Source organism: Euleptes europaea, chromosome 19 (assembly GCF_029931775.1).
Source record: "Euleptes europaea isolate rEulEur1 chromosome 19, rEulEur1.hap1, whole genome shotgun sequence".
Taxonomy (NCBI): domain Eukaryota; kingdom Metazoa; phylum Chordata; class Lepidosauria; order Squamata; family Sphaerodactylidae; genus Euleptes; species Euleptes europaea.
In genome coordinates this window covers 34,288,548-34,360,195 of record NC_079330.1, presented here as the reverse complement: position 1 = coordinate 34,360,195, position 71,648 = coordinate 34,288,548, and the positions used below count along the sequence as shown (strand labels likewise).

At 47.3% G+C, this 71,648-nt stretch overlaps 1 protein-coding gene across 3 annotated transcripts; it reads right to left on the bottom strand.

Moving 5' to 3' along the window:
• Nucleotides 1–20,781: 20,781 nt before the first annotated feature.
• CUEDC1 (CUE domain containing 1) lies at nt 20,782–63,366 on the bottom strand. Of its 3 annotated transcripts, none has more exons than XM_056865221.1 (10): nt 62,928–63,366; nt 46,032–46,159; nt 43,649–43,769; nt 42,944–43,127; nt 41,536–41,619; nt 29,378–29,467; nt 25,493–25,586; nt 24,513–24,571; nt 22,533–22,601; nt 20,782–20,830 (listed from the first exon to the last, which is right to left on the bottom strand). In XM_056865221.1, the coding sequence occupies exons 1-9, from the start codon at nt 63,216–63,218 to the stop codon at nt 22,534–22,536; spliced, it is 1,119 nt and encodes a 372-aa protein (XP_056721199.1). In that variant the 5' UTR covers nt 63,219–63,366; the 3' UTR covers nt 20,782–20,830; nt 22,533. The 3 variants fall into 3 exon arrangements, with proteins under 3 accessions (XP_056721199.1, XP_056721198.1, XP_056721200.1); XM_056865220.1 differs by having other exon boundaries at nt 43,643–43,769; nt 62,928–63,361; XM_056865222.1 differs by lacking the exon at nt 41,536–41,619 and having other exon boundaries at nt 43,643–43,769; nt 62,928–63,354.
• Between the last annotated feature and the right edge of the window lie 8,282 nt (nt 63,367–71,648).

Below are 71,648 nucleotides of genomic sequence, written 5' to 3'. Positions count from 1 at the left end.
AGACAGATGGATTCACATTCTAGCTGTATCTGAAGAAGAGAGCTGTGGCTCACGAAAGCTCATACCCTGCCAGAAAATATTTTTGTTAGCCTTTAAGGTGCTACTGGACTCTTGCCCTTTTTGACTACTGCAAACAGACTAACACGGCTACCCACTGTGTAATAGATAAGTTTACATCAGCCAGCAAGAATCTTACTTGTGCTTCTTCTGAGACCAGCACTTGTGGTGTGGACTGGGTCAATCTAGGTTGTATCGTGGTGTACGGGGCGCAGTGGAAAAGAACAGCATGTTGATATATTTCAGATATATTTGATATTTCAGAGGGCAGCTGTGTTGGTCTGTGGCAGAACATTCGAGTCCAGTAGCACCTTAGAGGCTAACAAGATTTTGGGGGGTGTAAGTTTTTGAGAGCCTAAACTCCCTTTGGTATCTGAGGAAGGGAGCTTTGACCCTCAAAAGCTCATAACCCAAAAATCTTGTTGGTCTCTTAAGGTTCTACTGGACTCGAATCTAACTGTTCTACCCCAGACCAACACGGCTATCCTCTGAAATTATTTAAAAACATGTTATTATTGATTGACTTAAAATATTTGTTTGCTTCATTTATATCCTGCCTTTCTCTCCAATGGGGACCCAAAGCAGCTTGCATCACTGTCTTCTCCTCCATTTTATGCTCACAACAACCCTGTGAGGTAGGTCAGGCTGAGAGAGCGTTAAAGGCTGAAGGTCACCCTCAAGCTTCTGTGGCAGAGGGGGGATTTGAACCTGGGTCTGGATCTCCCAGATGTTAGTCCAATAGTCTCACCACTACACCACACTGGCTCCAGCTCTCACCCAAAATAACATCTCCCCACTAAGCTTCCAGGCCACCCAAAGCGGCATTCATCCCCCCCCCCTTGTAAAAATGCTTTATTACAACTAGAATCTCAGCACACAAAGATGCTTAAACTATTGCATTTCTGCTTGTTGTTTAGGTTTCAAAGGTGCAACCGTGTAATGTATCATTTCTCCTTTGCTGCAGTGGGAAGACTCTATCTCAACTCCCCTCAAACAAGGTGGAGGAGGGAGGTGACTCATCATGCCTCGAAAGCAATCTGTCAGGTATGGTCCTGGAAATCATGTTGCAAAAAGATTGCACCTGTAGAGTGTCTGCCTGATAGCCCAGAAACATTGTGTTGTTGGACTGGCCTCAATAAAAGATACAATAATGATCTTGTTCATTTTCCTGGATTTTACATGGTCCAATACAGCTGTTTTCAACTTTTCCTTGATAGGCTCAAGGCATTTCCTCTGCAACTCTCCATGTTGCCATAGCTTGGTTGCCCAGCACTTCTGCTATCTGAGCCCTCTTCTTTGGAGGCGACAGGAGCCTACCAGAGAGAGGGTTGCCAACCTCCACATGGGGCCTGGAGTCCTCTTGGAATTACAAATGATCTGCAGACTACAGGGATTGGTTTCCTTGGGAAAAAACGTGGCTTTGGAGAGTGGACTCTACAGCATCACATCCCAGCTGAACTCCCACCCTTTTCTAAATGCTGCCTTCCCCAAGTGCCATGGCTCAGTGGTAGAACCTCTGCTTGGCATGCAGAAGGTCCCAGGTTAGGGTTGCCAGGTATGGGTTGGGAAATACCTGGAGATTTTGGGGCGGAGCCTGAGGAGGGTGGGGTTTAGAGAGGGGAGGGACTTCAATGCCATAGAGTCCAATGGCGAAAGTGGCCATTTTCTCCAGGAGAACTGATCTCTATCGGCTGGAGATCAGTTGTAACAGCAGGCGATCTCCAGCCACCACCTGCAGCAACCCTATCCCAGGTTCAATCCCCGGTGTCTCAAACGGACCAGGCAGTAGGTGATGTGAAGGAACTCTGCCTGAGACCCTAGAGAGCTGCTGCCAGTCTAAGTGGGCAATACTGGCCTTGGTAGACCAAGGTTGTGCTTCAGTACAAGACAGCGTCTTGAGCCCCCAGGTCTCTAGGAACTTTCTCCAGCTGGAGGGTGGTGGTGCCTTGACGCCTTGCCTCTCTCCCTACCTCTGTTCACTTGCACAGACTGTTGAGTTTTAGGCACCAGGCAAAGGCCTTCTTATTCTCCCGGGTGTGTGCACCGTGCCTCTGAACTTCTGTAGTCTTGGGGGGGGGGGGGGAGATCAGGGCTGGCAAGAAAAAAGTACATAGAGGCAGCGTCCAGCACCCTTATGCCCTTCAAGAGTTCACAGATGAAAACAGGAACACTCTCATGCACTGCTGAAAAGGGTTTGTATTTAAGGCACTGGTTCCCAACCAGGGGTCCATGGACCCCCAAGGGGTCCGCGAGAACTAAATTAAGGTCCGCGAAACAAAGTTATAAACCCATAATAAATTAATATTTTCAATTAAAAATTCTCTATTATAAATATATATATATATATATATATATATATATATATATATATATATATATATATATATATATATATATATATATATATATATATATACACAAATATTATTCTAAGCTTAATGTTTAACTAACAGTTATGATTAAAGTTTATTTTCAAATACTCTGAATTTTTATTTTGACCCTTGGGGTCCCTGCACCGAACAAAAAAGTCCTAGTGGTCCCTGGTCAAAAAAAGGTTGGGAACCACTGATTTAAGGAGTCGCAAGAATTTTGTATTTTTAATACCCCCCCCCCATTCCCCACTCTCGAGGCAAAGACTCGCTCCTTGGGCGCCCCCTGCTGCCTGTACCGCGCGTTGTTCGCAAGTCTGCTTAATTCTACCCAGCTGCAGCTCAAACACAAAATACAACATCGCCAATGTAAGTCAACGGTGCCTGCTGTCTTTTTCATTCCTGCACCCATCAACCCTTCAAATATTTCATTTTTTAATTCCTAAAAGGGGTTAGCAGGATCCTTCAGAGAACAGCAGATTTATTTTGGCCTGATGTCATCAACGCATCGCAATTAAAGAGTGTCTTTTTACTTTATTTGCATGATTTCAAACACGCTTGCCCCGCATATGGAGTAAACCGAATGTAGCCGGAAGTGGTGCTTGTGTGGACCCCTTCTCTTAATCTCTTTGGGGTTTGTTCCCAATGAGCAATAGCCGGATGCGCGCGCAATCCGTGGAAAAAATGGAGAAAGAAAATAAAGTGGGAAGATTGAAGTGGGAAGCCAGGCAGATGCTGTTGCAAATCTAGGCGGGAGAAGAATGGGTTAGTGGATCAGGCAGAAGCAAGCAGTAGCAGAGTGAAGTGGATCCACGAGGTTTCATTAAGCAACGCATCCCAAAATTTTCTTTAATTAAACCAAACTAGAAAATAGGTACAAGAATGAAAACTGTACAGAACGTACAAGTAGAAAAACCTGTAGATTTTAGACTGACTCTTAGCATTTATGTACTTAGTGGTGTACAGTATCATTCTCCCTCCATTTTATCCACACAACAACCCTGTGGGGTAGGTCAGGCTGAGAAAGAATGACTGGCACAAGGTCACCCAATGAACTTTAATGGCACAGTGCGATTTGGATCAGGATCTCCCAACTTTTATTGACACTGTGATCACCGCCACGTTTCCCAGGTGGAAACAATATCAATAATGCATTTAAAATTAAAAAAAAAAACATCTTAAAGTCGCCAGTGTAGTTACAACAATACTAACAGCACTTTGCTATTAAATAACTGTGTGTGTGTGTGTGTGTAAAGTGCCTTCAAGTCGCAGCTGACTTATGGCGACCCCTTTTGGGGGTTTTCATGGCTAGAGACTAACAGAGGTGGTTTGCCAGTGCCTTCCTCTGCACAGCAACCCTCGACTTCCTTGGTGGTCTCCCATCCAAATACTAACCAGGGCTGACCCTGCTTAGCTTCTGAGATCTGACGAGATCAGGCTAGCCTAACCCAAACTGCCTACAGCAGCCTAAAAATGTAATTAACACACACACACACTTCCCAACAATTAATCAAGAGAACCTAAAACTATGAGCATTTAAAAAAAAATTAAGGAAAGCCTAACAAAAATCCTGAATGAATTGAAGAGCCGTTGGCTGGCATTGAGCTTTGGTAGGGGTGGCTATAGGGCTGCTAACCTCCAGGTACTAGCTGGAGATCTCCTGCTATTACAACTGATCTCCACCTGAAGAAAATGGCTGCTTTGGCATTGAAGTCCCTCCCCTCCCCAAACCCCGCCCTTCTCAGGCTCCATCTCAAAAACCTCCCAGCAGTGGTGAAGAAGGACCTGGCAACCCTAGGTGGCTACCTCCAGAATTACAACTGATCTCCAGGCTATAGAAATGAGTTCCCTTGGAGAAAATGGCTGCTTTGGAGGATGGACTCTGTGGCATTACACCCCACTGAGGTCCTTCCCCTCCCCAGGTTCCACCCTCCCAAAATCTCCATGAATTTCCCAACCTGGAGTTCGCAACCCTAAATTGGAGGGAGTTCCAAAGGTGCCACCATTGAAATGGCCCTGCCTCTCCTGGCTACCCCCTCGCCTCTAGAGTTGCCCGCCAGTGGCAACCAGCAAGAGTCTAAGTGGAGGCATGAGGGTGCTGTCAGAATAAAGATCTTGCATCACTTCTGGGTGAGTGACATCATACTTCTCCAGGAATTTCCAGAAACAAAAACACAGAGTTTCTGATGATTCCTAGAGAGGTACGATGCGATGTCACTTCTGGGTTCTCCCTGGAAGTGATGTAACACTATTGGGCTGGTGATGATTTTTTTGTTCAGCTGTGGGTGTTGCGGGTGAAAGGTTTCCCAACATAGTGGGAGACCTGGCAACCCTATCAGCCACCTCAGAATGTGGGCATTTCAATTCATGGACAGGGCAACAGGGATCAAGTGGGACCTTCAAATAGATTGGTCCCAAGTCGTGTTGAGCGTGGTATAGAGGCCAGAGTGCCAGTCCAGGTTCAAAGCCCCACTCTGCCATGGACAGTTACTGGGCGATCTTGAGCCGGTCACTTACTCTCAGCCTGACCTACCTCACAGGGTTATTGTTGTAAGGATAAAATGAAAGAAGGAACAAAGTGACTTTGGGTCACCACTGGAAGAAGAGCAGGGTACATGTGGGAAGCAGAGTGGTGTAGTGGTGAAGAGCGGTGGTTTGGAGCAGTGGACTCTAATCTGGAGAACCGGGTTTGATTCCCCACTCCTCCACATGAGCGGCAGACGCTAATCTGGTGAACTGGGTTGGTTTCTCCCACTCCTACACATGAAGCCAGCTGGGTGACTTTGGGCTAGTCACACTCTCTCAGCCTCACCTACCTCACAGGGTGTCTCTTGTGGGGAGAAGAAGGGAAGGTGATTGTAAGCCGGTTTGATTCACCCTTAAGTGGCAGAGAAAGTCAGCATATAAAAACCAACTCTTCTTCCTTTGCTGGTTTTGCTCCATCTACCTCACCAGGTTATTTGTGCTGGGGAGAGGAAGGGAATGGGATTGTAAACTGGTTTGGTTCTTCCTGAAGTGGTAGAGAAAGTCGGCATATTAAAACCAACTCTTCTTCTTCCACAAATAAGCAATAGAATATTGGGGGGGGGATTTCAGGGGAGGAGACACTCTTAGCTTGAACTTGTAATACCCTTCCAATGAAGCAGTGAGATCCTCACCACTGACATCTCCTGCCAAAGTCTAAAGGCCATTTATCTGCCTAACATAATCCACAATGGACCCTAGAAAATGCCAACCAATTTATGGTATTAATTAAGTATTAAAGCATGTTAATTCACTTGGAGTTTGCTGTACTCATTCTTGCGTTCATTAGTCCTTCTCAAACTGTATCTTATTTGGAAACAAACTGATTTTTGCAACAGTTTTATCACATCTCCATCGCTTTATTTCGTAAAAGAAACAAAATCATAAAAGAGATTGCTAGGGAGTTAAAGAAACCCTGCTCAGAACACCTGGCTCCAGGTTTTAAATAGAACATTGACAATTGGGCTTCACTCTTTGGACACACATCCAAATGGGAATCCTCTCTTGATCTGGCATGTGATTCATGTTGACAGCCTGGTTTATTTCAGTCTGGTTGAGACACATCCTCTTCCTACCCCCTTTCCACATTCCTGGTGCTGAAGAAAGACACCTGAGTGGGTGCAACCGGGTGGGGGATGACCCTCTTCTTCACTTTATTTATTATTTCTGAAGCGTGAAAGCAAGGAAGAACAAGCCCTTCACTCCCCTCCCCCCCCAGAAGAAAGCACATCCAAGAAGGGAGGGGGCAGAAGTTCTGCATGTCTTGCAACTTAAGATCAATTCAAGTCCAGAAACGCCAACCAGATGGCCAAGAACACAGCACAGATGGCTGCAAGATGGTGGAAGTCTTCTGGTAAGGATTCTGTCAGCTTTGCTTCCCTGGTGAAAATAGAAATAGATGTGCACTTTGTGCTGTTTCCACGGGACCCACAAATCCAATGATCTGGTAATACAAGACATCAAATAATTGTGGATAATTTCTATGCTGTCTCTCTCTTGCGGGGGAGGGGGACTCATGCCCAGTGACAGTCAATCAAACCAAAACCGTATGGAGGCTGACTGGCCTTTTATCTCACTGTTCAGCATATAGCCAGAAAGGGATCCTCAGTGGGCACAGATGAATAAATGTTGGTTGCTTCAGGGGTAGCTTTTGATGGCTAGTGGCTACTAGCGCCCGGAGACACCCAGACTGTTCGGATGGGGGTGGGAGCTAAACACTTTGCAGCCTAAGGAGGAAGAAGATGGGTTTTGCATTCTGGAGGAGATACACGGTAGAGGAAGGGGCTCTAAGGAGAAGGTGTAGGCATTCTTTTTAGGAACAGATGGGCTGTACACCAGCCCCATGCTGTGTATTGGTAGAAGAGATAGATATTATACAGGCATTGTTAAGTCTCTTGTACTCTCCTACCATAATGAAAAGAACACTGTTCCCGGGGCCCTTTAGCTGGAACAGCCAAGAACTGATCATTCTCCACGAACCCTACAGCCCATGGCTCAGTGGGAGAGCATCTGCTTGGCATGCAGAAGGTTCCCAGTTTAATTCCCAGCATCCCAAATTCAAAGGATTAGTTGGTAGGTGATGTGAAAGACATCTGCCAGAGACCGTGGAGAGCCGCTTCCAGTATGAGTAGACAATACTGAACCTGATGGACCACTGGACTGAATCAGCACAAGGTAACTTAGTGTGCGTTCATGTGACCGTTAACCTTACGATGGATCAAACCAATGCTCCATCGTGCCCAGGGGTGGTCAGTAAAACAGAGACCTCATAAGTCTCAAGTGTGCACTCTCATCCAGAGGAAACACAACTGTGTTCCTGGGGGGGTGTAACAATATCTTCAGGGCTGGAAGAGAAGAGTTGGTTTTTATATGCCAACTTTCTCTACCAGTTAAGGGAGACTCAAACCGGCTTACAATCTCCTTCCCTTCCCCTCCCCACAAGACACACCCTGTGAGGTAGGTGGGGATGAGAGATTGTGACTAGCCCAAGGTCACCCAGCTGGCTTCATGTGTAGGAGTGGGGGAAACCAATCCAGTTCACCAGATTAGCCTCCGCCGCTCATGTGGAGGAGAGGGGAATCAAACCTGGTTCTCCAGATCAGACTCCACCGCTCATTTAATTTCATTTATTACGGTCATTTGACCAGCATTATAAAAATACAGCGCTCTAAACCACCACACTGGCTCTAGAAACACGTACCTATTCCTCAACAAGGTTTAACTCACAGGTGTTGGGAAAGACCTTTCTCAGCCAGAGAGCTGCTCTCAGTCAGAGTAGATCATACTAAGTGATCTCAGTGATCATACTGAGTGAGGTGGATCCGCGGCGTAAGGGAGCTTCATGAGATCAGCCTGAGCTCTATTCCTTGGAGGTTGCCAGCACTTCCTAGATGTATCCACCAGATGACATCATGTGCAACACTTCACAGGCCGCCTTAATATGGGTGCTTTCATTTTCTCCTCCCCCTCTTTGATTTATGGGCCGGAACACCTGCACCAAGGTTATTGCTCCAAGTAAACAGACTTCTCATACCTAGATGTTTCCAGGAATCATCGTCTAAAAGAGACGCCCCAAGAATACCAATTGGTGGGCCTTAGAGATTCCTGCCATTTTCTCCCATTACGGGAATAGCTTAGTCTGAACCTAAGGAGAACATTTGACTGCCTCCTCAAGTCAATGTTAGGAATGCAGGATTCATCTCTTACTTGGGTACCTCACCTTAGCCTGAGTATTTGGAGAACGTCCAAGAGAGATTAACCATAGGATTATTTACACCCAGAGGCCTACAGTCACCTCTGGACTTCTGATCCAGAAGACTTTGTTTTCAAGATCATATAAAAGACGAACCGAGATTCCACTGTCAGACCAGTATGAGTACTTTCCCAATGGCTCTCCAAAGTCTCAGGCAAAGATAATTCCCAGTCTAGCTACTGGAGAATCTGTAAGTGGAGATGCCTGATAAGTGAACCAGAGATGTTTGAGCATGCTCAACAGTTAGGGTTGCCAATCTCCAGGTACTAGCTGGAGATCTCCTGCTATTACAACTGATCTCCAGCCGATAGAGAACAGTTCCCCTGGAGAAAATGAACGCGTTGGCAATTGAACTCTATGGCATTGAAGTCCCTTCCTCCCCCGACCCCACCCTCCTCAGGCTCCGCCCCCAAAACCTCCCACCGGTAGCGAAGAGGGACCTGGCAACCCTATCAACAATAGAGCTATTTTAATCTGCCTATTTCTTCTCTGGTTTGGGATTATCATATCATATTCTAATAGTGAAGTCCCCCAAATCTTTGGATACTTAAATCTGATGACTGGAGCTGTGAACGGGCAAAACAGATCTTTCTACAAACCCGAAAAGGGCCCTGGGGGTTTAAAAAGTTGGGAAAGGGAGAGGCCTCAGAGGGTATAATGACACACAGTCCACCCTCCAAAGTAGTTATTTTCTCCAGAGGGACAGATGTTGTCTGGAGTTCAGTTGTAATTCCTGGGGGGATCTCCAGGTCCCACATAGAGGTTGGCAACCTTAGGCCTGGAAGCAACCTCTGAGTGACTTGATACCACCTGACTTTCATTACTACTTAGCCTTTGCTCCTCGCTGCTGTTCAACAGCACCCACCCAATGAAAGCAAGTGTGCTGTAGCAGGGTTCAGAGCAGGGTTTTGGAGACCCAGGTTTGAATCCCAATCTTGCTGTGGAAGCGCACTGGGTGTTTATGGACCAGTCATATACTTTCAGCTTAACCTACCTCACATCGTTGTTGTGTGGACAAAAAGGAGGAGAGACTAATGTAAGCTGCTTTGATCCCCACAGTGGAGAAAGACTGTCGTTTTCCAAAGTAGAGGCTGCAGGGGGAAGGAGATGGAAAGCTTAAGATGCAGGGCAGATAAAGGTAGGTTGGCTGTTGAGAAGGAAAGAGATAGGGTTGCCAACTCCAAGTTAGGAAATTCCTTGAGATTTGGGGGGTGAAGCCTTAGGAGGGTGGGGTTTGAGGAGGGGAGGGACCTCAGAAGAGTCTAATGCAGTAGACTCTACGCTCCAAAGCAGCCATTTCCTCCAGGGGAACTAGAGTTGCGATCCTCCAGATGATTGGCGATCACATGGAATTACAACTGATCTCCAGATGACAGAGATCACTTCCCCTGGAGAAAATGGCTGCTTTGGAGGGTTGACTCTTTGGCATTATATCCCACTGAGGTTGCTTCCTTCCCCAAACCTCACCCTCCCAAGACTCCACCCCCAAATTCCAGAAATTTCCCAGACTGCAGCTGGCAACCCTAAGGGGAACTGATCTCTGTAGTTGGGGGATTTGTTGTGATTCTGGGACAGCTGCTGCCGCTGCTGTGCTGGTGTGTGTGGGTGGGGGAAAGGAAGCAGGTGGGAGGCCAGGAGGGTGATGGTGGGCTCAAAGAGAGAGAAAGAGTGATGAGGTGAAGGGGCAGAAAGAGAAACTGACAGGCATGGATGAAAGAGAGTAAGAAAAGGGGTGATAGGAGGGAGAAAGTGTGAGGACTGAGAGAAGTAGGGGGAGAGTGGAGGAAGCAAAGGTGGAGGGAATGGGATAGCTGCTACCGCAAGTTTCTTGTGGGTCCTCATTTGTGTACTATAATTCTCAACCTGGCCAAATCTGAGTATACCTAAATCTGAAAACTGGAGCCTTGAACAGACAAGACAGATCTTTCTACAAACTTGAAAAACAACCCAGTTTTGTAGAAAAATATGAAATCTAATCTAATCTATCAATCAGCTATCTATAGGTGTATATATAAGATTTCAGATGTAGAGTTTAAAAACCTCTAAAATAATAAAAGAACACCTGTAGCTTTAAGGAACAGATGCCCTGAGTAGCTGTGGCTAAGCAGCCACAGCATTCCAGGCTTGGTTTCTGTCAGTAAAAGGCAGGGGGAAGGACAGGGCCCTTTCCAGGGCTTTTTTGTCTTTTGAGGGAGGAGTGGACTCTTCAGAGCTAGGCCTAGCTGCAATCACCAAGCACCTAGCTACACCTGACTTGCGTGACTCACCTTGGCCTAGATCAGGGGTCTGCAAACTGCGGCTCCCGAGCCGCATGCGGCTCTTTGGCCCATTGAGTGCGGCTCTCCGAACTTGGTTCGGAGCCCCTGCTCTCGCACCCGCTCGCGCTGGCAGCCGGGCTGCGGAGCCGGCGCACCTGAGAGAGAGCGCGAGAGAGCAGGCGAGCGGACGCGCTGTCTCTCCCCCCCCCCACCATGGAGAATGGCCGGGTCCCCCTTTCCCTTGCCCTCAATGGTTGGGAGGCTAAAGCCTTCCCTCCCCTCTAGCCGCGCGATTGCTGGGCTGGCGGCTCGGCGGTTCCTGCCCCCCGCCTATCAGCTGTTGGGCGGGGCGAGCTTCCTTTGGTAGACCTGGCCTCCGGCTGAGTCCCATTGGGAGGCCATGTCTACCCACTGGCTTTCTTGGCGGTAGACCTGGACTCCGAGGAGGGGAAAAAGTCCCCCTTCAGAGGCCAGGTCTACCAATTGGCTTCTGTGGGCCTCCAGAGGCCAGGTCTACTGCCAAGAAAGCCAATGGGTAGACCTGGCCTCCAATAGGCTTTTATGGCGGTAGACGAGGCCTCCAGACGAGGACTCCGGACGGGGAGGGGGAAATGGCAGGGACAATTTATTTTTTATCAATAAAAATATCATTATTAAGTATGATATCAAGTTTTATTCAGTGTACCTATAGTTTAATTAAGACTTAAAACTTTAATTAAAGTTTATTAAGTTAATAAACAGTGTACCTACCTATATGGTTTAAGACATTTGGCTCTCAAAAGAAATCTCAATCGTACTGTTGATATTTGGCTTTTTTGACTAATGGGTTTGCCGACCCCTGGCCTAGATGCTTGCTCCTGTTCAACAGCAGCCACCATAAGAAAACCAAAAGATAAAGGTAGGTTGGTTGTTGTGTGGGAAGGAGAGAAGGAAGCTGGAAAAGGGAAGAGGCTGTAGGTGCTTTCAGGGAAGAGAAAGAGCAAATTGTGCAGGAAAGGAAAATTATATACCCTCCACAAATCCTTGTAGTCCTCTTTCTCAGCCATCCACCAACCTACCTTTTATCTGCATTTGGCCAAAACATCTGGGACAGTGTCCGGCCAACCATCCATCAACAGAAGGAGCTGGGTGGCATCAGCATACCAGTGACACCTAGCCCCAAACTCCGAACAGCTGGGCGAGGGACACCTATACATGTTGAAAAGCAATGGGGAGGGTATGACTCTCTGAGGCCCCCCACATAATAGGGGGTGCTGGATAGAGGTCCTCTCCCCTAGTGCCACCCTCTGTCCCCAACCTTGGTGAAGTGAGATGAGCCAAGTAAGGGCTGTCCCATGAAGTCATGTCAGTGAAGGGGTGGTTCAGAAGATTGATAGATCATGTCACACAATGCTGATAGAACAAGCAAAATCAGCAGCGCTGACCTGCCTTGATCCAGCTGTCATTGGAAGTAAAATGTGAGGGTGACCAGCACAGTCTCTGTCCCATTGCTGAGCAGGAAGCTGGACTAGAACGGATGAAGGGCCAATGCATCCTCCAGGAAAGCTTGCAACTACTCAGCCACCGCTCTGCTGTGGCTCAGTTTGTAGGTCCCAGGTTCAATCCCTGGCATCTCCAGTTAAAGGGACTAGGCAAGTAGGTGATGTGAAAGACCTCAGCCTGAGACCCTGGAGAGCCACTGCCGTTCTGAGTAGATAATACTGACTTTGATGGAACAATGGTCTGATTCAGTATAAGGCAACTTCATGTATTCATATGAACCTTACCCAGAAAAAGTAAATTTGATACTAGATGGTAGGTGCCCAGATCCATTGGATCTAGAAATGGTTTTCTGAGTAGAAGTGTTACTACTGTCTCTTTCAGCAACCCCAAGAAGACCCCTGAACTAAGGGATAAGTTAATAGTAGCTTCCAGGGGAGCTCGCATTTCCTCCGGACTGGTTTTCACCAACCAGGAGGGGTACGGATCTAGGAGGCAGGTAGTTGGCTTCACTGTAGCCAGGATCCTGTTGATGTTGGCCCCTCAGAGCCGAATGAAGTGGTCCAATGTAGGGCCAGAGGGCCAGAGGGCCTCCAATTTACTTATTGTATCAATATTGTTGGGGAGGTCGCGGCAGAGTGACAAGACTTTGTCTGCAAAATAGCTCACAAAAGCCTCACAGCTAAAAGCTGAATTCCTAAATTTTTTACTTTCCCCAGGAAGGGAATTAAAAGACTGAACCACCCTAGACAATTGAGCTGAGTGAGAGCTAGCAGACGCAATGGAGGCCAAATAAAAAGCCTTTTTTGTGGTCTTCACTGCTGATAGCATATGGGCCTGCCTAAAACTCCTGGACTGCACCTGACAACCCGCTATACAGGTACTCGACTACTGTTCTGGCCGCACGCCCGCCCCAAACGATACGGGACGGTCGCAGCGCGCTCCGTTGAAACGGACACTGCCGCTCCTGCGAGCGCCGTGCAGTCGGCAGCTAGGAAACCGATGCAAGGGCAACCTCCAGCGAACCTGAAGGACTCCATGTTCCTGTGCAATCCTTGTTCCAGCCGCAGCCATGTCATGGAAAGCAGACAGTCACGTAGTCAGTGCAAACAACACCCCCTTACAACATCCGCAGCTTAATGGGCCGTCAGCAGCGATCTTGATAAGAGCGATGAGTCGTTCTTCCAGCTATGCAGCAGCGATCCCAGGACGTTTGCAGAGATCGCACCCATTGTTCCAGAATGCTAATCACTTCAGCAGAGATCTCCTGGTTACTCCCGGGTTGCAAAAGCCATTGGAATTAGAATAGATTTCCAAATTTTCACCTCCCCACCCCGGTAGCCACAGATTAATCCTTTTGTCACCTGGGAACCTAGGAGGGGTGAACCCCCTCTCCCCGCCCCCAGGAAAACAGTACATCTGGGGTGCCCCTAGCCCATTATGTCACCTTAGGTCTTTTCTGGCTCCTTCGCCGTTACTCTGTTGGTTTGGTTTTGCACAGCCTTACCACGCTCCCTCCCGGCTTGCTGGTCAAGTCTACGGGAACCCCTGCCCTCATCTCGGCTTTAATTTTCACTCTGCCAGAACTTGGACAACACCTCGTCTGGAAAGGTAGATATCACCCCTCATCGATACCTGCCACGTTGGCATCTGTGCTTGTACTCTTCTTTGAATTTCCTAGTTTTCTCTGTATGTGTGTATGCAACATTGATTTGAATGAAAAAGACAAACACTATTTAATTTGGAATCCATTGTCTGTCTTTATTCAAGGTCTCATTAAGTGGATTCTGGTATAGCTGCGTGCATCTCGCTTTATAAATACATAGTTACCGATTGCTTAAGCTAATTTCCCCATACCATAGAGCAATTCGGCTAACACTGCCATCTCATAGGTCTTCATAAACACTCTATAAGATGTGCTTGATGCCCCCCTTCACGAGTACGACACCAAGCTCAGTCTTGTCATCTAAGCTTCCGTGGTGTACAAAGGAACTAATTTTGAATGGGGCAAAAAGGATGTCGGGGAGCAATTCTGTCAGTGGTCTCGGAGAAATCTGATGCCACTCATCCGTAAGCACATCTAAAGAGACTGGAGGGAATCGGATCCCATAGAGCATTCTGGAAACCCAGTGGATCCTTGAGTCTCCATGGTTGAGCATAAATCTGCTCGTCGCCTACACATGGGGGGATGGCGATGCCCAGGCGGGCCTTCAGGGCAAAATGGTCTGACCATGGCATGGCATTCAATTCAATCAGACCCAGATCTACACCTGCCACGAAGATCAAATCCTGTGTGCGGCCTGTTTGGTGTGTGGGACCTGATACAAACTAGGAGAGTCCTAGTGTTGCCATGGAAGAGACTAGGTCCAAGCCCAAGGTTGAAAAATGGGATTTAAAAGTTTTTGGGGGTGGTGATTTCCCTGCAAGGCTGATTCATCTGATGTTTGAATAGCATTATGAGAGCACCCAGCTGTAGGCTGTCTGTGATTCACCTTTAGCCTTTCCAAAATACCTGAATGAAATTCATGATCTCCCCCACTGCAAGGCAAGAGAATCAAGGTTGTAGCACAAAAGAATAAATCCTGTTGTTTGTGCAAGTGTGAATAAGAAAACAAAGCCTTAAGAGAGTACAACATGACTTTATTATATGAATTACTATTAAACATCTTTAAGAAAAAAATCATGTATGGAAATAAATTCTAAAATAGCAACACACACCAACATCACAGAAGTCTTTTTTTATGGTCTCCTTTTTAAAAAAACCCTTTTTTTGTTTGTTTTTTTAAAGAAAGTGATACAAACGTTACTGAGGATTGTACATTGTTCGATAGGAGAAACACGACTCAGTTTTTCTCGAGCCCATCTTGGCTGCTCTTAAACCCGTTTTTCATCTGGTTCAAAAAAGTAAGATCAGTAAGAAATCCCCCAGCTGCCTCTGGGACTCCATGTGTTAGATTGGTCAAAATGTCTAATGGGTTCAAACCCATTTGCCAGACTGCAAGCTGTCCCATTTCTGCCCATCCCCAGTTGCTCTCCAAACTTTCATTCTAGCTGCCCATGTGGCAAAATCATAACACGGGGCTGCAGTGAATTGTATTTCCTGCAAAGGTTGGGTTCCCAGCATGGACACGGTGGCGCTGAGCTTCTCTTCCTAACTTCAGCAAGGCAGAAAAGAAGAAAACCCTGTTGGGAGCCACTGTACTGCTTGCCAATTAGCCTGCTAGCTTTGGAAGTTGGTTACCAACCTTGAGGTGGGGCCTCCGAGAATTACGGCTCTCCCGAATGCAGAGACCAGTCTCCCTGGAGGAAAGGGCAGCTTTGGAGGGTGGATTCTACAGCACCACATCCCAGCTGAGTTCCCTCCTCTCCCCAAACTCTGCCTTCCCCAAGCACCACCCCCAAGTCTCCAGGAATTTTCCAAGATGGAGTTGGCAATCCTAGTTGGAAGTGGGAGGCCCGTGTTCACTAAGCATCACAAAAAAATGTCCCTTACTGTGCTGGGAGCTTGTTATAGAAAAAAATCCCCCTACCCTACTGTCCAAAAAAAGCATGCAAAAAGCAGCACTGTGATCTTCGAACCAACACAAACAATGGCCATTTATAATCTGGCTACCTAATGGGCAATTTAGAGACAACTCTGGCCCCTTGTCAGTGGTGACCCCAGATCTCTGGCCTGTTACAATCCACCTCATCGACAAAATAGCCACCCTGTGCGAAAGGTTGCTGACCAGAGGTGTTAAAGGCACCGGGAGGGGGGTGGCTAGTCTATACCACAGGCAGTTGATGCAGTCTTTTTACTACCAAATGAATCCCATATCCCTTGAATTTAACTGAAAACAGGCGGCCCTATTCTCTTGGGTCAAAGGAGGCCGTCTATCTGCATCTCTTGACAGCTCTTGTGTACTGTGCAGGGAACGAGACACCTATTTATTCTGCCAAAGGACAGGAGTCCTCGATACGTGCTCCCCCTCCCCAGCTTTCCACAAAGCCCCTCTCCCTCATCCCAGCCGGGCGCCTTCTAGTCAACATGCCATTTCTCTGCAGAGGCCCAGACGGTGGAATTTCTTCCTGGCTTCTCTAAGCATCTTTCTGCATTCATGGAAAGTTTAAACAAGTTAAGGCCGCAAGCAGCCACCAAGCACTGGAACATTCAAACAAGCGGATCCAATTGCAGGCTTGAGCTCCTTCCAAGCATTCAGAGAGAGGCTCTGGACAAGGATAGAGGAACAGCCGGGAGCTCATTCAGACTAGAAACTAAGGGGCCCTTCTTGTTCTACGGCTGGGTTTGTTTTCCAGTGGCGAGCCTCCAGCTCTGCCCTTAGCAACGAGCAGATGCTTGCTCCCAAACTGCGGGGGTTGGATCCGGAGGATCTGTGTGCCTCTGCAATGCTGACTTGGGGGATTAACGCATGGGCAGAATGTTCTTGGTTCGCTCATCTCACAATATTTTATTCCAAGACAGGATAGCCAAACGCATGACGCTAGTCCATCCCACTATAAGTCCGAAGCAAGTAGCTGCTGGAGGCTCCCCGTGCGTTTGAGCCACCCATATAATGTGGGATAGTAGTGGAGTGACCGCCGTGTCATTGCCCAAGGATTGGCTGAGGGGTTATCCAATCAAAGGCCGATTCTCCCTTTTTTTTCTTGGGACACCAGCGTTCGGGTATACCATCGTGACAGTGTGAAGCACCCCCCCACAGGGCTGGTCGGGGGGGGGGTCTGTCTGGCCTGGAGAGGGTCGGGGCTTGAGATGCCTCTTCAGCCTCAGACCAGTCCGAGGGAGAGTCTGAGCTTTCCTCTCCCTCGGAGGCCATCCGGGTGGCTCTATGCTCAGCCAGCCTGGGTCACAGCCTGCTTCCTCCCTGGCTACAGCTCTCCTCTGGCCTTTTATACTCTTCAGGCCAGAGAAGCTCCGCCTCTTCCACCCTCTGCCCTCCCCCCGGAAGTCCATAAAAGGAGCTCTCCTTCCCCGTCGCGTCACTTCCCTTCCTAGCCAGCAGCGCGGCTTGCACCTGCCCCGCCCTTGCTCACCCGCAGCTCAGCTGTTTGTCGGGGCTGGGAGCTTGAACAAAAGGAGGTTAGTAGCGGGCTAGTTGTGTCATTACACGCATGGTGGTGTTCCGGTAATGTTGCGAAATAAAAAAAAGTAGCAGTTTAGCACAGAAAAGATCGCTAGAAACCAGGGATTGCTTAACCCGGTTGTTTTTTTGCTTAAATCGCGCCTAAGGTGGTTCCGATACGCTGCCCTCGGACGGTCATGTTTTTAGACCACAGGAATTCGCTACTTTTAAGGCACAAAGGCGAGACAAATTGGCCATGCATTAAACCCCTTGGTTTTTCAGAAGCAAACTGTAGGTGCCTGGCTTTCTCTCTTGTTTGGGATTCCCTAAACAATATTGTTTAACCCCCTTTTGCAAACAGCCTGGTAACTTGGATCTAATGCAGATACAGGGCAGTTGAGTCTGAGAGGCTAAACTCTTGTTGGGTGACATCACTGCCTTGAAGAGAACACACACACATTTATTTCAAGGTTCTTGTTTTTTCCAGCCCCACCCCACCCCCACCTCCATGTCCTTCCTGAGGCCACTTTTGGTGGATATCTTAAAACCTGCACTCACTAGCCCTGTCAAATGGTGAGAGGGCGTGCCTGTTTCCAATTAAACACTCCTTGGCAAGCACAATCGTGAACCTGCAGTTCAAAGGGGGCCTTCACCAGCCAGCCCTTAAGATCTGTATTAGGAAGCCAAGGTCTGAAGATCCATTTTAATAAAGAATGCTTGAAAACAACCTCCGTTTTGAAGAGTCAATTGGTTGTTTTGGAGATTCAGATTCCATCATCTTCAATTGGCATTGATAAGACTGAAAAATATATTTTTCAGGGTCTCGCACCTATCTGGGAAGAAGCACCCCAGACTCCCAAAATGAACTTCAAGCTTCCTCTGTGGGCCAAGGTAGAGAAGATGCCAACTGAAATGTCCCCAGACCACCCAAGCAGTTCATAATGGATCAATAGCAAAGGCATCCCCCCCTTCAAATCCAGGGAAGGGGGAATTAACTCTTTCACCCCCTGTACCACTCTCCCACCTTCAAACCTGTGCCCACTTCTGGTCACTCACATCAGAAAAAAAGATCTTGTAGAGCAGAGAAAAGATGCAGACAAGGGGAAACAAAAAATAATCAGGGGGCTGCAGCACCTTCCCTTTAAATAAAGGGAACATGATAGAAGTTCATCAAATTAGGCATGGCAAGGAGAAAGAGAGAACTCTTCCTCCCTCTCCCATGAATACCTGAACTCAGGGCCACCTAATGAAGCTGATGGGAAGTAGATTCAGAACACTATGCATAATTAACTTGTGGAACTCACTGCTACAAGATAGGTCCACCAGTGGCTCTTAGCCATGATAGCTAAGTGAAACATCCAAGTTCAGGGGTAGTATATCTTTGATATTTGGCAGGGAACAATTGTGGGGGGAGGCTTTGTCCTCTATACTCCTGCTCTGGGGCGTTCAAGGGCATGTGGTTGCCCACTGTGGGAAACAGGATACTGGACTAGATGGACCACTGGCCTCTTCATAGATTCTAAAACAGCCTCCTGGAACACTTGGGGAGACTTATAAAAAGTCTGTACATTTCATGAATCCGAAAAGGATAAAATAGCAGCTCTAGATGTGCCCTTTGAGGTCAGTAAAATGGTAGGAAGGAATTTAAAATGGTGTTGTGGGGAAGAATAAAAAAAAACACACACCTGGGAATATAATTTATAGATTTTAATCTGGTTGGGCCCTAAAGAAAGCATCCTCTCCTTGCAACCGAAGTTACAACTCAAATTAAAAATGGAAAACCCAAGATGTTCTCATTTGTTTTTCTCTGTTGTTTTTCAAAACAAGCTAGCAGATGATGCCATACTTACGCTACAGATTTTGTCCCAATCTCTCCCCACAGAACCCTGAGAACTGTAGTTTTTGGAGGGACGCTAAAAGAGAAACCTATCAAGGGGTATCATAAAGGCAAACAAAGTTTATTCCAGCATCAGTTCTAGTGAGTCAGACCTCACTTCAGATGTATTGGAATGAATCAGCCTGATGGAGGGAACTCTGACTCACCAAAGCAAATGCTGGAATAAACTTTGTCTTCATGGTGTCACTTGATATCCTTCTCACTGAGCTTTGGCAGTGAAGACACAAACCCACCTGAACTGGTATGGTGTAGATTTGCATCCAAGCTTCCAAATCCACTGATGAAATTAAGTAGAGATTACTCATCATTGCCTCTTCACTATGATAGGAAGCTCCCTGGTACAAATGTATAATGCCTCTGAACATGGATGTTCCATTTAACTATCATGGTTAATATGAGTGTGAGAAGCAGAGGTGGTTTGCCATTGCCTTCCTCTGCAGAGTCTTCCTTGATGGTCTTCCTTCTAAGTACCGACCCTGCTTAGTTTCCGAGATCTGATGAGATCGGGCTACACCATGCTGCCTTCCCTCCCATATATTGGCTAATACTTACTGATAAACCTGTTCTTCCTGGATGTGTTGGCAGGGGGGAATAATGCTGTCGCCATGATGGGCTTCAAACCCTGCAGCCGTGGTGTCATTAGAGTCCACACCTGGCCAAAAGACTTATTTTTAAACATGTCTTATATTGAACCATTGGTCCACATAGTCCAGAGCTGTCTCCTCAGACTTGAAGCGGCTCTCAAGGGTTTCAAGCAGAGAAAGACCAGCTACATGAGACTGAAGTGGAGATGCCAAGGGCTGAAGTGGAAACTTCCTCATACGCTCAGGTATTGCCCCTCCCATAATTCAGGGTTTCTTGGTTTTGTTTTCTAATGTGGATTACCACAACAAATACAATGGCAGCCACCAAGAAGTGAAAACAGCCAAGAGGTGTCCTGCCTCCCAATACAAACCAGCTGCTAAAGAACCAACCCCAGGCCCTCCTGCATGCCCTTCAGTCTAAAGGCCCCTTTATATGTGGTTTCATCCCCTGTTTCTGAGGTAACACTTGAAACAATGGCAACTGCCATGGGCCAGGCCAACTGTGCAGACCCTTCCCACCCAACTGACACCTAATGCCATTATCTCAGCATCCTGTGGCAAACCATAAGGAATGGGATCGCATGACACTGAAGTAGCTTACGAAGAGAGGGGGCAAAATAGAATATATATGCTTTTAGCTATGTAGGGATACAAAATTAGAACAATGGGGAGTATGCATTTTTAGTGGTGTAGATATTTCTTTAAGGTTCACTTTTTAAAACTCAAGGACCAAAGCCAAAGATTGAGCTGCTGGGGCATGTTTTCTAGTTGCAGTGGGGGACGAGCAGAAACACATTTTCGCAGAGAAATGCATTTTCATTATTCTGATTAAGACAACCAGATCTTGATTTGGGCTTACTTCTAATAGCAGCAATAATTATAACAAAACAATTCGGCAAAAGTTTGAGGCCACGCTATACCTGGTTGAAAGTCACCAGGCGTCCAAAAAAGAGATATGTTTTTAAAAACGCTAGCCCCCAAACCACCTGCCGACGGTATATCATTTTTTCATCCAAACATTTGAACAGAATCGTGCAACACAGAAATATGGAGGTCTGACCCATCCAGCTTCACATACTCCAAATCCATTCTCCAGCAGCAAAGATTTCCATAGAAAAAATTCGGATCAGCTGTTAATTTAATCACTCTTTTTTCGCTGGACTCCTTAGCTAAGGAGGGATGGCTAACCCGTGCATAAGAAAACATTGTGCCAGACACTGCTGTTACACTTGTACTTTGGAAGGAGTTGGATAACTCCGGGTCAGCCAGATCACCATCTTCCTTGACCAACTTCCAACTCTCACCTTGTTGTTTCTTTTCCAATTTGCTGATCAAAGACCAGTTCAGGACCTAGAAAACAAGGAGAAGGGATCAAAAGTTTAAAAACCGAGTGCTCTCATGTTATGGACAATGTTGGCCATTCAACCTGCAAGGGAACCCTGGCACTAAAGTGAAAAGGAAGGAACAAAATAGTTCATTGATTAAAATTCTGCATAAGAAAATGATTCTGCAACTCATGAGTGTATTAAGTATAATGACATGTTTGTAATATCAGTTTGCAAGATCTAAGCCAGTTTGGGTAGTCTTTTTGGGCACTTACTGGCCATTTATGCACGGGAGGTTTTGCCTTAGATTTGCCGCTCTGTAGGTGCACATTTTCCCCATCCTAGTTCTCAAAACTCAAAAGTAAGCCCCCATGAAGAGTTTTGAGAATTCAGATGGGAAAAATGCGCATTTATAGAGCGGCAAATCCAAGGCAACCCCCCCCCTGCATAAATGGCCACTGTGATCAGAAAGGAGCAAGATATCAAATGAGAGGACTATGGGTTTGATCCTATAACTTCCCTTCACTAAGCTGCATCCTCTCATTCTTTTTCAATAAGTCCTCTTTCAACAAAGAAAGACCTCTAATGGAAAATGACTTCTTCTAATGGAGAAAGGCCTCCTCTGATGAAGAAAAGTCTTTTTATTGTTGTTGTTGGAGGAAAACTTAGTGCAAGTAAGTGAGGCTTTCGTTTCTGGTTATCTGGTCAGCTGTGGTGTTTTGCTGTGCTCTCTGAAGAGTTGTGCCTTTTTATTATTATTATTTTTCACTTATTTTATTTTGGACCAGCGGATTTAGGTCTTTTTTGTTTTTTCTCAAGATAGCTGCCTAGACAGCCTTGAGGTTTTTTTGTGAAGATGTTTTCTTAGTGTTTCTCGGCGTTTACTTGATAAGATGCTGCGAGTGCCTTAATTAACTTTGGTTTTGGGGAGGGAACAGCTGGGGCTTTCTTCTCTGCTTTGTAGTTGCAGGCTGCATATTGTGTTTGACTATCTATTTATCCATTCATTTTATTTAATTGATATTACTTTTGAGTGGAGCTTAGCTGCCCTGCCTGACTCAGAAGGGCATTACTCAGAGCTCTGCTCCATTTTTGCTTGGTTTTCTTTTTGATTACAGCTCTGGTTTTCTGGTTATCTGGGCGTTGTTTTTTTGTTGCACTCCCCAAACAGCTGTGTCTTCTGTTATTATTATTTTCTTTTATTTATGCTCTTTGACCTGATTTGGTTCTGTTTTGTCCTGTCCTAGGATAGCTGCCTCGGCAGGCTTGAGCTCCTTTCTGTGAAGATGTCTGATAAAATGCCAAACATGTCTTAGTGAGCTTTGGTTTTTGGGGAAGGAACAGCTGGGCTATAGGCAGAGACAGAGCCTTCCTCTCTGTTCTATAGCTGAGGGCTGTATATAGTGTTTTATTTATTTATTTATTCACTTATTTTATTTACGGTAACTCTGCAGGAGGAACTGGGAGTTGGTGGAAATGCCCCTTAGTGGAGATTTTATTATGGATCTAACCCAATGTGTGGAGAGTTGCAGAAAAGTGGTACCTCCACACCCAATCCCAAATCAGATGTATTCAACAAGAACAACAAAAGTGAAGTTAAATGTGGCAGGAATGTGCCACACCTATGGCTAACTTTGCTCGAAATGGGAAACCATGGGGCGGAGGCAGCCCAGGAGCAAGGACAAAAGCAGAGGTCACAGAGGTCATCTGCACAATCGGCAGCTCACCTTACTGTGCTTCTCGGGATGTTTCTGCTTCCACATCTAACTGTCTTCTTCTTCCCTGGACATCTTCATCTGAAACACAAAAACAGATCAGTGAGGACCCTGAAAAGGGCAAAGACAGAACTACCCAGCCTGCCCACTAGGTGCTGCCCATACCAAGATTCCTTCACACAGACACTGGGGGGAGGGGAATATAAGCATGGCATTATATATGCACATCAGCCTGGCCTGTGAGAGTGGAATTGCCCGGTAGGCTTCTGACTTATACAGAACTCTACATTCATTCTCTTCACCCCATAAAAGTTGACCTGTTTCATCATACAGTAACCTTAAGACAAGCTACTGCCTCTCTCATAGCATTGCTTAACCTGATCATAGTGCACAGACAGGGAGCACTGTTGACATGTGTTTTGTATAAAGAGGCCACAAGTGAGCATGCACGGACCATCTGACAAAGACAAGAAACACAGGTTTGAGTTCCTTGACAACACTCCTTCAATCATCTTGCTCTCCTATATTTATTTATTTGCCTTCCGCCTACATTTTTGCAATCTTTTCTCGACTTCAAACTCCCTTTTCTGGCTTTGCATTTCTTGATATCATTGGCTGATCTGCTTTGACATCACAATGGGCTTGAACATGCAGCCAGTTTCTCTAGCTGTCATTGGATTTCCTGCACTGATGTCACAAAGGGGAGAAGACAGTCTTGGGCTAATGGGGAACCGGAAAGTTAAGAGTCTGAATTTTGCCTCCATCGCAGCCTCAGTATGAGTGGAGCAGAACTCATCCTGGCTCCCTGAACTTTGAGTGCGACAATGAAAACAACATTTCTTCTAAACACATACAAAAGACAATTAATTCCTTCCCCACTAGCAACTAAAATCACATAGCTTTCAACTATCTAAAGTTGGAAGGAGAGCTTCAGTGCCTCTTTTCCTAGGAATTTATCACTGATCACATCCCTCAAGTGAACTTTAATCTATTTTAGGGCAAGGGAGAGAGTTTTCAAGATTTCAGATCAAGATTCCTGTCACCTAATGAATGAAATCGTGGTCTCAATGAGAGCTTTAATCAATTACATCTGCTTACATGGATAATACAATAGTTTGAAGAACAAAACATCTTTTCTTTGGTTTTAGATGGTGCATGTATGTGGAAACCACAAATTTAAGATATTTCATGCTATGATGGTACTTGCCTCCTGCAACTTTTGGGGGGGGGGGCGCAGCAAGTGCTTGAATGGAAAATAATTAAATTTTAAGTAATTGGGGGTACCTTTTTGTTGCCCTGACCTGGATGGCCCAGGCTAGCTCCATCTCATCAGATCTTGGAAGCTAAGCAAGGTTGGCCTTGGTTACTCCTTGGATGGGAAACCACCAAGGAAGCCCAGAGTCTCTACGCAGAGGCAAGCAATGTTGAAATACCTCTGTTCATCTCTTGCTTTGAAAACCCTGCGGGGTCGTCATAAGTCAGCTGCAACTTGATGGCACTTTCCACCACCACCTGTCAGGCCTTGCTTCTGCAAACAGTTTCCCAGCACGGCCTGACACTGTTTTGTCTTCTTCCCAGGTGCCTAGTCAAGGCCGTTTCCCTAGTTATGCTTTCCTGCTAGCTTTTGAAGTTCCATGAATATGCCTCCCTACTCCAGTGAGGGGGTTTCATGCTCCCCTTTGATGTGTTCCTTCCACATGCCTTAATATACCCTGCTTTGCACCTTAGTTCTTTGTAAGTGCCAATTTATCTGCAGCAACTGTATTCCTATGACTGTTCCAATAAAACAACTCTCTTTTGGACTTTTGGTCTGTGGATGTTGTTTTGGGATCGTTTGGGGTTTAGTGCTCACACCACCACCTTTTTTGTTAATCCAATGGTTTACCCTACTGACTGAAGAGTTGCAGCCCTAGCAGCATGCATCAGGAGCAGATGGAACCAGCCCAAAGGAAGAGCCCCCCCCCCAAAAAAAAATCCAAGCTACCATCTTACCACACAAATGTCCTTCCACATCATCAAGAAGATTGGCTGTCGAGGCTGCTGTCCCCATCCTGCACTTGCAGTTAAAGAGAAAAAAAATCACCTAGTGGGCCCTACTGGGGCTGAACTCCATTGCTTGTTTTCAGTGGCCACAACTCAGCTCTGGAACAGGTGAAAGGTCCTCTGGAGCACGTGCAGAGTGCCCTTTCCTCCACAGCCTTCCCCTGGTGATTCCTCACCTAGGCCAGTTCTCTGCAATAGGTCTGTTCCTCTGGAACAGGCTACTGGTGTGCTGCAGCCGTCTCCATCTCTTGCTGTATTCAGGAAGATGCGCAAGACTGTTTTGCTCCACAGGACAGCTTCTGGAGGGTCAATTGTTTGGGGCTGTTTCTTTTAATTTGCATATTGGCTTTAACTTACTGTACGCTTATGATGTTTGTATCCTTACAATTTATGCTGTTGCATTAACCACCTTGAGTTTTCAGAGATAAGGTGCGGTATTGATATTTTAAATAAATAACAGTGTGCAACCACACCTGGGGTTCAGTGCTCACTGGGACAGGCCCATCTCCCTTTTACCTTTTAAGCACTTCCCGCGACAAATGAGACTCAAATTCCACAGCTGCCCAGCGGATCAAGGAGCAGCCCGGGGGTTTGTATTATACACTTTTGTGTTCTCTTCTTTATTTGTTTAAATTTTAAACATTCTGGGGGTTTGGGGAAGCCACTTTTTGGCCGCAGCAGGGAAAATGCCTAAATGAATAACTAACAAGTGCTGGAAATCAGCTGTGTGGACCGTATAACATGGCGGGTCTCGTGGCTAGCCAAACACATACCAGTGTGGGCGTAGGGACCTCGAACAACTGGATTGTTGGGACTGGAAGTGCTGGGAATTGTGCTCTTGTGTGGATGAGCTCTCCAAGCTGCAGGCCAAGAGGGGGACGATTCTGCACAATCCTAACAGGGTAAGTGAGCCACACATGGAAGGATACACCTGATGTTTCAGCAATTGTTTTCTTTTTGACTTCCTCATCTTGGTCTTCTCTGAGAAAGCCCTGGCAAGTTCAAAGAGCTTCTTGCGTGTAGCTGGAAGGAAACCAAATATTTTTATGGGGAAAGGGTCACAATGACATGTGAAAAAGGAACATTCCAAGAATGCCAGACAAGTATCCCAGTTTCCATCAGGGAAATGCTTTAGGGTGCGCACTTCTTCCAACAGCTTTTTCCAAAGCAACAAAACCATCTTGAGGCAATTTCAACCATGCCATTTTCATACATTGAACATTTTGTCTGAATGCACCTTGGCGAGGAAACCTTTGGCATTAAACCTGTCAGGGAAACCCATTCATTTACTTGTGTGTGTCAAGTAAGCAGACCAGGGCCACGAACAGCCATACGCAAATCCAGACCTGCGGCACATCTTCTCCATCCCAGGGCACATAAGATCAGTCGCTAGAGCTGGGGCTAAAAATGAAGCTTGAGATCGGGAGGTACCAACTACTGACTGGGAAACGAATCTGCCTCCCAGTTTTCCTACCAGGCTTGGCCACTCCAGAGGCTTCATACTGCCTGCCAATCACAGTGATATGCTGCAGACACACCTGAATGGAGTCCTGAAGGACGTGGCCCCCAGCTCAGGGTCGCCAGTGGCTCAAACTGGAGAAGATGGAGAAGCTATAGTGGGCAGAAGGAACAGCTCTGCTGACAAGGATAAGGGCAAAAGGGCCATTGTTTATTGAAGATCCCCATTCCTGTTGACTGCATTGACTCGCTCTGTGTAATCCGCCTTGAGTCCAAGTGAGAAGGGCGGACTAGAAATAAAGTAAATAAATAATATTTACACCTGAATAATCCAGAGTCACCATCCTAGGTTGGATCCAGCACAAGATTTCCTGTTGTGCTAGAGCTCTTGCACAAGAGGAAATGCAAGAAAAAGAGCATGGCAGCCACTTGGCACCAAGCCAGACTCACTGTATCTCCACTTGCGTTCCCACTTGTACAAGATCCTGCACAACTAATTTCTGGGCACTATAATATGTAGGGAGACAAGTGCATGTTAGGTCTTGCACAAGACCCTGCGCAAGCAGAACTATACCCAAGTCCCTTTACATTTCCGTGTGGATACTGCTAGATCTGAGCCACGGCTCTGCCCATGATAGAGTGCAAAGTTGCACCTCCCTGTTTCCTCGGTGTGGTTCAGAGGCCTTAGACCAGAGATCCCCAATTTTTTTGAGCCCGCAGGCACCATTGTAATTTTGACACAGCATGGTGGGCACAACCACAAAATGGCTGCCACAGGAGGCGGTGCCAGCTGCAAAATGGCTGCTGTAGTTTACCTCCAGTCGCACAGTGAAGATCCTGGTGCTGTTGGTGGCAGCTGCTGCAAAAGCAATGCTTCCAAAAATCTGCACAGCCAATCAAATCTCCAGTGGCCAACCATAAGCTCTGCTGGGCAAAAGCCCCAGCTGACCATACCCACTTTCTAAAAACACTTGGTGGGTTCCAGGAATGGTGTTAGCGGGTGGCATGGGGCCTACAGGCACCACCTGGGGGACCCCTGCCCCTCACACCATGCAGCCCCAGACTACCTTAGTTTGTGGAAATCTGCAATCCTCAACAAAGCAGATAATTTTTGTTTTTACTGGCAGATTTCTAGTTAAGGATTTCCCCATGCATCCTTAGGTTAAACATCCAGATAATTTAAAAAGCAAAGACTGTACAATAGTATGCTCTCACCTCCTACTTTCTAGTTAAATGCAGCTCATTTAAAGAGAAACCCCCAAGCCATGCCATCCAGTGCAACGGCTGGCAACCACGGAGAACAACCACATTAAAATGGAAAACCCAATATTAATGCCTTTCATCCCAGGCAGGCAGAGGATTTCTTTCCTACAGCACGCAGAAAGAAACCAGAGGGGGGGCTTCCTATGATTCCAGGACTCGATTGTAATATGCATTCCACACCTTCATTTTTGTGAAATGTAGAGAGAGGTATACAGGGCTGTGTGCCCAAAACATCACCAACTAAAAATAAAACAAAAATCTACCGTATTTTTGGCTCCATAGGACGCACCGCTCCATAAGACGTACCTAGTTTTTAGAGGAGGAAAACAAGAAAAAATCTTGTTTTCCTCCTCTAAAAACTTGTCTTATGGAGCGAATGCCGGCTGGGCGCGTGCGTGTCGGGACGGCGCAAGCCGGCGTTCCTCGCCCCAACGGCCAGCTGGGAGGCGGGCGTGGGCTGCACAGAGCCGGCTGGGCGCGTGTGAGTCGGGACGGCGCAAGCCGGCATTCCTCGCCCCGACGGACAGCTGGGAGGCGGGCGAGGCTGCACAGAGCCGGCTGGGTGCGTGCGGGTCACGCTGGAACGACGCGAGCCGGCTTTCCCCGCCCCGACGGCCAGCTGGGAGGCGGGAGGGGCACACAGAGCCAGCTGGGCACGCTGGAACGGGGCGCACAGAGCTGGCTCGCGTCATTCCAGCGCGCCCAGCCGGCTCTGTGAGCACATTCGCTCCATAAGACGCACAGACATTTCCCCTCACTTCTGAGGAGGAAAAAAGCGTGTCTTATGGAGCGAAAAATACGGTAACTCTGTACTGCCAAATGCTGCCATCAGTCAAACACACAGAGCATTTAGCTTTATTTATTTCAAGACTGCAAATCCTTTGGAGTGAGGGATATGGAGACTGTGGATGGACAATAAAAAATAAATGCAACATGTTAGCCATGGGGGAGAGAGGAGGAGCTGGGCAGAGAAATTACTGCCTTTCCCCCCTTTCGGCCCAACATGACTTAGACCACCTTGAGTGAAATGGGTGGAATTAAAGCCGGGCGTGCCTGGGCAGCTGAATAAAGCAGTGGAGTCCTGAGATGGGACAGGGAACCATTCCATTTCATAGTGCAGGTGGGGAGAGGGACACCTTTCCTGAATGTCTCAAAAAAAAATTCCTTGCAAGTAGAAAACTAATCTAACCAGGAGCGAGCTGTGCCAGAACCCTTCTCCCCAAAGTGCTAATTTTCTTTTACTTGCAGGCATTCTTTTTGATGCAGAAGTGTTAAGCCTACAATCTTAAGTGATCCTGCCCATTCTAGATTCCACTGCCACATTCTGCTCAGAGCCAACATCAAGGGTCAGAATAAGCGGGCATCTGCCAAGGCTTGGCAGAGAAATCCTGACCAGCCAGAGAGACTTGATTCATCTGATCCCATTGTCTCACAAGGAACAGGAGATCAACACAGAAGCATGACATATGGATTCGGTGGTCTCCCATTTGGTGCTGAGAGTGATGCCTGGAGGAGGGATAGGACTCCTTTTACGCGCCTTTTGAGCCCTAATGGCATTGGTGCCGTTGAAAAGATTGTGAAAACGTTGCGCTCTGCTTCTTCCTCTGGGAAGGAGTGGGCCTGTGCAAGTGTGCACATACACGGGAGTCCATTGAACCCACCCTGCCCAGCACCACACCAAAACCTGGAGCCAGCCTGGATTCTGTGCCATGTACCGATTGAACCTTACGGCAAATCGAGACCATTCCATTTTTCACAGGTTGGGCCTGGCTTCCCTGACCCAGTTTTCAGACCATCAGTCACATATCATGCTGCTGGGAATGTGTTTTCCTAGCGCCTTTTCTGGTGCCTCTGGACTCCTGCTTTGTTTTTCTGTCCACATAGTAAACGGCCACCGCCACCCCCCCAAAAAAGACAGAAACAAGCGGGCATTCTCAAAGATTCCAGTGCTGCTCATACCAACACCAAAGGAATTCACTGGTCCAGTGCTTGGTGTCTGTACCAGCACATACAGCCATACTAAACAACCACCACACTTGGCACAAAAGAAATCACAAAAATTCAATTCTGCCATTTGCTGCAATGCAACTCACATTTTCCCATGTGTTTCAATTTGTCCCTGAATAAGGCATCTTCGGAGATGGCACCGCTGGCCACGCCACTTAAGGAACGGGTGACGTCATCTGAAATGTAAACCATCTGGGATCAGCTGGCAGTGGAGGAAAGGGAGGTGAATGTTTTGCAAGGTATACAGCACTGAAGCCTGTTTGCTCGCCTAAAATACGACTCGGCCCCAACACTTTGGTTTTCTAGACTTGCACCAGAGGTTGTCCCTGCACAACTGGATTTCACAGAGACCACTGATTTGAAAAACAAAAAAGAATACAGAAGAGTCAGAAGGTGCAAAAGAGACCAAGGCTGTGAAACTGTTACTGTTTATATCATTTATGGGTAGACTGTCCACTTTTTAAAAAGGTTTCCAACTCAGTATACGAATGTATTTATTTAATTCATTCATACCCTGCCTTTCTCCCTGAGGAGGACCCAAAGTGGCTTCCATCATTCTCCTCTCCTCTATTTTATCCTCACAACAGCCCTGTGAGGAAAGTTAGGCTGAGAGAGTGTAACTGGCCCAAGGTCACCCAGTGAGCTTCCATGGTAGGAGTGAGGATTCGGACCAGATACTAGTCCGACACTCTTAACCACTATATCACACTGGTTCTCCCTAAGAAATAAAGCAGAAGACTCCAAAATCGATTTATAATAATATAAACTACAATAAAAGGTAAAGGTAAAGGTCCCCTGTGCAAGCACCGGGTCATTCTTGACCCATGGGGTGATGTCACATCCCGACATTTCCTAGGCAGACTTTGTTTACGGGGTGGTTTGCCAGTGCCTTCCCCAGTCATCTTCCCTTTACCCCCAGCAAGATGGATACTCATTTTACCGACCTCGGAAAGATGGAAGGCTGAGTCAACCTTGAGCCGGCTACCAAAGCAAAGCTTTGGACTGCTGTACTGCAGCTTACCACTCTGGCCACGGGGCTCCTACTTAAATTACAATAGAACAACTAAAAAGCATAATTCACACATACACTGTAGAAAAAAGTTTTTAAACAAAATAAAGCGCCAATCCCTTGTTAAAAACTGTGGAGGGAAAAAAGGTCTTCACTTGGTACAGAAAGGACAGCAATGTAGTTGTCTCCTGGACCTCTTTGTGAGTATTCCATAAATGGAGAGACCCCCACCAAAAAGGCACCTCTCCATTTGCCACCCTCCTAATCAGTAGGGTTACCAGGTCCCTCCTTGCCACTGGTGGGAGGTTTTTGGGGCAGAGCCTGAGGAGGGTGGGGTTTGGAGAGGGGAGGGGCTTCAATGCCATAGAGTCCAATTGCCAAGCAGCCATTTTCTCCAGGGGAACTGATCTCTAATGGCTGGAGATCAGTTGTAATAGCAGGAGATCTCCAGCTAGTACCTGGAGGTTCAACAAAAGAAGACAGCACCAAGGCTTGTATATGCAACAACAATAATAAGCAATGTGCTTCTGAATATATAAAAATCCAAATAACATATAATCACAAATAGCCAAATATAAGCACAAAGGCAAAAATGAGACACCAAACATACAAACAAAGAAAACGCAACCCTGAATCCTGCAAAGTCCAAAGTCCACAACAAATACAGACTGTAAAGCAGTCTCTTGTCTGTGGATGTTGTTTATGGGATTGTCATGGAACAAGTGCTCACATTATGGCACTAATCTCCCTACCTCTTTCACTTGGATTTTAATCCCTGGCTAGAGCCCTGGAGGGATCGCCGGGTTCTTGGGTTGGAGCTGAGGGAGTGCTCCCCGAGTGAATTGTTCCTGGCTGGAGCCCTGGAGGGTTCGCCCAAATGCTCGTTTTCGTCGTTGGGAACACCGGTCAAGCTTCCCGACGACCCTGGCTTATTGCAGGACGTTTTGGAGGAAACACTGCAAACGGACACTGAAGCCTCCCGGCTAATTGGGTTTGTAGCTGACCAGTGGCATCACTTGGCTGCAACGTCCCCCTGGAAGACACCGGATGCTGATCAACGTGCCCAGGACGACCTCCGACAACTGGACGTGCTCCTGGAAGAGGTCTGACTGGCGCAAGAGGACTTGGTAACACTGACTCGATTGTTGGCAAGACTTATGCTCCGTGAGACTTCATCGGCGCCAGCGGTCCCGATCTAGGGACCAGTCAATTATTTGCCCATGGCAGGAGCTATAGGGGAAGCAGTTCCGCAATCCGTTCCGGATCCTGCCCTGTGCCAACGGGAGGCACGGAACGTGGCAGCCCGGACGGTCATGGTTCTGCTGGACTTGCCACCGGCTAAGGCAACGGCGGCAAACGTCGAGAAACTGCTGACCCCTGAGTTCGGCTCAGCGTCAGCAGATCTGGCTTCCCACTGTTGGGCCAACCTAAAGAGATTGAGCTGCTCTTACAGCGGTAGGCCTTACTGATCGTGACAGCGGCTGCTGCCGTCCAACTTGAACAGGATCGGACTCTCGCTGACCAGAAGCGAGCGGAGGAGCAACAGTTGGCCAATGCGGCTGCCGCTCAGGTGCGAGCGGCGGCAGGAGGCGATGTACGGCTGAAGGGAAGTGGGGGACTGGGACGGTCTTTCCCCTCGTTTTCTCCAGATGGTGGCTTGCCTCGTGATATGGTGCGCAGACGACGACTCGCTTTTAGTTCCGACGTCATGGAGTACTCGGATGACGAGGACTTATACGGGGACTTATACGTAGGGGAGGAATGGAATACACATCTCCGAGTCAGCCAACCCCGACGCACGGGAGGATCCAAGGAAGAGATCCATGTCCTGCGGTTCCAAAACCGGGACCTGGCGGACCGTTTAGCCCGTTTGCAGGATCAAATGGATGAACTGATGCGGGACTACGACAGTCTGGAACGAACTCAAGCAACTCTGGCGCAACCACTGCAAGCGCCCCCGGCTCAATCGCCGCAACTGCTCCCGGATCAACCGCCGCAACTGCCCCCGGATCAACCGCCGCAACTGCCCCCGGATCAACCGCAAGCGCCTCCACTGCTGCCGGCTCAGCCAGTGCCAGCCCTGCCACTCCCTGGGCAACCTTCGGTACCACCACTGCTGGCGGCCCCAATCGTGCAATGGAATCAACCTCGTCTGTGACTTATGACGGCTCCATGGAAACATTGCCCTGTTTCCTACACCTAGTGGACAGTTATATGAGGGAACAGGGGCACAACGTTCTCATGGAAAATAGCAGAGTATGGTTCGTTTCCTCACTTTTGGTAGAGAAAGCGCCGGATTGGATGGTCCTTCAGTTCGACACACGGGCCCGATCCATCCGCTCTCTCAACGAATTTATGCGAGCGTTAAGACGGCAGTTCGAAGACCCATTCCAAGGGGAGAAGGCCAAGGCTGCCCTCCTACAACTCTGTCAAGGATCCTCTTCAGTCAGAGACTTTGCTGATGAGTTTCAGAGACTTGCGAGTAAGAAAGTGGATTGGACTGAAGCTACTCGGGTGCATTATTTCCGTGAAGCCTTACACCCCGAGATATTGAACTGGGCTTACATGCAACGGGATCCAACAACCCTGGAGGAATGGATCCTACTGGTGGAAGAAGTAGAGAGCTGCCGCCAGTTCATAACCCTGGCCCGACGTCGAGCCAAAGAGGGAAGCCAGAAAGCCCCTCCAAGAGCTGCGGTTCCTGTCCCGCAGAGACCGGCTCAACCCACGCAAGACCGAGTGTCGCGCTTTCAAAGGGGAGCTTGCCTCGTTTGAGGTGCCATGGGACATTTTGCAGTGGCCTGCCCATCTCGTCCGGAGCAGCCAACTCCCGCTCCCCGCCTGGAGGGGACACCACGCAGAAGAGGACGTGCTCGGAGGAGAAGCACTGCGACGGAACGCAGTGCCGCACCGGGATGGAGAGCGCCCCCAGCCCTCCACGTTGAGGAGCCGGAACACGAGACCTTGCCAGCGGACCCGTCGGGGTCCCGGATTACAATTAACCCATCGGGGTCCCGGATTACAATTGCCCCAACAGGGGAGGGTTCTGCATCGTCGGATGAGGACCGCCACTGGGATGCTGCCTTAAACCTAGAGTCTCCCCTGGATCTATCAAAAAACAGACTGGGTCTGCAGTGAGTGGAGCGGCCCCGCAGACCTCTGCAGACGTTTCTGCCAAACCCAAGGCTCCTGTAATGGTGAGTGAAGTGGGGAAAACTGTATATGTGGACGTGGTCTTGCAACATTATAGAAAGGGACCCCAGTTACAAGTCAAAGCCCTCATAGACTTGCGATGTGCCTGCTCTTTGATCAATGAGGCCACTTTCAAGGCACTCAAGGTGAAAGCGGTACCTCTACCGAACCCTATTCAATTCGCCCAGATGGATGGCAGTGACTTTAAAGGTGGGCCGGTTGATCGTCGCACATGGGGTGTAGCGATGGGCATAGGCCATCTTTGGGAGCAAATCGACTTCACTACAGCCCCTAATATTCGATACGTAGTGGTGTTGGGAATAAATTGGCTGAGGGGACACAGCCCCTCCATTGACTGGGGGGCCGAGACTTTATCATTTTCCAGCCCTGGTTACGAACAACATCGGTACAAAGTAGCTGTTAAAACCGTACTCCCGTTGACCCCTGCCTTGGTTTCAGACGCCCCCGGGCCATCCCAACTACCTGCCGAATATAAGGATTTTGCGGATGTCTTTAACGTACAAGAGTGTGATGTGCTATCCCCCCACCGCAGATCTGACTGTGCTATTGAGGTGGTGTGGGAGGGAAAACTGCCGCAAAGCAAGATTTATCCCATGAGCGCTTCTGAAAGAACAGTGCTCCGTGATTTCTTGGAGAAGAATCTGGCTCGAGTTTTTATCCGACCCTCTACTGCTCCGTATTCAGCCCCCACTTTCTTCGTACGCAAAAAGACCGGTGACTTGCGCTTGTGCATTGACTTTCGGAAACTCAATGCGGTCACCCAAACCCCATTCCTCTGATCTCCGATCTTTTGGGCAGTTAAAAGAAGGACGCATTTTTACTAAATTGGACCTGGTCGAAGCCTACTATAGAATCAGAGTCAGAAAAGGGGACGAGCCCCTCACAGCCTTTTCCAGTTGTTTCGGGATGTTTGAATTTTTGGTGATGCCTTTCGGGTTAAAGGGCCCCCCGGGGGTCTTCATGCAACTCATTAACGAGATTCTACATGACTTGTTGTATAAAGGAGTGGTGGTTTACTTAGATGGCATCCTTATTTACTCTGCGACCGTGATAGAGCACGTTGCCCTGGTTAGGGAAGTGTTGCAACGTCTTAGAGACAATCAACTCTATGCTAAGGTGTCCAAATGTGAATTCCACCAAAAACAGTTGACTTTTCTGGGTTATATAATTTCGCATCAAGGACTTACGATGGACCCAGAAAAGTTACAAGCCATAACCAGTTGGGAACCACCCTCAACCCATAAACAAGTTCAAAGATTTCTCGGGTTCGCGAATTTCTATAGGGGGGTTCCATTGCTACAGTGAGGGGGGGATGGCCACCTTCATCCGTGTGCTTACTTCTTGAAGAAGTTCACGCAGTCTCAGCTCAACTGGCCGATCTGGGAGAAAGAGGCAGCCACGGTCAAGCATGCCCTCACGGTGTGGAGACAATTCTTAGAAGGTTCTAAGGTCCCTTTTGAAGTGTGGAGCGATCACAGGAATCTGGAAGCATTAACGGGGGCTTGCAAACTGTCCGCTAAACAGGTACTATGGGAGGACTTCTTTGCTCAATTCCACTTTGTATTAAAATATGTGCCAGGAAAGCAAAACTTGCTGGCCGATGCTTTATCCCGACTGCCCCAATACCCTACCCTACCAAAATTGAACGCCCCACAGAGTCCCTCTTCACTCCAGCTCAGAGGAGTTCACTGCCCACCTTGGCGGTGCAAACCCGGTCGCAGACCCGACTCCCATTACAGTCTCTGCGGGGGGGGGGGGGGGAGAAGCCCTAAGCCCGACCCCATCGGTCGGACCGTCTACACCTCCTTTGCCAGCTCTGGTTCCACCCTCCACACAGTCCCAAGATGCCAGTCCCGGAGTGCAGCCGTCCACCCAACCCCCACCCCCGGCATCGACTTCTAGTCCTGCGACGAAACCTGCTTATGCAGTACCCTCTGTGCCGGACATGGAGGGACTGACCGATTCCTTTAAGGACTCCCTCTGTTGCAGTTGCCAAGCCGAACTTTCTGCAAACACCCTGCCAACGTCTCTGATTGAACATGGGGGTTATTGGTTTAAAGACTCTAAGTTGTATGTACCTAAGGGACTGTGGAGGGAGGTTCTGCATTTGGTTCATGGAGCCAAAAATGCGGGACACTTTGGGTTTCTTAAAACCTTACATCTGTTGAGGAGGCAATTTTGGTGGGCAGGCATGTGGACTGATGTGGATTCATTCATCCGTAGTTGCCCAGTGTGTGCTGCTGCCAAAAGACGCCAAAAGGCAAGCAGCCCGGACTGTTACAGCCTTTGGAAACCCCCACTAGACCCTGGGAGGTAATTGCGATGGACTTTATGACTGATCTACCCCTCAGCGAGGGAAAAACTGTACTCTGGGTAATCACGGACCTGTTCTCAAAACAGGTGCATCTGGTACCTTGCGCAGGTATCCCTTCTGCCCCAAAACTAGCCCGCCTTTTTGTGACGCACGTCTTCCACCTACATGGATTTCTGCGCAAGGTGATCAGCGACCGCAGAAGTAGTTTTGTGGCTAAGTACTGGAAAGCTTTCTTAAAATTGGTTGGGGTAGAACAAGGACTGTCAACCGCCTTCCATCCCCAAACTGACGGCCAAACATTCCGGGTGAATGCTGTGTTAGAATGCTACTTACGTTGTTATGTCAATTACCACCAAGATGATTGGGTAGAACTGTTGCCTTTTGCTGAGTATGCTTACAATAATGCTGTGCACCAGTCCACTGGGTTTAGCCCTTTTCAAGCTGTGTATGGACAAGACTTTGGCCCCATTGGCCCTGTTGACTTATCTGGGAAGGAGGGAGGTGGAGATGTGGCTACCTGGGTGCATACGATTCAAACAACCTGGCCGTGGTTAATGAAAAATCTGGAACGTGCCAAACACAAGTATAAGGCTCAGGCTGACAAACACCGGTCGCCAGGTAAAGCATACGGGGTGGGAGATACAGTTTATCTGTCCACCATGAACCTACGGTCAACCTGCCCGTGTGGCAAACTCAGTGCCAAGTTTGTGGGTCCGTTCCCCATTTCCCGCATTATCAATTATCACTGTGGGTCCGTTCCCCATTTCCCGCATTATCAATTATCACTGTGGAACTATCACTGTAGAACTCTCATGCCCAAAGTCATTAAAAAGAATCCATCCAGTGTTTCATGTCAGGGCAGATTCCTTCTCCCGAACAGAGATTTTGGAGAGGGGAAAATGAGGAACTGAGACAAATAGTGGTAACAAGGCAGGAAGTCCTAGCACGTCTAGACAAACTGCAAACTAACAAGTCACAGGGACCAGACGCTATTCATCCTAGAGTTCTTCAAGAACTCAAATGGGAAATTGCTGAACTTCTAACAAAGATATGTAATATGCCCCTTCGATCAGCCTCTGTACCAGAGGACTGGAGAATGGCCAATGTAACACCCATTTATAAAAACGGTTCCAGGGGGGACCCAGGAAATTACAGGCCAGTTAGCTTAACATCTGTTCCGGGTAAATCAGTGGAAAGCATTATTAAAGATAAAATTGTCAATCATATAGAAGGGCAAGGTCTGCTGGGCAAAACCCAACATGGCTTCTGTAAGGGTAGGTCCTGTCTCACTAACCTATTAGAGTTTTTTGAAAGCGTCAATAAGCATGTGGACAGGAATGAGCCTGTGGATATTGTGTATTTGGATTTCCAAAAAGCTTTTGACAAAGTCCCCCACCAAAGACTGCTAAGCAAACTTCATAGTCATGGGATAAGAGGACAAGTCCTCTTATGGATTGAGAGCTGGCTGAAAAATAGGAAGCAGAGAGTAGGAATCAATGGTCAGTTCTCACAATGGTGGGATGTGAGCAGTGGGATGCCTCAGGGATCTGTGTTGGGACCGGTGCTTTTCAACCTGTTCATCAATGACCTGGAGTTGGGGTTAAACAGTGAAGTAGCCAAGTTTGCAGATGACACCAAATTATTTAGGGTGATTAAAACAAAATCGGACTGTGAAGAGCTCCAGAAGGATCTCTGCATACTGGAAGAATGGGCATTAAAATGGCAAATGAGATTCAATGTGAGTAAGTGTAAAGTGATGCATATTGGGGCAAAAAATCCCAACTTCACATATACACTGATGGGATCTGTGCTGGCAGCGACAGACCAAGAAAGGGATCTTGGGGAGGTAGTGGATAGCTCAATGAAGATGTCAACCCAGTGTGCAGCTGCTGTAAAAAAGGCAAATTCTATGCTGGCTATAATTAGACAAGGAATAGAAAATAAAACTGCTGATATCATACTGCCCTTGTACAAATCTATGGTGAGACCACACTTGGAATACTGTGTACAGTTCTGGTCACCACACCTAAAAAAGGATATTACAGAGCTTGAGAAGGTGCAGAAAAGGGAAACCAAAATGATTAGGGGACTAGAGCAACTGTCCTATGGGGAGCGGTTAGGACGCTTAGGGCTGTTTAGCTTGGAAAGAAGGCAGCTAAGGGGAGACATGATAGAGGTCTATAAAATTATGCATGGTTTGGAGAGTGGACAGGGAGATGTTTTTCTCCCTCTCCCATAATACTAGAACACGGGGTCATCTGCTAAAGCTGGAGGGCGAGAGACTCAAAACAGATAAAAGGAAGTATTTTTTCACACAACGCATAGTTAAATTGTGGAACTCCCTGCCCCGGGATGGGGTTATGGCTGCCAGCTTGGAGGGCTTTAAGAGGGGAGTGGACATATTCATGGAGGAGAGGGGTATTCATGGCTATTAGTTAGAATGGATACTAGTCATGCTGCATACCTATTCTCTCTAGTATCAGAGGAGCATGCCTATTATTTTGGGTGCGGTGGAACACAGGCAGGATGGTGCTGCTGCAGTCATCTTGTTTGTGGCTTCCTAGAGGCACCTGGTTGGCCACTGTGTGAACAGACTGCTGGACTTGATGGGCCTTGGTCTGATCCAGCAGGGCCTTTCTTATGTTCTTATTGTTTGACATAAAGACCCCTGTCTCCTGCTCCTCCATACTTCTGGTGTTTGGTCCCTGCCGCACGGCATCCATTTCTTGTTAGCAGCCTCAGCTAAAATGGCCTCATTTAATGCTCAGTTTGCCTCGACAGGCAACAGCTCTAATTCTGTCCTTGGAAACTGCTGCTCAGCTCAGTGGTTAAAGTTAAGTAGGATTATTCCCTCATCCTGCCAGCAAGGCAGTATCCCCCTCGTTCAGAGGATAAAGGCATTTGCATTTACTACAGTTGGGGACTGGTCACTCTCTCTGCTCCACCAATCTGCTTCCTAAGTCCCGATCCAACATTCAAAGCAAAGTATTTCTTTTTTTTTTTTAAGTACTTCTCTTCAAAAGGCAACGAAGCCATAGAGGCTCAAAGCATATGTTTAAATGCTGGGATCCTGCGTGAACGGCTGCAGCAGCTGTTTTTCCCAGGTCAGATGGGGAACTTTTGGCGAGGATTTGTTTGGTTTAAACTGATTTAACAATTTGGTCAGCTGCCTGGGGGATGGGGTTTGATAGTGATAGAAAGGCAAAGTCACGGTTAGCTTTGAGTCCAGTAGCACCGATTTTCAGAGTATAAGCTTTCAAGAGTCAAAGCTTCCTTCATCAGATACAAAGGCAAATTCAGCTTCCAAACCAGTGAAATCAGTTTAAAACAAAGAATGTACATTAAAAGAAAAAGAAAAAACAAAACAAAACAATGGCAATTGCCCAAACTGCTCTTCTTCCTCTTCGTGGCACTACTAAAGGACAGAGCAGGAAGGACTTGGATGCCAGAGCCGCCCTCTCTTTTGGATTAAACTGGACAGGTGAACCCACACTCCTCAAGTTGTTCACAAGCAACCTCAGGTGTCAATATTTGTATCCTGCTTTTGAGCCAAAAGCTGGCTTCCAAAGAAGCTCCCAGGAATCCAAATCAAAATGAAAATCAAATACAAAACATGTATTGGGGAGTGGATTCTCCGTTAACCGGGATCCAAGGAGTGCTGATTGAGTATGCTCCACGTTCTGTCTGAGGGCCCTCAGACATGGGACAGCTGGCATTTCGCCCTGAGTGGCATCTTGGACCTTGGCTCCATCTTAGAGCTCAGGGTATTTGTCAGAAGCAGCGGCCTCTCCTTAACTGACCTGAATGTGTAAACAGAGGATTGGCAGAAAAAGAATACTGTAAGGCCTCTTTTGCCCTGACCTGGATGGCCCAGGCTAGCCCGCTCTTGTTAGATCTTGGAAGGGAGACCACCAAGGAATACCAGGGCTGCAGAGGAAGGCAATGGCAAACCACCTCTGTTAGTCTCTTGCCTTGAAAACCCCATAACGGGTTGCCATAAGTCAGCTGCCACTTGACGGCACTTCACTCACACAAGACCTCTTTCAGAGAGCCAGAGTGGTGTAACGGTTAAGGCGTCAGACTAGGACCTGGGAAACCCAGGTTCAAATCCCCACTCACACCATGGAAGCTTGCTGGGGGACCTTGGCCCAGTCACACTCTCAGCCCTGACCCTGGCTAGTATTTGGATGGGAGACCTCCAAGGAATACCAGGGGCGTGACACGGAGGCAGGCAATGACAAACCACCTCCAAATATCTCTTGCCTTGAAAACCCTATGAGGTTGCCATAAGTCAGCTGTGACTTGATGGCAAAAAAAAAAAAGTCTATTTCGCTGTGTATGATTTCACAGAGATCCCTGCAGCTATAGTAATTCACTTCTTCACAGATTCCTTGCAAAAACACAAATAATCCTTTTCCCCAAAAGGAGCTTGCAGTATTAGTGGAGTCACCCCTTTACCCCAAGAGGGCATTCCTTTCTCTCTTCACAGACACCGCTTCCAAAGAACAGAAGCCACTCTCACCCTCCAAAACAGAAGGCTCCAGCAGAAATGGAGGAAATGGAGGAATTGACATTTATTTGGCTAACACCTTTTGTTTACAAAAATGTTGGCTCCTTTGGCCAACTGCCTCTGACCACATGCCGAAAGCCCTTCCCTCAAGGGGAAAGAATATGTTCCAAATAAAAGACCAAAGGGGGAAGAGTTTCTGACCATATGCCAAGTACTACCTCGCAAATGCTTCATCACATCTCTGGAGGCCAATTATGTGCTATGTGGAATGTCATCTCCTATCTGTGGCTACAGAGGTACCATTAGTGGCCTGGGTTGGGGAAAAAGAAGTCACCTGACCATGTGGGAGGAGCTTGTGATCCACATCACTGGCTGGCACGCAAGACAGTTGAGAGGCATGCACATGCTTCGTCTAGCCAGATAGACCCTGAAAAATGGCCCCAGCCATGATCAGGAGTGGATCACTATGTGGCTACACTGTATGCATGCATTTACATTCACAATTCAGCCAGTGAGTAAATGCACACTCAGGCACAAAAGTATTTATAACTTCCCTGTATACAACCATGACACACGCATGCTTGAGGTGTCTCCACTGGAACAATGGGGTGGGGGGGCTTTGCAACTTCTGATTCTGGCAACAGGTCACAAAAGTGAAATTCTGGGGTGAGGTGACCACACTATCAGCGTGCGAGGCCCAGTGTGAGTGTAAGAGACACAATTCCTAAACAGAACTGGCAATGCAGAGAAACCATCTTCAAGTACTTGAAGGGCTGTCATATAGAGGATAGTGCCGAGTCGTTTTCTGTTGCCCCAGAAGGTCGGGCCAGAACCAACAGGTTGAAATTAAATCAAAAGAGTTTCCGTCTAGACATTAGGAAGATTTTTTTAAGTTTAGAGTGGTTCCTCAGTGGAACAGGCTTCCTCAGGAGGTGGTGAGCTCTCCTTTCCCGGAGGATTTTAAGAAGAGGTTAGATGGCCATCTGTCAGCAATGCTGATTCTATGACCTTTAGCAGATGATGAGAGGGAGGGCATCTTGGCCATCTTCTGGGCATGGAGTAGGGGGTCTACTGGGTGTGTGGGGGGGAGGTAGTTGTGAATTTCCTGCATTGTGTAGGAGGTTGGACTCGATGACCCTGGTGGTCCCTTCCAACTCTATGATTCTACGATTCAGTATAACAATCCAACATGACGCACCTGCTGCTGCAGAGGGGAAGCCGGCATCATTACTGAGGGAAACACTGCTCATCTTGGATTTCTTGGACTCGTATTTCAGTCGATCTAAAAAGCGACAAAAACATCCCCCCCAAACTTGATGCAATTTGTCTAACACCCAGGAACTTTAGTCTGGAGATATAAATACACTTTGCACTTTAGCACAGGGCCCCCCAACAAGGTGCCCGTGAGCACCATGGCACCTGCAGATTCCTTTCGTGATGCCTGCCAAGTATTTTTAGAAAGAGGGTAGGACCAGGTAGAATTCCAAAGATGCCCACAGATTGAAAAAGGTTGGGGACCCTTGCTACAGCACCATCCCCAACAAGGGTGGGGTCACAGATCCATAGACGTGATTTAGCTCCTTGCTGTTTGCTTACTGAACATCTGATGAATGATCGCTGCATGTGCAAATTTCATTGAAAAGCATTGTCTTTGAGTCACAGTAGAAGTTCTGTCCGTGTGGTTTAAGGACATTCAAGGACATGTGCAAGGAGAGGGTCATAGCTCAGTGAGAGGGAACCTGCTTTTGCAAACAGAAGGTCCTGGGTTCAATCCCCAGCATCTCTAGTTAAAGCATCTTAGGTGGCCTTTGCCCGGAGTCTCGGAGAGCCGCTGGCAGCTAGAGCACAGGACTGGATAGAACCATGGTTTGACTCAGCAGTTTCCTCTGTTCATATGGGAAGGAACTGTAGCCCGGTGACAGAGCACACAGTTTACAGAAGGTCTCAAGTTCAGTCCCTGGCATCTCCAATTAAATGGCCTCAGGTGGCAGCACTCACAAGGACCTTTGCCCAAGATCTTTGAGACCTGCTGCCAGACACTAGAAAACATTGGGCTATATGGACAAAAGAGGCAGCTTTTAGGGTTGCCAACCTCCAGCTAGCGCCTGGAGATCTCTCGGGATTACAACTGCTGTCCAGACAACAGAGGTTGGTTCCCCTGGAGAAAATGGCTGCTTTGGAGGCTGGGATCTATGGCATTATACCCCGCCGAGTTATCTCCCCTCTGCAAACCACACCTGGCCCAGGCTCAACCCCTAAAATCTTCAGGAATTTTCCCACCCAGAGTTGGCAAGCCTAGCAGCATTGCATGTTGCCATGATGTCGCAGTGAACAAGGGATCAGGCAGGCATGTGCAGAGCAGTTTTAGTGCTGCAATCTGGGACTGAGAATGTTTGGTTGCATTTGCTTACAGGCCTCAAACTGGCTACTGGCTCCCTGATTTGTATACCCAAGAACTCAGAGACACAGTGGAAAGCAAAGAAATGTGATTGAAATTGACTAAAACTATGACATCATTTACTCTTCAAAACAGGGACTGAATCAAACAGGATGAATCCCCATCCCGTGATAGAACATGCACTAAAGACTCCCCAAGGACCAGTTACCTCTCTCAAGAGCAAGGAGGAAGTCCCGATTCCTCTGCAGCTCCTTCATGAACTCTTCATTCTGCAGGAAGAGGGCGATCCGCTCGTCTTCCAGGTACTGTTTCCATTTTCTCTCTTGGTCCAATGAGCCTTGAGGTCCCTGGCTTTCCTGGCTCGGGGCAGTCTGGTGGCAGCTTTGGGAACTCTGGACAAAGGGTTTTTGGTGTCAAGAAGGAGCCACTTGCCAGGCAATCCAGCCAGAATACCTGGGCACCACCGTGGATGCTCAACCACCTCCCCTATTAACGTAACCATTTGATGCATTCAGTTTTGCAGTATTCACCGTTTACATTTTCAGAATTCCACTTAAAAAAAATTGAAGCAAAGTCTCCCCGCCCCCAGAATACAATATGTGAAGCAGCCTTCCTGAAGATTCAAATCCAGGAGGATCCAGGTGTTTAATTTCTGCAAAGTTTGACCTAGCACTTAGGTCTGGGTCTGCTGCAAATATTTAAAAATCAAGGGGGCAGGAGTGGCAGAGGAAAGGAGATTTAACCCCTGAAATTTCTGACCCATGCCTGCCTTACTCAAAATATCCCACTGTGAGTGGCTTGTATCAAAGGAGGAAACCTACCTGGCTACTCCTTCAAAGGCCAGAAAGTAAACCAACTCCTCCAGCTTGTGGTCTAAATAATGATGAAAATAAAAGTCCCTTCTCACCTGTACCCTGTCCATTTGCTGGGGCAAGATGCGGAGGAAGTCATCGGGAAGGTTGCCTAGTAACGGGGGGTTCCAGTTCCTGTACCGTTGTTGTACCTGAGGGCCGCTGGAATTCTGGATATCAATCCTGTTGGGTCAAGGGAAAGGGACAGTTAAGGTGAAGCTTTACAGTTGGGTAGGCTTGAAATCAGTCTCCTTTGGTTTCTTTTGGCTCTGCAGAATTTCCAAATAATTGTCAGCCCCGGAGAAAATATGGAAGTCTGTGTTTCCACTAGATAAAAAGTTGGTCTTTCCAGTAGATACAAAGTTGCTCAATTAAATGGTGGTGGTTTTAGCCTATCAAAAAGGTCTTCATGGATTATGCTGATTCATCAGCCAAACATGGAAGCCTTAAATAGTAAACAGCAGGAACAAGCTGGAGGTCTGGAAGGATTCAAGGGGAAGAAGGGGACACCCACTAGCAGGGAACCTTTCTCTCAGTTAGTACACAGACTGTAGCTTCCTTCTCACCTCTCCCTCAACCTCAGCAAACCAGTGCTGAAATTCAGGATGAGGTAAACCAGAAGCTGCTGATCTAGCCCTAAGGAGAATGTTTGTACTGAACAGGAGAGTTTGGGTAAGGAGAAGCTGGGGTTGTGGAATGTTTGCCTCATAGTATGCAACCCTGGACCCTAATTTCACTGGCTACTCCTCAGTGCAGGATATTACAAGTTTTTCAGGTTCTCTGCCCCCTTCACAGCATGAAATGAATTAGAATCAGAAGAAGTGTTTTTCCTCTGGGGTTATTTCATTTCCACACCAAAACTCTTTTAGCAAACAAAGTGGTAACAGACCTTAAGAGCTTATCACAACTTGCATAGTCTGAGGGGCTGGGAAACTGGGATCTGACCACTGAAACCCCTCCTCAGAGGGCTTAAGCAGGCCAGTTTGACCCTCCTTCCAGTTCCCAGTCCTTTAACTGATGTTCAACTGACCTCAACATTCTATGGGAACCAAACATTCTGTCCTCTATATCAGGGCTTCTTAAACTTTTTCCACTCGGGACCCCTTTTTGCCTGAGAAATTTTTACACAACCCCGGGTATATGGGTATATAAAATAGGTATACAAACCAAACATTAATTGATAATAAATCATAAAGAAACCTTTTACTGTTGCCAAATGTTTTGTGGCCCCCACATTCAGTTACGCAACCCCATATGGGGTCACGACCCACAGTTTAAGAAGCTATATACCACACAGGCTCTATATTCAGCAATGAACAGCTGTGGTGATATAAAGTACTCAAGTATCAATCTCCCTCTGACTGAATATCATGCCTGCATGTCTATTGGTAAGGCAGTGAAACAGGGGCTACCCACAGACGCAGCTGGGGATTCTGCACACTCAGAGACTCTGCAGGTATGCAGGAAAAAACGACTTTATAGACTGTATTTATAAAAGGTTAAAATAAACTTTAAAAAATGGTCAGACAAGGTCCGAACATACTTTAGGAGATACAGAATGCCAAGGGCACCTGTCAGTTAAAAAATACAGAAGGTGAGGGTTATTGGCCTGCTGTGGAGTTGCCAACTCTGGCTTGGGAAATTCCTAGAGATTTGGGAGTTGAGCCTAGAGACAGATGGCTTTGGGAAGGGGAGGATCTCAGTGGGGCATAATGCCATAGAGTCTAGCCCCTTTTTAAAAGATTTTTTTATTTTTAAAGAATATATAAGAACATAGAACAAAAGAAAAGTTTAAAGCCATATCATGACCACAGTTATAATTAAATCAATTGCACCAAAAGGGAAACAAAGAACAGAATATATTACAACGATAATATAATAAACAATATATAATAAAAGATAACAGCAATATATAATAAAGTAATAATGGCCATTTGACAATAATTATCCTAATATTTTTAGCCTGGATCGATACTTTGTTTGGTACCTGATAGACACAATATTAATATTAAACAATGCTTTTAAATGGATTATAAAGTAAATTAGATAAAAATACCTACAATGTTAATTATTGATTTATATTTCTATTAATATTTCCCAAACATTGAAAACTAAGTTTTTTAATATATCACGAGGATTTTTCATAAATCATAAATATCATTTCAACAATCTTCAAAGCAGCCTTCAAATAGCCATTCCCTCCAGGAGAACTGATCTCTGTAGTCTGGAGATCAGTTGTAATTCCTGGTGATCTCCAGGCCCCACCTGGAGGCTGGCAACCCTAGAATGCTCATACCCATAAGAGATTTTATAAGCCTAGAAGAGGAGATCAGGGAGAAATTTCCCAATGGATTAATCCCTCCCCCTGCCACCATGATTCCTCACAGCCCCCCAGCTTGAATAAAGCACTGACTGTGTGAATTCCCAAAACTGGTTTCCACTTACCTGGGGGGTGGGGTCGGTGGAGCTTGTGGATACTGCCTGTCAAAGACGTGCATGTCATAGGAAGGGGGTGAGTAAACGGGAGGCGGCTCTTCATCAGAACTATCTGGTTCCAGAGTCCGTTCCAGGATCTAATCAAAAGAGACACGGATAGAATTGAAATGACTTCCAGCATCGCAGAGGCCAAAACAAAAGCCCTGAAGATTCGTAAAAACAGAGTTTCACTTGCCTGTAATTGTTGTTCATCCGGTGGATCTTCTATGCAGGCACACATTGGGGCTGCGCAGGTGAAGGCCAGCCATGGATAAGATTTGTCAGCTTCTAGCAAAATCGAAAGAGAGAGTGCTCCCCTCCCCCGGGGCATGCAATCTTCCCACCCATTTATCACATGACCCAGGGGGAGGGAGCACTCTTCCCTCCAGTTCTCCAACCTGCTGCCACGGAACCAACCCCTATATCTCGGAGAGGTCCCACAGCGGGGAAGGAGGGAGGGATGTGTGCCTGCATAGAAGATCCACCAGATGAACAACAGTTACAGGCAAGTGGAACTATGTTTTTCATCTGCGTGGCTTCTATGCAGTCCCACATTGGGAGAATAGCGAGCTCGCTTACCAGGACGGTGGGTGTGGGACAGTCACCGAAATAGAGACTGCAATACTGCACGTCCCACAGCTGCATCTCTGGCAGAATCCACATCCACGGCGTAGTGCTTCATAAATGTGGAAGGCGTGGACCACGTGGCAGCTTTACAGATGTCCCGAAGATCTATCTTGGACGAGAATGCAACCGACACTGCATACGCTCTGGTGGAGTGTGCTTTGATCATGGGAGGACACTCCTGATGTGCCAACTCATAGGCTATTTTAATCATTGAAGTAATCCATCTAGAGAGGGTCTGTGGGGAGGCTCGACAGCCCCGACGGTGGCCACCAAAACAGACAAAGAGGTTGTCATCTTTACAGAAGGTTTGTAATCTCTTTATGTAAAAAAGGAGGACTCGTCAAACATCTAGGGAGTGTAAGGCCCTATCGGCATCGGAGGATGGGTGAGGGAAAAACACTGGGAGGACTATGTCCTGAGCAAGGTGAAAGGATGAGACAACCTTGGGTAAAAAGGAAATCTTGGGGTTTAACACCACTCTGTCTGAGTGGAACTTAGTATACGGTGGTGAATGGGAAAGCGCAAAAAGGTCGCTAACCCGTCTAGCCAATGTGATCACTACCAAAAAAGCAGCTTTGAAAGACAGCAAGGCCACCTCACAAGTGGCTAACGGCTCAAATGGGGGTCTCATAAGTTGAGATAAAACCAAAGAGAGGCTCCATTGGGGAACGGGAGGGGTGACGGGAGGGTATAGATTGGTGAGACCTCTAAAAAAAAATTGGATAATGGGTGAGTAAAAACTGAGAATGAGTTGATATCTAAGTGAAAAGCCGAAACAGCGGCTAAATAAACTTTAATGGAGGAGTTAGATAATCCTACATCCTTGAGAGAAAGCAAACAGTCAAAAACAACAGACAATGGGCAAGTAACTGGAGATATATCTTGACCCCTTGCCCACTCCGAAAAACGCTTCCACTTAGCGTCATAGGATTGACGAGTGGAAGACCTCAGTGAACGGAGCAACACCTTTGCCACCCTATTGGACCACTGCCTTGGATCTTATCCTCCATGCAGCTAGTTGGAGGTCAGGAGGGGAGTAGAGGAAGTTCTTGGGGAGGAGGAAATACTCCTGTTGTGCGAGTGACATGAGTACTGCAAACCATGACCTCCTGGGCCAAAATGGAGTGACAATGATAGCATCTGTCCTGTCTTGGTTCAACTTGGCTATGACCTTGTGAAGTAGAGGGAAGGGCGGAAAAGGGTAAAAGAGGGTCCCGTTCCACACTGCCTGAAAGGCATCTCCCAGGGAGCCTGGGCTGGCTCCTGCCCTTGAATAAAAGCGTGGACACACGGAGTTGAGATGTGTGGCAAATAGGTCTATCTGTGGATATCCCCACCTTCGGAATAGTGGACGAAGGTGGTTTGTGTCTAATGTGAGCTCGTGTGCTTGATTTGGGTGGAGACTTAGAGCGTCGGCAAGTGTGTTGCTTGTGCCAGCGATGTGTATCGCCATGAGAGTGACATGATGCATTATGGCCCATTCCCAGATCTCGTTGGTCTCCTTGGAGAGCGAAACGGACCCTGTGCCACCTTGCTTGTTCAGATAGTATTGTGCGGTGGAGCTGTCCATAGCAATCTGAATGTGATGTCCTTCCAGGTGTCCTGCAAATGAAGATAGGGCAAGGCGGATGGCAACTAGCTCAAGAAGATTTATATGTAATTTAGACTCAAATGGGGACCACGTGCCCTGTGCTCTAAGGTCACCACACTGGGCCCCCCACCCCAAAAGGGAAGCGTCAGTGAACACATGCCTATCTGGGGAGGGAGAATGAAAGGGAACTCCTGAAAGGTATTGGTGTCAAGCACCCACCATTGCAGGGAGGCAATGACATATCTAGGGATAGAGAGACACTTTTATTGAGGGTCCACATTAAGTCTAAACGCCCGGAGAAACCAATTTTGAAGCGGGTGCATACGAAGGCGTGCAAACTGCACCATGTCCATGGTGGAGGCCATGAGGCCTAACAATTTCTGTATTCTATGGGCCATCTGGAATCTGTTTCTCGTGAACCTGGACACCAACGTCTTAATGGCACGGGCTCTCTGCACCAGGAGAAATGCTCGGGCTTGGCTGGCATCTAAGTGTGCTCCAATAAACTCCTGCACTTGTGCAGGAACGAGTTTGGATTTGGTTAAGTTAACCAAAAGGCCAAGATTATTGAGGAACGAAAGGATCAGGTCAACCTGCACAACCAACTCTGCTTGTGACGTACCCACTACCAACCAATCGTCGAGGTAGGGGAAGATTACACAACCCTTTAAGGCAAGGTGTGCTACCACGACTGCCAGGCATTTAGTAAAGATCCTATGGGCCGTAGATAACCTGAAGGGCAAGACATTATATTGATAACATTTCTCATTACACTCGAATCTCAGATACTGTCGACATTCCGTGTGGATTGCAATGTGGAAATAAGCATCACGGAGATCCAGCACTACAAACTACATATGTTTGCTCAACAGAGGAAGTACTTCAGGGAGTGAAAGCATTCGAAATTTCCTGGTTTTAACAAAAACATTGAGCTCCCGTAGATCCAATATAGGCCGCCCCCTTTTTTTAATCAATAAGAAAGAAGCGGGAGTAAAACCCGCACGTTTGCTCAGGAGGTTGAACCTCTGAAATAGCCCGTTTAGAGATTTTCTACCTCTCGGACAAGGAGGTCAGGGGCCGGAGTGGGTGAGCGGACCACAGCTCAATATGAGGTAATGTATCAAACTCTATAAAATATCCTGTGTTTATTATTTTCAGAACCCAAACATCATTTCTAATAGCAAACCAATCATGATAGAAAGCAGACAACCTTTCCTTCCTTTTCCTTTTATCCCTTAGAAGCTCCTTGATCAATTGATCTTGAGCAGCATATATCTAGTGTTGGAGGGATATAAGGATTGAAACAAATCTTGCCATTGACAATGTAGCCTTAGGGTCCCTATCGCTTAGTAAAAAAGGCATTATGTCAGTCACAGAGGCATTGGATTTGTATATTAAAAGGGGGAAATATAGTGCGATCAAAGTTCCTTGTAAAAGCGGCATTCCAAAAGGGCATGGGCTAATGAGTCAATAGAGCCAGAAAAGCAAGGGCAGATCCTGTCTGAGTATGGTATATTCAGAATTCTGCCCTGCATTACCATAGAAGGGTTAGCACTCAATCTAGCCAAGCAAAAAGCTCTACAGAGACGAAGAATTGTCAGATAATATGTATAGGCAAGCAGACCACGTGGAGGGGGTATTCCGAAGAACTGGGATGAACAGACGCGACGAGCACGAAAAGTAGTGCTGTTATAATCGAGCTCTTTAATGTGCTTTTTAATTTTGGTAAAAGCTTCAGTTTTCCCAAGATCTAATAACATAACCTGCGAGAAGCCCAACAATGACAGTTTCTCATCTAAGATTTTTTGCCATGAGGATTTAAAAAGGTCATGCTTCAGAGAAGCTAGGAACCCCTCAGTGCTAAAGCACAGTTTAAGGTGTAGTTTAAAGGCGGCCAACCACGCCCTAGCTTCAAGTGACATTTGGCCAAACTCGGAACGAAGAGTAACGCCAGCAACACATCGAGGGGCATGTATGAGTTTTCGTAAGAACTGAAGCAGTGGACGATCTATAGATTCATTGATGACTGTAATCCAGATAGCAACACCAAAGAGGATAATTGGGGTAATTTTCAGGTTAAAAACCTGAATAGCCCCTGGAATATATTTGCCACGTTTGGTGTGAAAAAAATTGACAATAGCACCAACCCCAGGTTTAATTTTGTTAGACACTGCTTTTTGATGGGCATTCCAATTTAGGTTATGGGAAAACAGAATGCCAAGGTAAACAAACTCCTTGACTTGGTCAACCTCAAAGCCATCTAATACCCAGCGAAAAAGAGGCATTTTTCTCCTCTTAGTGAAGATCATAATCTTAGATTTATGATGGTTTATTTTAAGACCTTCCCTAGAGCAGTACTCAGAAAAAGTTTGCAAAGATCTTTTCAAACCAATTCTTGTGCGGGACAGGAGAACTGCATCGTCAGCATAAAGTAGAATCGGGGTGGGACGACTTGCAAGCTTTGGGGGGGTGGCAAAACTCTGAGAAATTGGTTGCCATATCATTCAGGTATAGATTAAACAAGAGAGGAGCAAGGAGGCAACCTTGTCTAACTCCCTTGACCAGCTCAAAGGGCTCGGTTAGTTCTCCTTGGTTGCCACAGCAAACCTGAGCTGTGAGGTCGGTATGAAATTGCTGAATAAGCCGTAGTAACCTCCTATCCATAGTAGAATGTGATAGTTTCAACCATAGCCTCTCCCTCGGGATGGTATCAAAAGCTCCCTTAAGATCCATAAAACCCGCATAAAGGGTGCCATTTCTGGGAGAGGAATATTTCTCGGCTAGATGGGAGAGCACTAAACAGTGGTCCGTGACAGACCAACCCCTTCTAAAGCCAATCTGTTCCCAGCCAAGGATGTCATTACTCTCAACCCAGTCCAACAGCCTCTTTAATAAGTAGGAGGAATACAATTTGCCTAAGCAAGACAAAAGGTTGATTGGACAATAAAGCAGACAACAGGTCAGAGTAACAGACAGAAACCTCTAGTCATGCCTGTTTAGGCTTATTGAAATGACCAGGAGACATCCTGGGGCCTTTGCGGCCTCTAGGTTTGTTCTGGAACTTCCTTTCCTGTTGAGTATGGGGAAAGGAAGGCCGGAATTGGGTTTGCTGAAAGGCTCCCTGAAATCTATAAGGGCGGGAAGACTGCGCGGTCTGTCGACCAAAGAAGCGACGTTTGAAATCAGGTGCCTGAGGTGCAATTCCTAGTGACTTTGCGTTTGTCTTATTTTTCTTAAGGCAGTCTAGGAATGTGTCAGTTTGGTCGCTGAACAAAGAAGTTCCCTCAAAAGGGAGGTCCTCTATACGTGACCTAGTGTCATAGGGAAGGGCAGACTGACGGAGCCAGGCATGTCTGCGAATGACTATGGCGGAGGCGATAGCCTCACTAGATGAGTCCGCCATGTGGCGTGCCGCCGTTAGTTGTTGTCTTGCTAGAGACATGCCCTCACTTTGAATGGCCGTAGCCGAAGGGCATTGATCGTCTGGGAGAACAGAAATCTGTGGGGAAACACGATCCCAGAGAGAATATTTATACCTGGCCATAATGGCTAGGAAATTGGAAATTTTGAGGCCTACTGCACTGGAGGTGTATATTTTTCTGGCAAGAGCATAGAGCTTGCGCCCTTTCCTGTCTTGGGGAGAAGAGTGCACTCCCGATCTGTATTTACCGGGTAGCGCCTCCACAACTACTGAATTGGGAGGGGGATGCTGGTATAAAAACTCTCCACCCTCCCCGCGGATTTTATACAGGTTCTCTACTCTTTCAGAGGAGGAGGGAACCGAAGCCGGTTTGGCCCAATTGGTGTGAACCACTTCCAAACTTTTATCATAGGAAGGGCTACTGGCCCTGCATCTGGACATTGGAGAATATCCATGATCTCATCAATGGGGCCTGAATCTTCAGGCTTAAAATCAATATTGAGGGCCTTACCCATGCGGATAACTTGTTCTGCATATATACGAACATCCCCCGTAGGGGAGATAGGCTTAGAGTCCCCAACAGTGTCCTCAGGCGAGGGCAATGATGTACGGGATTCTTCATCCGAGACTGGCGACAAGGCTTGCCTTCAGAAGTGTTGTCAGGATGGCAAGCCAGATAGTGCCGGGAATCGCGGACGTCGTGTCGGCGCCGACGAGAATCCCTCGACGGCGAGCACATATGGGAGTGACGGTTCCGACGATGATCAGCCGACGCTTCCGAATATAGCGACGGCGTAACGGAGTGTCGGTCTCGAGAGTACCGGCGTCGAGGACTGTGTCGTCGCCGATGCGATGAGCAGTACCAGGAAGGGGACCGGCTTCTGGAAGAATAATGGTGCCGACGGGCAACTGGAGTACGGGAGTGATATGAATGGCAGTGACCGGTTGATGACTGACTGTGACGTATGGTGTGATGCTTGGATGAAGACCGGGTTGGATGGTTGGATCGGCTCCGATGGTCGGAACGGCTCCTTCGGGAATCTGATCGGCGTCGACGGGAAGGCAAACGGCTCTGACGGGCAGAACGGCTCCTTCGGGAATCTGATTGGCGTCGACGGGAAGCTGATCGGCGTCGACGGTAACCCGATCGGCTCCGACGTGTGGATCGACTCCGATAGGAAGCTGAACGGTGCCGACGGGAGCAAGACGATACAGAGCTCCTAGATCATTGCCGAGAAGGTGATCGACATAGAGCCTGTTGACCAGGTTCGAGGTGGGACGAACCTTGCAGCAATACTGCCGGACTCTTGTCGAGCGAGGGCTGTCGTGAGTCATGGCGGGCTTCTGCAGAGGGCTCTGGATGAACGGCGCCATCGTGAACCGTTGCAGATTCCGACGCGTACCCCGTCTCGATCTCGAGAGGCGTTGGGGGTTTCGTGGTCACCGAAGGCACGTCTTTGTACAGATGAAGGAGGTGCTGTTTGAAGAAGACATTCTCTTCCTGGGCCCTGCTTGGGTTTGGAACCGAGGGGGTAGCCAGGGAATGAGGCGGTGAGTCCTCGATGGTTATGGGCTAACGCCCTTCAACATCAGAAGCCAAGGAAGCCAAAGGATGAGGCGACTTGGTGTGAGATCGGCGTCGAGGAGACACCGAAGCCGATCGGCGCCGAAGCGACCTCAGGGAACGCGAAGGTGATCGGCGTCGAGGTGCCCTGGAATGAGACTGGCGCCGAGACGAGCTGCAGCCATCTTGCGACTCTGGTGCAATAAACTTTGCCGGTCGGATGATCTGTGAGGCTGGTGCCTTGGAAGGCTTACCCCGCTTGGACTTCCCTTCCCCGGCTTTGGTGGATTTTCCGGTCGAGGGACCCGGTTGAACGCTAGACTTTTTGGTAGAAGTGGCGGGTTCAGCAGACTGTCCTCGTGGACGAAGAGACTCTTTGTAAAGATGAGAGAGGAGACGGGTCGAACGGCCTCTCAAGGTCTTGGTTGTAAGTTTGGCGCAACTCTTGCAAGTTGCGGGAATGTGGCCTTCCCCCAAGCAAAGAAGGCACTCACTGTGAGGATCGGTTTTCGCCATTTTCGTACCACAAGTGGTACATTTCTTGAAAAGGGGAGCCTTTTTAGACTCCATTGCTAGAGCCAGAAGCCAGCACGTTCTCTCTCCGTGGCGGCAGAAAGAGAACTGGAGGGAAGAGTGCTCCCTCCCGGTCATGTGTTAAATGGGCGGGAAGATTGCATGCCCCGGGGGGAGGGGAGCACTCTCTCTTTCGATTTTGCTAGAAGCTGACAAATCTGGCCTGCGCCTGCGCAGTCCCAATGTGGGACTGCATAGAAGCCACGCAGATGAATTTCTGTTCCTGCACTTTCTCTACTACTGCTATAAAACATACCTATAGCACTTTAGAGCACTCAAAAAGGACTATGCGGGCATTATCATGTTGCTATTATTACAACAACCCTATAAGATAATAATACAGACCTATCTAGGATACACACACAAGGGTTGCCAACCTCCAGGTGGTGATCTCCCACTTTTACAACTGATCTCCAGGCTACAGAGATCAGTTCACCTGGAGAAAATGGCCGCTTTGGAAGGTGGACTCTATGGCATTATATCCCATTGAAGTCCCTCCCCTCCCCAAACTCCACTCTCCTCAGGCTCCACCCCCAAAATTTCCACGTATTTCCCAACTCAGAGCTGGTAACCCTAATACACACACACACACACAAATATCTGAATCTGCAGATCAGTGCCATATTGATGCTAAACAAACAGTCCTGCAAACTTGAGCAACACCCCCCCCCCCCAGATTTTTAGAAAAACCTGAAAACTTAAAAAATACATGGGGGGAGGGAGGTTAAATTCTCCTTCCAAACTTAAAAAAAGCTTTGTCTGCACAAATGGCAGCTGAGGTGTCCGGGACACGCTCTGGGCCCAGTGACATTGGGGTCTGGGAGCTGCTATGGGCACACAGCCACCACCGCGTCAGGGCCTGGAGCAGCTTCTGCACATCACTGCTGCTGGCTGTCTTCAGAACCAAGGTGTTATATGCGCATGTGCAGACAACATTCTTTTATTTTGGGGGGGTGGGTTAAAAACCACAGTGCATTTTTTTCATGCTGAAGATCAGTTGTAATAGCAAGACATCTCCAGCCACCACCTGGAGGACGGCAACCCTGCTTTACAGTCAGTTTGACGCTGATTCACAGATGTGAAGATCGCTTGCCTAAGGCTACCTAGTACATGGTGCAGGTGAGATCTGAGCCAGGGCAGCCAGATTCATAACTTTGTCTCATGGCCATTATGCCACACCAGCTGTTAGAAATAGAAGGCACTGGTGAATTTGTAAGCTGCATAGCAAGAAGAGAGAGCTAGAGAAAGCGAGGGAAAAGGAAAGCAGGATCGAAAAGCTAAGGCCTAATCAGGAGGCGAGAACCAGGCTGTCTCACAGGCAGGGTCTTAAAAGTAGCAAGGAGGGGGTAAAGGGGAAACAGGAGACTGAGGGAAGGGGAAAGTTATGGGCCCAGTTCAGAAGTTCCTGTAGTGGTGTGGCTCCTCCTGTGTAAATCGTTTTTGCATACCTGGAGCTCCAAGCAGTTGGGTGCATGCTTGAACCAGCTTCCCATGTGAATGGGTCGTATCACACAGCTAAGTATCTGCACTGGCACTGCAGGTGCTTCAACAGTACACAGGGGATGACTGATCTGAAGGGATTTCCCGAGACCACCACGCCACAGTCAGCCCATGGGAAAAGACTGGTGTTGGGGGGGGGGTGCCACATTTATTCATTTATGTATTTAATTTTAATGAGTTATAATTAGAGGCCTCGGGGTTCCAAAATCGAGAAGAAGAGCATGGCCCCTCCTGTTTCTAGGACCTGTGTGAAGTCTCTAAGAACCTGCTGTGACATCACAGGCAGATAAACCAATGGCTGGAGGGTCTGAACTGCCCAGGAGTTCAGCCCCTGGGAGACAAAGAAGCAAGAGTTTTTAAGTGCCAGCCAGGGCCTCACAGCTGGAGGAAGGGAGAAGACAGGCCAGCCTGCCTCCACCTGCTGGAGGCTTCACCAGATGCCCTGATTCTGCATCTCTCCCTTTTCCAGCCAAGGGAGCGGCCACTTTAACTGCCAGGGGTCCGTGAGGAACCCTCTATGAAGACACCACAGCAGCCGCGATCCATAAAGAACATACACTGAGTGACACTGAGTGGGAAGAGGCTGTGAAGAGTTTCCATGGAATTCATTGGCAGAAGAGACATTTCATTTGCGTTATTGCAATGTATTCGTTTTTTAAAGCTGTCCTCTCTGAGAGAGACGTGGGGCAAATGCTTTTCAAACAAATGTAGGTAAAATGGAAGAAAGGGGGAAAGCGGTCGTCAGGGGCCTGGGGTGGGAGGAGCTGAGAGCAATTAGTTGCCAAGGAGCTGACTGAAAATTATCTCTGGCTGTCAGTTAGTATAAGGGAGAAGTTGTGGGTTGAAGAACTTCGATCTGTTCAAATGCTGACGATCGCCCCTCAACTACACAGGTCCCTAGGCATACTTTACAGCCTGTTAAGCCCTGGACTCTCCCTCCTGCCCTTGAGGTTCCAAGCAGGTCAGAGAAACAGGAGGCATGTTATATCCCCCAGTGAGCTGCTACCGAGAGATGCTTCAGCTCTCGGTCATAAGTCATTTAAGCTTACAGTAAGGCAAATCTGGGAAGATTCGCAGCAACTTGCCCTTAATTGACCCAAGACATGACACCCCTTGACACTGGCATAAGTCAAGGTGTTGTCCCAACTGAGATCCCAGCGGTCTTGAGAATCGGGGCTTGCACCTTCATCTCACAAGAATGTTTTTCAAATCCATAAGTAGTTTCCATAAGGTTTCATAAACAGCCTGGTTCTATGACATCCCTGCTCTCGGGGTGGTACAACCCTGAAGGCTAGGAAAGAGTTATCAATCTCCTAGTGGCTGCTGAAGTAACTTCTCAGTCGTGATCACCTTGATCTGTAAAAACTGCAGAATTAGTATACGGGGTCAGTATGGGCTTAGATTCATCTGTACCATAAAACCTTTAGTCTGTCCTAAATGCCTTAAAGAAGGCTTTCCACAACACAGCAGCTACCTTCTTGTGCATCATTATTTTAATCCCCGAAGCTCGTGTTGAAGGAGTCATCAAGTCCTGCCATCAACGTGAATAAGTTGTCTGTTAGGGAACTGTTGTTTCACCTCTGCCGCATCCTTCTACCTTTTGTTGTAGCACTAAATGGTGTTGAATGCTGCAACTTTTGGAATTGGTTGATGTTGCCATCGCAGGAGCATCTGTATTTACTGACTGCTGGTGGTGCTCTCTCTCTCTCTCTCAAACACACACAGTACTTTTAATTCCTAGCTCATGCCTACTATTCAGTAATCCTGGCACTTCGTGTTTTCTTAGGATAATTAGAAGGAAGTGTGGCTATACCCCCTGTTAAAATTAAAGTTTATATTGCTAAACATTTCATCCTAAAACATAGTTGTGGCATGCAATTCGTGTGTTTGATGCCTGTGTACATTAAGTATACAGTAATTCATGTTAATTTTTCATATTCAAAAATGTATTTGTAAAAAAACAACCCCATCTTTGCACTGCACTGAAAAGGTAGCAAAGACCATGCTGGGTGGATGGATGTTTTCCAGCGCGTGTCCATGCTGCACCCTTCTGTTTGCAGAACCACTTGAGCATGCCGTGGAAAGAAGACTGGCTCGTCCTCCCTTTTTAAGCCCGCTCGCCGGGCCTCCGACCCCGCCTCCGACCCCCTCCGCAGCTCGGGTTGCACTCCGCTCTGCCCTATCGAGCTTCGGAGGCCCTCTCTCCCCCACCGCCTGCCGAGACCTGGGCTCATCACGCCCCGATCAGAATCTTGTTTCGATCGGGGGGCGCTTTTTGCACCCCCTTCCTCCCTGCAACCCCGCAGACCCTTGGAGATCACAGTCCCTTCATCCCCTCCCCTAACCGCATCCTGCGATAGGTCACTTGCTACCCTCCCGCTGACACAAGCATGGCACAGGTTACAACAGCCTACTCAGCAGGGTCGGCGGTGTGTTTTTAAAAACCAGCTCCGAATGCCACGAAAATCGGCAGGGCGGCCAAGCTTGCCGGCCCTGACCTCTGTGCCAAAGCTCACCACTCTGGCTGGCTCTCCCCGCAAGCTGTTGGGGGTGGTCCGCCGGGTAGGGAGGTCATGCTTTTTTTTAAAAAAAAAACCCACACATGTGGGGCAAAAAAAACATGGAGGCCCTGTTCGGTCTCTCTCGGGGCAGCGTGGGTGGTGTGTCCTTGCGAGGGTTTTGTTCACGTGAATTAGCCATCCTGTCTCTTTTTCCACAGGGAGGACTTGAGGGGAAAAAAGCTGCGGGAGTCTGGTTCAAAACCTTACCTCTGTGTTTTATTTTCATGGGGACCAGCTAAGCAAGAGTCTGAGCCCCGAGCCCTCCTCCTTCAGCCCCTTTAGACCTCCTTGCGAGATTGGGCTCGTTCAGCCACTTAGAAAAAAATAGAAGGCTCCTCCGATCATCTTGTGCCCCCCTCCCCCCTCGGAACCTGTCAATCCACAAACTCTCTGTCCTGTGGGGCCCCGCCGCTGTCTCTGAGGCCTAGTTTAAAAAAAACAACCGTGTTTGATAAAGATTGGGGAAAGCTAGAAAGCCATGTGACGTGCTTGCCCCTGTCGTTTCATACTGCTGAGAGCTGTTTGGTAAAAGATATCGAGAGAAGCCAACCCCTCCTCTCCCCCCCTTTCTCCCTCAACCCTCCCCCTCCCTGAGTTGGAGAGCACATGGGGTGCAAACAGCCTGTCATATTCTTAAAGCCAGATCAGGTAGTAGGGAACGGAGGCTTTTCCAAATACCCAACTCCGCCTCTTCGCTGTATAGACGGCTGGAGCACAGTTTTTAACTTTCTTTCGCTATTCTTCTCTGGAGGGGTAAGATCTGGTTGAAACATTAGCACAAATAAACTGGGGGTGGGGGGTCACAGCCCCCCTCCTTACAGGAACTATGAAAGTGTCGCTTCTCTCTCTCTCTCTCTCTCTCTCTCTCTCTCTGATAAGCAGCATAGCGTGAGATAGCAGCTAGCGGGTTTTTGGAGATGAAGAAGTTAGTTTGGGCAAAAATTAAAAAATGAGCTGCCTTGGGTGTAAAGTGGAAAGAAAAAAAGATCTGTCTCTCTCACTCTCTCTCTGTGCGTGTGTGTGTCTAGATACCAGCTAGAGGGAGCCCCTAACTCTGGAGTCTGCCTGCTTGCCTCTCTCTGACTCGTGGGAACCAACGTGCGTAGAAAGGCTAGCTGCTTTTTTTATGCCTTCAGGCTGCATGGTCTTGCAAATTCTCAGGGGGTGGGGAATGTTTCTCTGTCCACGGCTGACTTTGTGCAAAAAAAAAAAAATCTGCCTTCTCAAAAATTCCTGCAAGGAACTTGCGTTTGGAGGGGTTGGGGGAGGGTCTGCTGTATAAGCACTCCTGTGCCGCAGGAGCCAGAGGATGAGACTACACCTCTTGATTACCACCCCATAATCAAAGGTGGAATAGGAATCTCTCCCTGCCTGCCTGCCTCCAGATCTCCTCGCTGTAGGTGTGTTAGGCACCCATCCCCCTCCTCCTCCCCCTCCCCAATGAAGGTGGTGGCAGATCACATGTGTTTTTCCAAACACCCCCCTACCTCCTGCTGGCTCCTCCCTCCCTCTCTCTTTCCCCCTCCCAAGAGGCGTTTCCTCCATTGTATAGACCTCAACAGCCCGTCCTGGCTTTCTTTCACTAAGAGAGCTGCTGTGGGGTAAGCGCAGTTAAAAAAAACACACCCAAGCCCCCTCTCCTTACAGGGGGTTTATGAAACCTTCTCTCTCTCTCTGCCCTATGCTGCATGATCGGGGGGAAAAACTGAAGGGACATGCTTTTAGAGGGGGAGTGGGTCTGCAGGCTATAAAAACATGCTCCAACAACCTCAACCTCTCCCTAGTAAAAACAACAACACTTGTTTGGTGGAAACTCCAGCCCTGGATTCTGGCAACCTAACCACGCTGCCTCCACACACCCCAGACACAGTAATGCGCTCTCAGACAAAAAACACTAGAATGAACTGGTCCTCTGGTTCATAAAGATAAGGGCTTGGCCACACACACACGCTGCCTGCCAGCAGCTGAAACATGTGGCCCCGCCCACTTACAGTCACACCACACACACACAATCCTGCCTGAAAAAATGACATGTCCCGCCCCCTGAGTAATGATAGGAGCTACTTATTATCCCTACTTCCATAAATAGTTGGACAAACGTCATGCAACACAAAACCTGTTCGCAGATGTCCTTTCTGCTTGGGATAACAGCCTGCCCTTCTCAGATCTGCTTTCAAACTATGCCAAGCCGTCGGATTATCTTGCCACGGCTGCTCCTGTTCATTTTCTCCCTCTCTGTGTTTTCTTTTTCTGCTGCAAAGCCTTTCTGTCTGGGGTTTCCTCTCACCATTTTGAAACAATGTAGAGCCAGTGTGGTGTAGTTGGACTAGGATCTGGGAGACCCCGGTTTACACTCCCTCATCCTTGCTTCGCAGGGTGGTTGTTTTTAGGATAAAATGGAGATAACTTTTTATGTAGCTTAGGATAGCCACTGGTGGATCAATGGTTTTACTCAGAATAATGCACTTTCATATGTTCAGTCATGGACATTATATTTTGGAGAGGCCATAGCTCAGAGGAAGAGTACTTGCCTTGCACAAAGTTCCAGGTTCAATCCTTGGCATTTCAAGTGAAAGAATCAGAAGTATTGGGGAAGCACCTTTCTCTGTCTGAGAACTTGGAGAACTACTTTGGGGGGGGGGTCTCCCAAGTCCTGAAGAGGGAATTGGTGGAAATCGGTCCAATCTTATGTATGAGTACCACACCTTTTTTTTTCTTTTTTGAAAAGAACCCACTCTGTGTGTATGTATATAGAATGTTGAAAGAAGAGAAAATCTATCCTCGTACTATCCTTTAACCACTCTATGACACAACAGGGTTAACTAATCAAATATTCAGGATGAAATTCCACATACCAATTCAAAACATTTCATAATTCAACATCAACTGTAACAATCCAACTTTGAGGAACACTTAAAAAATGGATGACTCTTCTGGTTCATTTGAAGGCAATCATGTCAGAGAAAGACCAACTGTTCTATCTTTCGGATGCTTTTGGATCTCATTTTCTCTGTAGTCCCCAAATTCTAAGAATATCCGGTATCTACACTGTTGAAAACCATTTTATTTTAATACATTTTATTGTGAAGAAGAGGCATGTTATCTCTGCAGACACAAATTCACAGTTTATCTCTGCAGACACAAATTCACAGCAAAACCAAACATCTGTGATAATATCTTCTAGATAGGAAAAACTGCCCAAAATAATCTCACAGAAACCTGGATTAATGGAATACATCTACCAAAAAATTTAAACATTGCATGAATATACAGTCTCATGCTACATAATTAAAAACGAATCCTTATTTCATGATAAATAACGTTTGCACTATAAAGTATCATATAGAAAACTAATCTTTAGATAAATTTTTCTTCAAAAAGCATTTTATTTAAAAAATCCGATTTAAATTTAAAAATCTGATTTAAATTTAAAAATACACATTTTACTGTCAGCAGGAATTGAGGTCTAAAAGTTAATCGCTGGCATCTGGGACTCTGAAACAAACAATTTCTGAACCTCTGTCCATTATTTTTAAGAATTCTTGGAGAACAGGTGAGGTGCCAGAAGACGAGGTGGCCAAATGTTGTCCCCATCTTCAAGAAGGGAAAAAGGAGAACCCGGGTAACTACCGACCCATTAGCTTGACATCTATGCTGGGAAAGGTTTTTGAACAAATCATCGAACAGTCAGTCCTTGAGCATTTAGAAAGGACGGATCTCATTACAGAGCCAGCATGAGTTTTTCAAGAACAAGTGATATCAGACTAATCTTATCTCATTTTTTGAGAAAGTTACTATCTTGCTGGATCAGGGGAATGCAGTCGACATAGTTTATCTTGATTTTAGTAAGGCTTTTGATAAGATTCCCCATAATATTCTTGTTGACAAATTGGGAAATGTGATCTACAACCATCATTTGTGGCTATGAATGTGGTCATGTTGTCGTCATCATGTTCATTCTAATCTCAAAAGCTTCTTTCATGTTCAATACACATATTCATCTCATTCTTCTATCTGCTTTCATTCCCTTTTGGTTTCAAGAAAACATTTCCAGACAAAACTTATTGTATTTACTTTTAAGAGCACTTTTAAGCCTAACTTTCTCCTAAACTGGGCTCAAGGTAAATTGCAATAATAAAAACAATATTCAGTTAAAAAGGTAAAGGTCCCCTGTGCAAGCACCGGGTCATTCCTGACCCATGGGGTGACATCACATCCTGACGTTTACTAGGCAGACTTTGATTACGGGGTGGTTTGCCAGTGCCTTCCACAGTCATCTTCCCTTTACCCCCAGCAAGCTGGGTACTCATTTTACCAACCTCGGAAGGATGGAAGGCTGAGTCAACCTTGAGCTGGCTACCTGAAACCGAGTTCCGTCGCAATCGAACTCAGGTCATGAGCAGAGCTTGGACTGCAGTACTGCAGCTGACCACTCTGCGCCACGGGCTCCTATTCCGTTACAAACCCATAAATACACATGTAATTAAAAAGAAGGAGGCAGTGTCTAGAGGCCACCTTGCCAAACTTGCGGAATCTCAACCAAGCAGAAAGCTTCCTAACAGCCTCAGGGAGAGCAGTGACCATCCTAACTATCCTACAGGAGGGAATACCCTATAGACATTGGTCTGAGGAAAGGAGCTGTCATATAAGTTGATACTAGGAGAGGCAGTTCTGTTTTGCATCCCATTTAGATGAAATTCCCAGGGACTGTACTATGCACCCAAGGGATCCCCTGTGCCAAATTTCAGATGGACAGGAGAAAATATTCCAGGCAAGGGAAAACAACAGCAATATGTGGCAATGAATGGCAAAACAGAGGGAAACTGATTAAGACCAACAACGCTCAATGTTTTGTTGTTATTTCCATTCATTCTTGCTAACCTAGCAAACAAAACAAATGATTTAGAGGCTAGTTGTGTTGGTCTGCAGTAAAAGAGCTAGATTCGAGCACCTTCGCTGGTTAGTCTGCCCTTTAGTCTGGAAAGAAGCGTGCATCCCTACCCGCCACTCTATGTCACAGCAAAGTTACCTCAGGAGGAATACTGTCGTCTGAATCCGAGCTGTCATCATAACCGCTGCCATCCAAGTTCATCTGCAACAGCTGATCGATGGTGGCATCCACAGCTCCGTTGTTAGCCCTCAAAACACATTCAATGATGTCGTAATCCATATTGGGGAACATAGTCTTGAAATCCTCCATGGCCTGGTTAAACTCCAGCCGCCGCACCTGCCTGGCAGGGCGGCTGTTGTTGAGTTCCTGGGCAGAAGAACTGTTCCTTGAGCCGCCATTGCTGCTGCTCCGGCGGAACAGACTTGTCATTTTTGATAACTGCTTTTGGAAAATGTTTAACCTTTTCCAATCAGCTTTTGAGGTAGCAAAAAGAAAACCGATGAAAGGTATAAATCCCAGGTCAAGGAAGGAGACAGGTAGAGGCACGGCCTGGCTTCCAGTTTCGCTGTCAGGAAACTACGGCGCCATCTTCTAATGCTGCTGACCAGTAGTCTACGACACAAGGGTGGAACATTGAAGATGCTGCAGCCAGAGGGCAGAACCAATCTGAAGCGCTTCCACCCAGGCGACTCCCCCACAGGAGCGGTTCTGATGCAAGGCCTCCAAAAACACTACAGCAACCCAAGCCTCAGAAGCATGTTCAACTGAAACAGCAAACACAAACACGTATCAGAGAAGTATCCATAGAGATAGCAGACCTTTAAAAATATTTCTTTCAGCACAAAAATTTAAGTTCGGAAAAAGCTGGAATGAATTTGGCTGGAAATTCTCAATTTAGATATAGGGTGAGGCCAAAGGCATACTGTTGGGGGGGGGGGGTGGAGCCAGTTTGCAAGTGTCCTTACCACGTTTAATATAAAAGTACCGCTTCTGCCCGAGTACTGAAGAAGAAGAAGAGTTGGTTCTCATATGCCGACTTTCTCTACCACTTAAGGTAGAATCAAACCGGCTTACAATCACCTTCTCTTCCCACAACAGACACCCTGTGAGATAGGTGGGGCTGAGAGTGTGACTAGCCCAAGGTCACCCAGCTGGCTTCATGTGTAGGTGTGGGGAAACCAACCCAGTTAACCAGATTAGCATCCACTACTCACGTGGAGGAGAGGGGAATCAAACCCAGTTCTCCAGATCAGAGTCCATCGTTCCAAACCACCGCTCTTAACCAGTACACCACGCTGGCTCTGAGCATGGAGGGGCGGTTCTACATCACTGCATCTACCAGTCTGCTCTGGCTCCCTCTCAGTCTCTCCAAATTCTGCCCATAACATGCCCAGAATCCATCTTGGGCACACCCCTAATCTGGCTCCGCCTCCTAGCTTTTTCCAGGCAGCCATTCTTTTTGAAATGAGAAATTGGCAAACCAGGTTGCAAATGGGATCCAGACTGCTAAACAAGCAATTTTCAGAACTGTTGAAAAATTCAAAAATTGTGGCTAAGTGCTTCTCAATTATTTCAAAACCACCTGAAGGGAGGGGGGGCATGCCACATATTCCAAGATTAGCATTTTTAACCAATTTACTTAAAAGACACAAGAGAAGTACCATTTATTTCTGGCACAGACTACTGATGGATGAAATTACACTGGGAAATGAATTCTGGACTCATCTCATACTAATTTCCATTAAGTAGGTGGGAGATTTCGGGGGGGGGGGAGAGAAAGTGAAAGGAATGTCATTAGAACCTCTTAGCAGGTTGTCATGCAAGCAGATTCAACACCATTAGCCAAAGCAACAAGCTCTGAAACTCATCCATGCAAAACTGTTCCTTTATCATGCATATCAGTTATGTGCAAGCTGAGCTCCTTGGCTCCTTGCGCAAGCAATGAAAAACCCCTACAGCCTTTCACACTTCGAATGATTCCTTGCAATGAAACAGAACATGCTGAGTGAGTGGTTCTCAGGCAGAGTCATGACGGAGTGCCAGGATCCCTAGGGGCTCAGCCCACCTTTAATTTTTTTTAATGTTCTTCTGGTCTAGTGCCAGGTTTGTGTGAAGCATTTCCCACTTCCACCACCTGTGCACATGGTTCTTTAAGGTTACAAGAGCTTGAAACTCTGATAGCTGCACCCCCATAGTTAGGATTGCCAACCTCCAGGTGGTGGCTGGAGAGTTCCCGCTATTACAACTGATCCAGCCAATAGAGATCCGTTTACCAGGAGAAAATGGCCGTTTTGGCAATTGGACTCTATGGCATTGAAGTCCCTCCCCCTCCAAACCCCGCCCTCCTCAGGCTCCACCCCCAAAATCTCCAGGTATTTCCCAACCCGGATCTGGCAACCCTACCCATAGACCTTATTCTCCATGGCAGCTCACCAGATGGGGGGGGAAGGGGGGCGCTGACCTGCAATCTGCTGTCCTCGGGTGCTGCCAAAGCAAGTTTCCAGCAAGAAGGCAAGTGGGAAAGAGAGCATGCTAGGTAAGTGGGGTGAGTGGGGGGGCATGTCCTGTTGCTGTTGTCAACCAAGGCAGCTCATATCCCAGTCATGTGAACAAGCACACACACACCCCAGCAACCACCGCTTATAAGGACTAAATAAGAGGGAGGAGGCTTCTCCCTCTCTCAGTTTATTTAGGTGAATTGTGGGCTATCTCCCTCTGGTAGCACTGTGGAAATATTGACTGAATGAGAGCTTGGGACAAGGGAGAACGGGCACTCAGCTGGCTTAGGTATGACAGATAAGCAGGTATGGGCAACGATAGCCCTGAAGGCTGAAGCTCACTGGCCAACCTTGGGCCCATCACAATCTCTCTCAGCCTAAGGTACCTCACAGGATTGTTGTGAAGACAACATGGAGGAAGAATTATGGATACAGCCCTGAGCTCCTTGGAGGAATAACGGGATTTCCCCCCCTAAAAGCTGTAATAAATTGACAGGTTACCACTGCCTTAGGGAAGAAAAGGCAAATCACCAGGACTGTGACAGCCAGAGCTCCTCTAAGCAGTTTACGGAGTCATTGTGAAAGAAAGAGGAGGTGCTAGGAATTGTATTTGTCTGTGTGTAGACCAACCCCCATATGAGACTGCCCTGCCACACCGTCAGCCCAGACAAGTTCTTAGGATTGTAGGAGTTCATTTATTGTCTGTGCTATGCTTAACTTAAATAAGAAACTTCTACTCTGCTTCTCAGCCACAGGCCTCTGAGGTAAAAATAAAATAAAAAAGCATGCCTATACAGTGCATCAAAGCCTTAACATCACCCATTAATACATTAAAATATTGGCACCAAGACATCTTTAAAGAAAGCAACAACACCAAAACAGTAATAAATTGAATTGAATTGAGGATAAACTAATGAAACCACACCCATAAAATAGTCCTATGGAAAAAAACTTAGTCTGGCACCTGAAATTAAAAGCCAAGCACACAGCAGCAGCAAAGGAATCCCAAGATGTTATTCTTGTATACAAAAGAGACAGTGTGATATTTTGCTTTGGACTCTAGTGAGGGAGACCTGAGTACAAGTCCCAAAAAAATTAATTGGTTGAGTTTGGGTCAGTTACCAGATCTACACCAGTGTGGTATCGTGGTCAGTGTATTGGGTGAGGATCTGGAAGATTCAGGCTCAAATCCCCCCACTGCCATGGAATTTTGCTGGTGGTGACCTTGGGTCAGTCACACACTCTCAGCCTAGCCTACCTCACAGAGCTGTTGTGTGGATAAAACAGAGAACAGAACAATATAAGCTGCCTTGGACCCCCATAAATGGAGGTCCATAAAAATAACCCACCCAATCATCACTCTTTAAGGGAGATCCACTCGTTCAGCACCATGTACCCCAAGACAAATGCTCCCCAGATCAATTTTGCATCTGTATAAAAGTTGTGACTAATTGTGGACTTCCCGTGAGAAGATCCACGACCAGGCCAGTGCCCAAATCCAAAACTGACCCATGAATTCACCCTGTTTTAGTACAATTAAATTTCCCTCCTCTCTGGGATTTTGTGGATGAGACTTTAAAATCTGTTACTTTCCATTTTGGAACACAACGGATTTACAGAGTTAGTTTGCGGGCCCGTATCGTCATCCTGTTCCCCAGAAATTCCAAGAAACCTTTTCTTTATTAAGAGAGTGAGATCCTTTCATCGCCTATTCAGACTGATGGGGAGAAAGAGCAGCAACCTGTGAGAAAATGCACATTTTCAGTTCTGGATCATTCTGTAAATTAAACAGACCCGGGGAGGGGATCAGACTTCACCACTCCAAACCACCGCTCTTAACCACTACACTGGCTCCCAATCCAAAGCCACTGGGTGATAAAAAAGCCAGCTGCTGGACCTCACTCTGTATCCATGGTCACAGCGGAACAGGTTCATCCTTCTGCGCCACCAGATGACTGACCCACCTGGTCCGGTTTGATCAGGAGTGTCTGCTCAAGATGGGGAAAGGGGCAGGTGATCTACCCCAAGGAAGGAACAGGCACAGAAGCATCTTATCTGCATGCCCACTACCACCACCCCCCAAGATGACTTTGCACACGGCTTCTGAATGCCGACGAGTCGTTCTTAGCTAGCATGGCTGACAGGGAGCCACTGTGATGTCACTGTTGGACTCAAGAGTGTGGAAGTTTGGATTCAGATCCCCAATCTGCCACAGAAGCTCACTGGGTAACCTTGAACCAGTCACTCCCAGCCCAACAACCTTACCTTGCAGGGTTGTTGTGAGTTGGGAAAAACAATGTTGTAAGTATTCCCGTTGTGGGGGAAAATAGAGGAACTGGTTATTAGAAGTCTGGTCAGCTCATTGTTGACATCTTGGTTAGTCTGTGTTGATCTGCCTGTCCTCATCTCTGTTCCAGCTTCTTCCCCCACCCCCAGACATGGCAGGGCTAGACTCTGCCACCCCCTCAGACCAGACAGGCCCAGCTACTATGTTTTCAGCCCAGGGCAGAGCACGTGGTTGTTGCACAAAACAAGGGTGCTGATACAATTTAGATGCAGGACACAGTCATTCGCCTCCTAGGTGCCCTACACTGGATGAGATTTATGCAGGAGGGTAGGAGTGGGAAATCAAATGACACTGCCCCCAGAGACATGGTGACACCTCTTCCTTTCCTACTGATCCTGTCATGTCCAGATGAGCAGTCTATCTAGCTCAGGATCAGCCAGCCGGATCAATGGCAGGCCTCGAGTTCTCCCTCCAATGTCATAAGAATGGTTCAGGGCTAAAGGTGCCATTCAGTCCAGCGGGTGGCCAGACAGAGGCTTCGCGCATAACCAGGGTACGTAGCAGAGGCCTCCCTCCTCTGCCGATGTCTCCAGCATCTGACGTTCAGAGGGCTGCTTCCTCTGAACACGGAGGCCAACCAGAGGAGGACAACAGCTGTATAATAGCTGGGGAATTTTTCTCCTCCCAGTCCTGAAATGTAGCCACTGTGCTGTGAACTGCCAAGAGCTCCCTCATAATCCGTTGGCTGGAAATAGTTAGGCACAAAGGTTTCCTCTTAGCTGTTCTCTCCCCGCCCCCCTGCAATACACCACAAATAATCATAGCTGCTGCCATCCCTGCACAGATGGGCTTGAAAAAGCCTGGTTTGGCTGCTGCTGTTACGAAAGGATCAAAACCATATTGCACTCTTCGGCAATTTGTCCATGAACGCCTCTCACAGGGCCTTAAAACACATGTTTTTCACACATGCACACTCCATTCATTCAGTGCTTTTGGCGCCCATATAAGTTTGCATCACTCCAAAAAATCCTCCTACGCATTCCATTGAAAGCTGTCTCACTCACTCAAAGTAAAGTCATGTTAAAAAATGCTCAGGCTCCTAGCGTGCGCAGAGTATGTTTACCAATGCACTCACCAGCAGGATCCTGTCTTGTAAACCAGCAAGCATCTGCCCTGGACCAAAACGGTCCAGTGAATCTGTTTGCCACAGAGGCCACCCAGATGCTCACAGAGGGCCCTCAAAAAGGGCAATGAAAATCAAAGTTAGGTTAAAATAATAAAACAAAATAATAAAAGTTGATGATTCTGGGAGGGATGATTTGAAGAAGAGGAGGAAAGATCTATGGGGAAAGGTTTTCAATCAGCCGTTTACGAATCCCACTATACCGAAGGCAAAATTTGGTTACTTGAGTGGTTATCTCCCGAGAGGAGTCTGCTAAGAGAAGGGAAACTTTAGCTTCTTCCGATCTCCCAGGAAAGGATGACAATATGGGGAGAATGTACTGTGATCTTATGTCATTGTAGAAGGGACAATGCAGCAGAACATGTTCTATTGTTTCCACTTTCTCTGTTTTGCATGGGCATAGTCATTGATGAAAGAGAGAACGAAGAAACCTGCCTTCCAGGAGAGCTGAAGGTAAGGCATTGAAACGCGCAAGAGTAAAGGCCCTTCAATATTTGGATACTTCCAGGAATCCAAGATAGTCTGCAGGGTGGAAAGGTTTGATGTATTGCAAGATGGGTGAATATTTATGAATCTGAGCCCAATCTGATTGAAGGGCATGGTCCAAGAGTCTCTGATGGTTTCCTTGGCTTCTTGGTGTCCCATGGGCAATATGGCTTGAGAAGAGAGGCCGTGTTTCTGGAGCATCTTCTCTATTGCACTTTGCCAAGTCGAGCAGTGATTATCAGCTAGAATCAGAGGGGTTAGACCAATAGGGTTGAATATGGGTTTTAGCCAATAGTTAAGTGCTCGGATCCACATATTGGACTCCAAAAAGATCACTCCAGTTTCTAATCGGAGGAGGGAGTTCAGAACACATCTTGGAACTCCAAGTATCTTCCTCAGAAACTTCTATTAAATCGTTTCCAGTAGGCAAATATCTTTGTAAATGCAGAGCTGTGACCCATATAGAAACTGGGGGAAGACCTTTCCTTGGAAGGCTTTAAGTGCTGCTGGAATGTAGGAGGCTCCGTTAGTGAAATGAAATTTTAGTATTGCAGAGGATGAAGGCAGGTAATGTATAACTAGGCACTGAGTGAGTCCAAGAGGGTCAGGGCCAGGTGGCCCTTTACTCAGCCAGCCAATGGAAAGGGTCCTGCTCTCTCCCAATATCCTTTTCTAATCTGCAGGCTGGCTGGCTGCTGGGGAGGGGGTTCTAGAGCTCCCGCTTCTATTCGGTCAGTTTGATCTGAAGTGCATTTGTTAGAATCTTCCAGGTGATTATGGTGAGAGACCTCTCCCAGCCTCCATAATCTTTGGATAAAAATCAATTAACCAAATGATCATGTTAGCAGTCTCTCTCATATACTACATTAAGCTACTGAAAAACAAAAAAATAACCAAGCAATCAAGGGAAAGGACTGCCTGACGCGCCTTCTCAGGAGTTAAACTCTCTCTTTCTATCTCACGCACTCACACACAGGGTTGCCAACCTCTAGGTGGAGCCTGGAGATCTCTTGGAATTATAACTGATCTCCAGACTACAGAGATCAGCTCCCCTGGAGAAAATGGCTGCTCTGGAGGCTGGACTCCAGACATTATACCTTGGTGGTCTCCCATCCAAATACTAACCAGGGCTGACCCTGCTTAGCTGAGATCGGATGAGATTGGGCTTCCCTGGGCCATCCAGGTTAAACTGGCAAGTGATATAGCACTATAGCAATTACCAGCAAGGAGCAGATGGAAGGAAAACAGTGCTGACACCGGCAGGGCCTTTGAAAAGTTGCACCTTCTCATCCAGATGGAGCAATCACCGCTTGTACTGCACACTTCCTGGAAAGATTGCAGCAAAGCAGATTTGGGAAAGTGAATATTGAAAACAGGGAAAGGACAACCGGCACAGGATTAGATCGTGACCTTCCCTGGTGCTCCAAAAGAAAGAGCTCCTGTTTGGACGCCAAAATAGAGACAAACCTCCATGTGAAAGCCGCAGTAATTTCAGGGGATCCTTTGAGCCCGTCTGCTTCATCCCTTCCACATCTTCCTTGCCTGTTCCTAGAAACTTTATTTCATGTTTGAATTCCCACAACTATTTTAAAAATGCCATCCTACTGAGATCAAATTACTTTTCAGTGCAATAGAAGTGAGAGCAGGCCTGCAAGGCATGGAACTTTTCAATTAAGCACCTCCACTTTTCTCATTAACATGGGCTTAATTTAGAAGTATGGAAGGTTTACATTCCAGCATGGAATAGCAACACATTAGTCACAGAAGGGTGGGGGGTGGAGGAAACATTCCAGACATTTTTAGAGGCCACTCCAAGGGCAGACAAACACACACTCCTGCTTCGCCGCAGCGCCCCCCCCTCCAAAGCAGTTTTGTGGGATGCAAAGGTTTATGACTTGTCAATGACACATTTAAAGGAGTTTGAAAGAAGAAATTTAAGTGTCTGGTTATAACAGTTCCACAGATAAGTCTAAAAAATGACAGCAAATCCCATGTTAGGAACAAAGATGACTAAGAGGAGACAGGAAAGCATTCTGCCATCTTACTGACTGTGAAAGCCACTGTGGTTTTGCCTGGCAAAATAAACAGTAGCCAACAGTCTAAAAAAAGCACATGTGTGTTCCTGGATGGCGCGGAAATAACCAGCTCATTTTTGCTGTACTGAAATCTGACGATGCTGGAACAGCTGCTTTGTGGCTTGCTTTTAAGCATCTGTGTGCTTCTGACCAGCTCTACCGGTTGATTTGTACATCAAACAAAGATTGCAACCCCACTGTAGGCTCTCATCCAGAGGGAACCCCAACAGGGTAGCGCACACCCAAAAACATCCGACTCCAGCAAACAGAAGTGTGTTTACCAATGCGGTTTCACAAGCGCCATCAATGTACGAGGAAGGCAGCAGCTGG

Excerpts from the sequence above, each read along its gene's own strand:
- CUEDC1 (XM_056865220.1), bottom strand. The coding sequence starts at position 63,218 with ATGACAAGTCTGTTCCGCCGGAGCAGCAGCAATGGCGGCTCAAGGAAC. Across the intron at positions 43,770-46,031 it reads CCACCGACCCCACCCCCCAG|GATTGATATCCAGAATTCCA; the intron begins GTAAGTGGAAAC and ends TTGACCCAACAG. Across the intron at positions 41,620-42,943 it reads CCTCCTTGCTCTTGAGAGAG|ATCGACTGAAATACGAGTCC; the intron begins GTAACTGGTCCT and ends GTCGCTTTTTAG.